The 72,089-nt window shown below is 42.0% G+C and overlaps 1 protein-coding gene across 1 annotated transcript; it reads left to right on the top strand.

Moving 5' to 3' along the window:
* The first annotated feature begins 18,482 nt into the window (after positions 1-18,482).
* Positions 18,483-70,202, top strand: YTHDF3 (YTH N6-methyladenosine RNA binding protein F3). The gene is made up of 5 exons (XM_065398380.1): positions 18,483-18,539; positions 20,617-20,641; positions 29,654-29,739; positions 32,883-34,478; positions 68,955-70,202. Exons 1-5 carry the CDS (start codon positions 18,516-18,518, stop codon positions 68,976-68,978), a joined length of 1,755 nt encoding a protein of 584 aa, XP_065254452.1. The 5' UTR covers positions 18,483-18,515; the 3' UTR covers positions 68,979-70,202.
* The last annotated feature ends 1,887 nt before the right edge of the window (positions 70,203-72,089 follow it).

The following is a 72,089-nucleotide window of genomic DNA, read 5'->3' as shown; positions in this document are numbered from 1 at the left end:
CTGCACCAGGAATGAATATGACGCATTTAATAACTAACAGCAGCTCCTGTACGTAGGGATGGGAAAACTTGTTGCTTATGGTGACTAACCAGGAAGAAAATGGAAACATACTTAGTCTCTCTCCTCCTCCCCCACATCTTGTTTCTTTTCAACACTCAGAAAGTTACTCCTTGGGGGATTATGCACCCCTACGGGGGCACAAAATTCATATGGCCCACATTTTTCTGTGCCCCAGGGCAGAAAAAATAAAAATAAAAAAATCTTCCAGGGGACACGCACCTCTTTTCTGACAGCCCAGGCAGTGCATCTGTTCCAGCGTGCCTGGAACAGCTTCAGAGATGGGGGAGGAGGGCTGGGTGTGCGTGCCCTGTGTGGTTCAGCACCGTTTGGGGGGCGGGGCGGGGCTGGGCGTACGTGCTGGGAGTATCTCTTGTGACTGCAGCTTGCTGGCTTGGAAGGATAGGGCTTTTTATTATGCATGAGGCAGCCTAGAGGCAAAAATGTAGCAGCCTGCCTGAGTTAATTGATCTCATTCTCTGAGGCAGAAATGTAGCAGCCTGCTAACATTGTTAATCTTCCTATAGTTAGTTAACTGTTCCCATTCTCAGTCAATTCCCCCAGGAGCATAAAACCTGTGAAAGTTTTAAGGCCCCTACATTGCCAGAGTGATGTAAAGGAGCCTTATTATAAATGACAATAAGGGAATCCTCAGCTAGGAAGTTCTATGTGCTTTCTCACTTTTTTCCTGTGCCAAAGTGGCACAGTGGGGTTAGATTACAGCTCAGGATTTATTTTACTTACCCATTTTAACAAAAAGACTTTGGGGGCAAACAAAATATTTTCCAAACAGTCAATAAAATGTCAGGACAATCAGAACCAAGCATGTCCCAAAGTACCCAGCCAGGTCCAGGACAATAATTAGCAAAACTGCATGCCCCTAGTGTGTGAAAGTCTGAGCAATTTAAAATGACATTCTACTTTTTTTTTTTTCTGTTTGGTGTTCTGTAATGTAATTTAAATGAAAATCCAGGACTATAACGGAATGCAGGGTATTAGTTACCAAGTGTTTGTAAATTAACTTTCATGTGTTTAGGAAATGCTGAATAGTTATTGTGACTTTTTTCTGTATTGTAGTTTAAATAAATTACCAAAACAATTGAAACTGGGATATTAAAAGTTACTACAGAGAACTTTTTCCGGAGGGTCTGGCTGGAGAATCTTGCCCGCATGCTCGGGGTTCAGCTGATCGCCATATTTGGGGTCGGGAAGGAATTTTCCTCCAGGGTAGATTTGCAGAGGCCCTGGAGGTTTTTCGCCTTCCTCTGCAGCATGGGGCAGGGGTTGCTTGCTGGAGGATTCTCTGCAACTTGAAGTCTTTAAATCATGATTTGGGGACTTCAACAGCTGAGTCAAGGGAGAGAATTATTCCAGGAGTGGGTGGGTCAGCTTTTGTGGCCTGCATCATGCGGGAGGTCAGACTAGATGATCATAATGGTCCCTTCTGACCTTAAAGTCTATGAGTCTATGATTATATTGCATTATTTTGACAAATAACGTATACAGAATTTTGCATTTTTTGGTGCAGAATTTTGCATTTTTTGGTGCAGAATCCCCCGAGGAGTAGAAAATAGTAAGACAGCAAGGTTTCCTTCTATAGTCTAGGGACTTACTCGCTGCTGTATTAGTTATTTTATTTCTTTTAGCAACAAACTAAGAGTGTAAGCTGGCTTACACCAATGAATGCTTGTGTTCACTTCTGTGAGTGAAATATAAATGCAGTTTCTCCGTGATACTCAGTTGGGATTCTGTGGGAACTATAGCAATCAATCTCTGAATTTCTAAAGGACTGCCACAGAAATTAAATGTAAGGCAAGTAAATTTTGCTAGCCCCCTTTCTGTCCCCTGGGTAACACAAACTTGAATTATATAGAATTCTCACTAGTCAAAGTAAATTGCAGCTGATGACAATAAGTGTGATTCTGGGAGGCACAGGCAGGAGAAATAGCCTAGTCCGAGGGTGTTCCTTCTGAATTACCAATGCAGATTTAGAAAAGTGGTGTCTAGTGGCCTGGTACAGCCAACAGCTCCCTCCTCCTTGTAATGGCTCACAAATCTGAGACTGGAGGTTCCTCTCTTCAGCTCCCCAAATACTCTGTCCCCCATAAACTCTGCTTCCAATGTTAGAGGGACATAAATGCCCCCTCCCACAAGGTAGAGACAGACATATTGCAGAGGCTAGGACTCTACCTGGGTGCTGCTCTGATACTTTTGCTACAGATGTCACCGCCGCAGTACTCCAGGAAACTGAAGTGATACTAGAAAAGAGCAAACTAGATCTTGAAATAATTAATAAACCCATCAAACCCAGTTGAGATTTTTGGTTACACAGATTTCAATTTTATCAAAGTGAAGTGTATGGAAAAGCATCAGGACACTCACACTTTAATGTTCCATTTTTTATTATATTGTTGCAACAGCAACATAAAACAAAGAAAGAAAACAGTTGTATACATATCATAGAAAGCTTTTGATCTGACTCAAAATGATAGAGAAAGCGAGAGGGTAGATGGAAGATACTGAACCATCACTTCATATTGACTGAGATGAAGCCTTTATATAGTCTAAGCCTGCATATCAACATTGTTCCAAAAATGTATTACAGAGATAATCAAATGTGTCCACTCTTTCCTGTAGCCTCTAAATCCCTTTTTCATGTGATGCCATCTGAGTTAATGATTCATTTCTTCTCTATAGATGGTTATCTTTCCAAAGCCCTAAATAAACTTTTTTTAAATCAAGATCAATATTCTCAGGCAATTTTTTCAAAGGCAATGTCGTAAACATAAAAATGGGAACCTGAATGTTCCAGGCATTCTAAGCAGCCTCAGAGTAACCTCTCATATATGCATAATCTTAACTCAGAATTTACATACCTTACTCTGTTTCCAGATTTATATGTGGAAAAGAGTCTATGTGCTTCAGAGACCTCCAACACAAGCTCTGAATCCTAAATGACACATTTTATATGGTGTCAGTACACGTGTTTACAACTCTGAGTATAGATTTGCATGCTCTCCGGACTTTTATAACTCTCTATCTGCAGTCTGCCCCACTGCCAGCTTGTACACTTTTTTCCTGCATACCCTGCCCCAACATTCATTCTAAAAGAGGAGGAGAAGCTGGACGGATATGCTTGTGTGAAGATGCTTTTGCCAACCTCTTTGCTTAGGCAGTGTGAAGTCTGCTGCTACTCATTTCTGCTATACAGGGAGGAAATGGTGCTGGTGAAGGTTCTACTGGTGCTTGCTTCACCAACACAGCGTGCAGAAGACTACACCATCACATGCCTTGTGAAAGGGGGTTTGAAGCTTCCACTGCTGCTGTAAAAGAACAGCATTCTGTTGCTGAGGGAACCCCAGTGAGACTACCCTGCTGATTCAAGAAGGATGGGATCTGATGCCTCTGACCTGGGAGCATGGAGCTAGGGGACAAATATTCTTTCTCCCTCTTCCACACCTAAATTGTAGATTGGAGAGGCACATTTTCTTGAGTCTTCTCAGCACTGGGAAATGCATTTTAAGAGTCATCTTCATAGCTATGTGTGTATTTGTGGGCTTAGGGTAAAATACTGGCCCCACTGAAGTCAATGTGAGTTTTTTTCCATTGTCTTTAATGGGACCAGGATTTCACCCTTAAAGTAAAATCAGAAATGGAGCAGTAGGACATATGGATCTTTAAAGGCTTAATTTTATTATTATTATTTATTATTCAGCATCAAAAATCAATTTACTGTTAATTATAAGTTTCTGAGTTAGGCCTGGCAATTCAAAACAAGCACAGCTAAAGTAGCTTAGTTCAAGCACCACCTAGTGGATCTATTTAAGAACATAAAGAATTGATATAAAAAAATCTTGTTAGTTTACAAAGCCAGTCATAGCAGCTACCAGTTTCTTATCTCTAAATATTATTATAATTAATTTATTGCTATCCTCAGCTAGTGTGATTGGTCCTGTACAAAACATCAAGCCAGTCCTTGCAAATACTAGTAAAAGACCAATAATATGATTATTTTAGATGTTCAATGCACCAAATATATGCAAAAACAACAAGGAGTCTGGTGGCACCTTAAAGACTAACAGATTTATTTGGGCATAAGCTTTCGTGGGTAAAAACCTCACTTCTTCAGATGCAGGTTCTTCAGGTTTTTACCCACGAAAGCTTATGCCCAAATAAATCTGTTAGTCTTTAAGGTGCCACCAGACTCCTTGTTGTATTTGTAGATACAGACTAACACGGCTAACCCCTGATACCAAATATATGCAATATTTCATACTGGACCTCAAAATAAAATGTCCCCATTCCCACTCAGTGTCCCAAACATTAAAAATTATATGAAATGTAATGAGAAGTTTTGAATTAATCTAAAATTGTTCAGTTAATGCAAACATCTATATGTAGGAAGCTAGCAAAAAAAGTTATTTTAAAACTAGAGACAGCAAGAGATACTGAGAGCTCTGGATTTTATTAATGAAAAGAATATAATACTCCTGGGGGAATTCTGTGCCACTGTGCATGCTCAGGATTCATGTCCCCTGCAGTTTTCTTTGCTTCCCTGCAGAAAAATGACTTTCTGATGGGGAAGCAAAGAGAAGCCACAAGAGCGGTCACGCGCCCCTCCCGAGCAGTGTGGGCACGTTGTTTCGTGTGCCTGGAGCAGCCGGCAGAGAGGTAAATCATTGTGGGGGGGATGAGGCAGGGATGGGGATGCCCTTGCTGGTGGCTCCTACCCAGCACCAGGCTCAACTTCTCTTCCCCAGCAAGGAGTGACCAGGACCAGGTCAGACCCACCCCCAGAAATCTCGCGGGGCTGAAGGAAGCTCCACACTCCCACACCCTCGCTTCCTGCCCCCCATTGCTCCGCAGCTGTGGGGGGAGGGGTCACAATATGGGCCCCATCCACCCAATCCCTGTGCATCCGGACCCCCCGCACTCAGAACCGGACCCCCCGCACCCATCGAGTCCCCTGCATGTGAACCCCTACCCCGCTGAGCCTCACCCCCTGAATGGGGAGTCCCCCTGCATCCAGATGCACCCCAACAAACTCCACCCTCTGCATCCGGACCCCTACCTCTGCACCCCACCCCGCTGAGCCTCCCACATTCAAATCCCCACCCTGACAAGTGCCCGCCCGCACCTGGACAACCCTGACAAGTCCCCTCGTACCCAGATTGCCAGCCCACTGAGCCCCCCACACCCAGACCCCCCCTTCTGAGCCCCATCCCCCCACACCCAGACCCACTCTGCTGAGCCCCAACCACCTTCACCTGGGCCCCCCTGAAGAGTCCTAGTCCCCCTGCACCTAGAACCTCACAACGAGCTCCTGTCCATCCAGAGCCCCCTCGGACTCCCCACTGAGTCGCCTACACCCAGATTGCCCCACCCAACCACTCTCACCCCACACCTGAATCCCCCCCCACTAAGTCCCTCCACATTTGGATCCTGCCAGGATGAGCCTGCCTGCCCACACCTGATGCATCTAGTGCGGAGGGGTAGGGCCCTGGGCTGTTTCTGGGGCAAGCCCGGCCCTTGCACTATGACAGGGTTGGGTGCAGTCTCACTGCCATGTCTGTGTCCCTGGAGCAGTAGCATAGCTAGTGGGGTTCAGGGGAAGCAGCCGCTTCCCCTCAGTACATTTTTCAAAAGCGGCGCCTGCCGGGCTGCCCCCGGGGTCCTGCAGGCAAGTGGGGGGGGGGGGCAGCACGGTCAGACTCCGGAGGAGCCATTGGGGGGGGGGGGGCGCGGCGGGCGCAGCCAGAGGAGCGAAGGGGCCGGCTCCTCGGCCATCACGTCCCACGCTCTGTGCGGCCCCAACATCGCCGCCGCGGCCGCCTCCTGCGGCGGCTCAGGGCTCGGCGGCCGAGCGCTCCGCAGCTGGCGGGCAGATCCCCTCTCCCCGGCATCTTCCTGATTCCGGGCCGAGGAAACCAGGAAGCTGCCGGGGAGAGGGGATCTGCCCGCCAGCTGCGGAGCGCTCGGCCACCGAGCCCTGAGCCGCCGCAGGAGGCGGCCGCGCTGAGTGTGGGGCGCGATGGCTGAGGAGCCCGGCCTCTTCGCTCCTCCGGCCACGCCCACCGCCCCCCCCAAATGGCTCCTCCGGAGTCCCCCCTTGCCTGCAGGAGCCCAGCGGCGGCCCGGCAGGCTCCGCTTTTGAAAAAAATGCTGGGCTGCCCGGGCCGAGGGAACCAGGAAGCTGCTGGGGAGAGGGGATCTGCCCGCCAGCTGCTGCCCACCCCACTGCTCCGCTCCCCCCAGCCCCCGGGAGAAGCGAGCAGCGCCCGCCCGCCACCCCTTGCCCCGCGCCCGGCCCCCCGCCACCGAGCCCCTCCAAGGGAGGGTGCAGCGTGGCCGGAGGAGCCAAGGGGGGGGGGGCGTGGAGCGGCCAGAGGAGGAGCCAAGGAGGGGTGTGGCCAGAGGAGGAGCCAAGGGGGGTGCCTTTTTTATGGTTGCTCCCCTGCACTGAGAAGCTGGCTACGCCACTGCCCTGGAGTGGGGGTCAGGCTGCAGGGTGATCTCCCACCTCTGTGTAGCCAGTGGCCTGTGCTCCCCACTGCCATGCTGGAGCCTCCAAATAAAATTTTCAGAAGTTTGCAGAATTTTAAAATATTGTAAGCAGAATTTTGAATTTTTTTGGCACAGAATTCCCTCAGGGGTAATATAAGGAAGCAAAGAAGGTGCATTAGTCAGTAATAAAGGAAACCTGGACAAATAGCTTGAATAGAGGGGCTTGACACACCATCATTTGAGCAATTTCTCTAACATACATAAAGACTATTGTCACTGGTTTTATTTAAACAGGGAAGGTGCTGTTGGTTTTAAATGCAGTATTTCATTTTAATATTATTGCATCATACAGTACCCAGGCACCAAATATTTTACTTCCGAGAACTGTGTGTGTGTATGTGAAATTGTCTTTGAAATATTTGAAGTTGCTATGATGGAAGTTGAGGTTTAGAAGTGATTGAAAATGTTGAACCATCTAAAAAGATTGTGAACTAATAGGCTGTCAGCACCCAAAACTAAATGTTTTACCAGCAAACTGTCTTGTCCCTCCTGACTCAATGGACTTGGACCAAGTCACAAATACTTCAGTAGACATGTCTTGGGTAATTAAGGGGTAGGCAATATTCCTTATAATCAAGATCTAGAGAAATGAAAGTGTTCTCAGGCTTTTAAAAATAAACAAATGGTGGAGTGATGTTTGTAAGCCCAATATGTGGAAAGTACTGTAATGTCAGAGTCAGTGTAGCCACTTGTAAGATACAACCAGCAAAGTCTGGTGGATCAAAATAGTGGCAATCAAAAAATAATGAATGAATTGAAAGGAGAAACCAAGAGTGGTACAAGATCTTCAGATTGTGAAAACTGTACAGAGTGGACCAAAATTATTGGTGTTAAGGCAGTTGACCAGAACCTCAGTGAAATAGATTATTGAAAGGGTTCAGAGAGTATTACCAGCACCAATTTAACTGATTTAACACTAAAGAGAGAAGCAAGGATCCTAGAAGAGACTGTATATGTCCCTTAGACAAGTATGTAGAATTGGGTTTTGGATAAAAATGTGTTGTGTACTAACCAATAATACTAGTGGGTTCATATGGCATATAACTTAATATGGCATTTATTTAAAAGATTCATATTTATTTAGAAGGCAATCCATTCTTTTAGTTGCTTTTATTTGCTTTTTAAAGTACTATTCACATACTTCTAGCAGAGGAATATATTTTTATTACAGTTTTATAATACATAATTGAAGGTAAATCAGATCTCCTTTGTCAGTAAGGTGTAGCTACACGTAGTAGTAATCCTAAATCATAGTCTGTCCAACAGAAAACAGGTAGGTATTTTTATTTGGTTGAGCAGCAATGACTAAATGATATGCCTATTAAGTGCATGGTTACTTTTAAATTTTAATCACTAGTTTTCCCTCTTTATTTTGATTATTAATATAGGAGATATTTGTGTCTGGGTGTGTGCATTAAAATACATTGTCACTTTAAAACAGAATTCGAGTTCTACTCCTATTATCCTTATCAAAATGGAAAAATCATATTTTTATATCCATTTGCTCATGATATTGTCTTGTAAGTATGTAAATGCCAAAATCCCACCCAAAAAGTCTCTCTTTATTTAGTGGCTAAAAATGTTATTTTAATGATCATCTTGTGGGAAGCTCTGAATCTGTGTCACCAAATAGATAAAGGTCATAGGATTTACAGCTAAGAAGCTAAGCCCCTTCCCTAGGTTTGTACTTACGTGCTATAGTCAAGTGACTCAAATAAAAATATCAAAAATCCTGAGTCATGAGCTATAGCCTCCCACACAGACAGGTCCAGAGAAACAGTTTCATAGAGAAACTAACTCAGCCTTGCAAAATTCTATGTACCCAGTGTGATTAATTTTTTCCCCATCATCATAATGATGAAAGGGTGGGTGGGTAGCTTTTGTGCATGGGCTGGCATATTTTAATGAGAGCTTTGATACATTTAGCCCATATTAAAATGATAAAACTCCCTACTCTATCTCCCATGCTTTGAGGGCCAAATTCAGTCACTGTGTCAGTGGTCACAACTCCATTAATTTTGTGCAGACACCAGGGCATTCCTCTCTGCCCTCTTCTGAAAGAAGACTAGCCTGTTTAATGTGATATTGTACTGTTATGAGCTGGGTGAAACTGATGTGTGAATGCACCCTTCACTTGAGAGAGTTGTAAGAATATTTAAGGGACCATACCTAAAACAAAGCCTAATAGAATATGCCCAGAAACTAGCACGATGTCAGTGGAGGGTTCCACTGGTTATTATGACTAAGTGTGCCCAGGGGAGGCAGAACAAAAACTGGGAGAGACAGACAAATAGCCGGAAGGAGCAGCTGAACGCATCATTTCTGACCCTGGAAGAAACCTGGGGAGAGGTTTTTCGATCAGGGTGCAGGCTGAAATGAGTTCTTGGTGTTATAAGCAAAAGAAGATGTCCCCTGCTATGTGAGTCCTTCTGTGTTTAGAGACACAGGACTTCATACGTTCCTTGTAAACAAACAAGATTGCATCAAAGAAATACCTGACTATCACCAATTTCTCCTCCTAATAGGAACATCACCAGAACACTGACTTTTGATCTCGGGTCAAAAAGGGGAAACAGTCCCTTAAAGGCCTTGTGTTGTACAATGAGACCTCCCAGTCCATGTCAAACTACAGAGGGACAAACACCTGCCCATCTGCTCTGCAAGAACTGTGCTCCCAAGGACTCAGAAACCCTGGTTAGAATCCAGATCAGGATCTATTAGCAAAGCGTCAACTTCCCTGGGAGTAGTAGTTGTCAGGAGGATGTGTACTTTCTACCATGTTCTCCAATACAGGATTTGCTATAGTGCACTGCAGAAAAATTGGGTGGTAATGGGTCTGAGAGTGTTTCCCTGTTGAGCCAGAAGGGCTTGTACACTACATCACATACATTTTATCTGTATATATATATATATATATATACACACACACACACACACACACATATATATATATATATATAATACATGTATGCTTAAGTACCTGATAAGTGGAGTATAAATGCCTAGAGAATGGCGGATAATATGAATATTTTCACATACACACTCAAATAGGAAACATTGTTCTTGACCTATTTTTATTTGTTTTGTCACTTGAAAGATCAATATTTCTAAGATCTCCTTCTTTCCCCTCTCAAAAAAGCAACCATGACTGGAAAAAAAATTGCTTCTGGACTGGGATTTATCTGATTTTTAGGCTGGAGTGAATTTTTATAGAAGTCTTTCTAATTAAATTAAATACTAATTAAATATTACATAATTATATAAATAAGGTATTATAATGTAGTGAAACATGCTGTGCTGGCAAACCACACACGTGTTTATTACATTTACTCCTGGCTTATTCTCAAGGTAAGCAATGCAAGGTAAAGCTATGCTCAGGTTATTGATTAAGCATAGACTAGGCAATAGCTCACGTAGTCCCCTTGAATAGTTCACGTAGTCCCTTCACCAATCATGATTTATTGTACAAGGGGAGATGGCTATGGGTGAACCAATCAATATGTTACAAGTAACTATGATCTCATGCCTTTTGATCTAATTACTAATAAAAACCCCAGCTCAAGAGAGCTTGGGACGCCTGCTTGACAAACCTCTTGACTCCGCGTCTCCTTGATCCCAACATTATAAACCCCTAAAAGGAATTATGAGGTAATTGGGATGCAGCTTTAACAATAAGGTTCTAAACACTAGCCCTATAATTACAAAAAAGGTTTGACTTATTCAGAACTTTAATAGAACGCCCATCTGAAGTCAGATCACCCGCACAGATAAGTGTCTATAAATAGGGATAAAGTGTGGGATGAAAAATTATTTTTACTTTTCAAGTATTAGTCACAGCAAGCTAATTTGGAGCTTGCTTTAGAACTGATGCCCTTCCAGTTACCTGATAGGTTATTTTATATAGCACATCTAGTACAACATATGACCCCTGAATCTGACCACTAACAAACTAAAGTACCTAGCAAAGAAAGCCCTAAGAAAAAGAGACGCATCAGGGACAGCAGCTTTTTAACAAGTTTTACAAGGTTATAAAACTGATCAAACTTTTCCAAGTTTAGAAATCAGCTTAATGTAACACGAGGTGGAATAGATGCTGGGAACTGAGCCAAAAACATTATTCTACCAAGGACTGTCATTGTCGGACTCAAGGACAAGAATGGACAAAGGAGGCACCAATGGAAAAGAATGGTAGCCTCTTGCACACTGCAAATAATCAGTAATTATTTTGGGGGGGAAAATGTCCCACAAGTCAGTTCTGTGACATGGCAACTGCCACAAAATAAAAGAGGGTTTTTTTGTCCAGATGTCAATATGAACCAAACGAAGGCAGAAACAGAGACGCTATTACATTTAAGTCAACACTTAGGAAATGTTTTATGGCTATTGGTAGCCTGCCTGATTGTGCATGATGAGGAACTCCCCTTCTATTAAGGGTAGAAACATTTATCTGCTCACTAATTTTTAAACTTTTTTTCTGAAATAAGCACCACAGTAAGTTTATAGATTAAATAGCTAAATGGGACTGTTGTCTAGTTTGATGTAGCAAATATGGGTATAACTATGAGAATATCCTTGATTCAGAGGTCAGGGAGAGAGAGAGTTCAGACAGCTCTTCTTTGAGCTGATCATGAAATTTGACATGTGACATTGTTCATGAGTAACAAAGGAAGTAATAAATTCAGGTCATGCTTCTCTGTGAGCTGGAACTGTCATCTCTAAGCTTTTTCTCAGGAACACACATTACCACCTAAGGCTGGGATTTTCAAAGGAGCCTAAGGAGTTAGGTGCCCAAATGGGACCATACAATTACCCATAATTCCTCAAAACAAAATGTTACTGAAACAGGAATTGAAAGCCTGGGCTGCTGTGCAGAAGTGCTAAATGTCACAGGCCAAACAGTACTAAAGAAGCTTTTGCGACTAAAGGGTACAATAAGTAGGCAAATAAGGTAGTACGTTACTCGCCTAAAATAAGCTATCCACATTCAATTCTGCATCGTTTTCTCCAATCTAGGTTTCAAGGTGACCTGCAGCACAAAGTATGGGTGGAAATGGGCTTTTGCCTTCTTTTGTTTCTTTATAAAGACAGCCTGAAAATTGTGTGTGCCTTTTAAAAAAATAAATACATTTCTGCCTTTTTTGCAAAAAAAATCAGGGTTTGTCTTTCCTGGAGTACTGAGTGGCTGGCTGAAGAACAGGTAGGATTATGGCATCATAACTACCAAGGATGTAAAACCTAAGTAATTAAGAGGGGACTTAAAATCTGGGGCCAAGATTTGAAGAAGTGCCTAAAGTTAGGTTCCTAAACCCATTATGTATTACTGGATAATCAGTACTTTTGAAAATCAGGTCACTTATTTAGGAGCATAAATTCAGGCATTCTTTTTTTAATTAATCTCCTTTCTTGATGTTAATATCTATTTAACTAAAATATTTTGGAGAGAAGTTATGAGAAGCTCAACAATGCATCCCCTTCATTTAACAACAGAGAAAGCACTCTGTGATGGGGTGCCTACCATGCCCTGCCCCGGAAGAAGCGATGGAGGTGAGTCCTCTGAGAAGTTGCGTGAAGCATTACCAATCAGGGAGGAGTTGCAGGGAGCAACCAATCCAGGCCCACCAGGCTCAGATAAAAGGGAGCTGCAGGGCAGAGTAGAATCAGATGCTGCTGGGAGCCCAGGGATTAAGGACTGTGTTCCTGGAGGGCTGAGAGAACTGTAAGTACCTTGTACAGAGCAGCTGCTGGCAGGGACCTAGGGAATAAGATGGAGCTACTGGCTGGCTGCTGGAACTGAGCAATTGAGGGCCCTGAGATGAGGGCAAAGAAGGTGCTGGGGGCATGGGGAAGCGGCTCAGGGAAATATAGCAGTATCTAGAGAAGTTAAAGAGATGCTGTTGCAGGGGGACTCCGTCTCCTATCACTCCTATGTGTAGTTTCTCCTCTATGCAAGGATTTAGAGGGTGTAATTTAGCTCCGGACCATTAAAGTTAAACCCATGGAAAGATGTAACACATTATTAAATATGACCTATTTTAATGAGTTTATTATTTTCCTGTCTTGTTTACAGTGTTAAAGGCTTCCGTTTGCTTTTTCTAAGATTACTAAGGGAAGAAACATAGGAACGCAAGGTCATATTCAGTTACAAATGTAGCATGGCAAAAGTCTAAATGCTGAGGATACACCTCAGCATATTTTGATGTAATTTAACTTAGTTGTTTATAGAGTACTATTTATTATCTCCTTAATAATTACTCTGTTCTGTGCACTTGGGAAGTACTCTCACGTCCCTTGTATTGAGTACATTTATTGCTTTTTATTCATGTATTTCTTTTCACGAGAGCTCATGGTGTCTGACACCATCAGGTGGTCCAGAGACATCTACACAGAACACATCGTGGGACACCGTCAGTAGTAGGATGAGTAAACGAGACTGCCGGTCAGGGAAATAACCCACTTCCTTCTCTGACGAACCCAGGGACGCACCCCATCCATGTAACTATTCACTACACCAATACTGACTTGGACTCTAAATACATTCTATGGGTGGCATACCCGAGATCACTTATTCACTGACTCTTTAAAAACTCCCGCCCCCAATCTGGGTCTATGCTGGTTATGTAATATGTATGTATCTTGTGAACTTTGTAATCTCTCATAACTCAAGCCTGACCTCAGATGTACAGTACCTTCCTTCTTAAACTTGTGTAAACTTGATTTTAAACATTAGCTTTAATAAAAATTTTAAATCCTTTATTATCTCCTTAATAATTACTCTGTTCTGTGCACTTGGGAAGTACTGTTGTGTCCCTTGTATTGAGTACATTTATTGCTTTTATTCATGAATTTCTTTTTAAGAAGAAATTATCTAAAACCATCTGGCTACTGACAGTAATATTTGTTTACTGTATGTGTATGTATAATAGCTTTGGAAAGAGGGATTCTCTAAGGATAGGACAGTGATTTTTATGACAGAAACTTTTATTCCTATACAATATAGGTGTTGTATCTTCTGTTAAAAATACTGACATTTGTCTGTAGCCTTGATAATTTTCACCAATATAGTTAAGTCAACACATTCTTAGGTCACTTTGGCCTTTAAAGACTTAGGAAATTCTGCAACTTTGATATTCAGATCATGATCTGGTTACAAAAAATACAGAAATGTCACTTCAATATGTACAGTAAATGCCAAATGGTAAAAATCTCAGTGAAGAGCTGCTGAGTTGTCAGTTGTAGTTCAAATATAACTTATTCAAAACTAAACAAAGTAAATGAGCTGCACCTGAAACTATCCTAAAAAAGATGGGTTAAGGGAACTGTAGAATCACTCACTACTGCATTGAGAAGTTCATAATTGAAATTTCTCAAATACCAAAGGTTAATTTAAGGAAGAATAAGAAAAGAACAATTCTCCCTAAAATAAGACTGTATTAAATAACAGTAAAGGTAATTAACCATTGGAAGAATTCACCTAGAGATGTGATGGATTCTCCATTACTTGAAGTCTTTAAATCAAGATTGGATGCCTTTCTAAAAGATATGCTATAGTTCAAACAGAAGTTATGGGCTTGATGCAGCAATTACCAGGTGACGTTCTCTAGTCTATATCACGCAGGGGGTCACAGTAGATAATCCTAATGGTTCCTCCTGGCTTTAAAATCTGTGAAACTATGAATCTATTAATTCATTTAAAATTACAAGTATCTCTCAAGTTTTAATTATTTTTGTAAATCTAACCACTAATTAAACTTACTTTAATAGTGTCGTAGTATAGAGTTAAATAGATAGTTATGTTTAGTGGAAAAATTAAATATATTTATTTCTTAATTACATACAGTTGCAATTTTTAAAAAATCCTGATCATTTCAGTCCTTTTTATAGTCTTTTTCTATGAACTTTCACAGTCGCAGGACTAGCGTTCCTAACAAATGTACCAAGAAGAATACCTCACTTCCGAGCATATTCTTCCCCTTGCTTCTGTAGTGCATTGACTTCCAATTTTAATGTCCATGTATAGTCAATATACTCTCTGGCATGCATCTTTCAACTTTGACTGAGAGAGAATCTATTGATCTAAACATTTATACCTCACATCATCATGTTCTTTGAAAACCTAACAACTATGTTCTAAAACCTAGTTGTTTTTAAAGTACAGCACATATTTTTTTTTCTCTTGCAGTCTTTGTCTATTAGCACTGAAGGAAAAAATGTTTCTTGAGGCTAACTTAGACACCTTTTTTACTCTGTAAGTTAAATCAGCCATTAAATTGGCACTGACAGTAGTGTTCAGAAAAATCCAAAAGGTTTCTGGAGGCCAAAGGAAAGATTTTGATAACAAGCTAATGATTTTCATGACTAAATAAAGGGAACTGTTCTTTTCTTCAGCTTTCTGATCGTCTAGTGGGTTCCCCAAGACTACATTTGCACTGTGTGTATGTTATGGACATCTATAATGCAAATCTTATGCTCTATAGTATAATACTGGTAGATGCTGGAATCAAAATATAATGGTTCCCATCCCATGTAAAGCAATTTTATTGATGTAACAATTATAATGGTATAGAAAAATGAGTTTACACATAGGCCTAATGCACTTCAAAAAATGAACCATACATATCTGCAAAAATCTCTAGAGCTACCTAATGCTCCAGCTTGACCTATTATATTACAAACCACAGAGCATTCCAGTGAGTCCTCAGAGTCTTATAATATTCCCATCAAAAAGGTTCATTTGAGCCTAAGAATCTGTGAGGCTTGCAGTATAGATTGGAATCCTGCTGAACTTGCATTCTTCTAAAGGATAATTTTCACTCTACCACATTCTTAGTGATATAGATAAGATGAAGGGGTGCAGAGTTCCTTCCCAGCACAGCCTCCAACCCACCAAAATATTACAACCTGGGGCACGTGATTAGTCTCACAGAAGCCAAATTAATTTTAAGTTTTAAAAAAAATCTAAGGCTCCTACCATTTTCTCTTATCCTCCCACGGCTGCATTGTATTGAACAGGTACCACTGAACAGTGCTTCATTTGGATAACAGTGTAGTAGAAAGAGAGAGCCTGAAACATGAGGCTGTGTATGAGGCCTCAGCCCTGAGCTAAAGTAGTGGTCAGGCCCTGTTGATACAAAGCAAAATGCACAGTTAGCAAATTTGGGCTCTGAGCAGAAGTCAAGCCCTGTTATAAAACATGCCTGCTTGCAAGTTCACAGAACCTGGCAAGAACAGGGATGGTTTTGCAAAGACGCACACATTCCTGAGAAGTACTAGGCACAGGACACTCACACAAACACATTCCAGAAGGGTTTACCAGAACCCCTGCTACCAAGTATTGTACAAACACTCTCCCCAAAGCTGATACAAGGAGAGAGTGACCCCTCTTAAAGATAAGGTTAGGATGACAGGGTGACGAATAGAGATATTTTGATTGAACCAACATGTACAAGGTAAAGGGTGGTAGCTAACCATGTCAGAGGGACAATACATAACTTGTTTGTATCAGGGTATAAAAGAAGGGTCACAGAGGGGTCTCTGTCCAGCCGAGGGGGGAATGAAAGTCCCGCCATTCACTGAGCTGGTCCATTGTCATGGGCATACATGTGCTAGTGTAGACATGTGCATGTGCAGGGAGTGAGGATTGTGTTTCGTCTACAATAAATCTGGCCGGGTGTCTTCGCTACAAACCAAGTCTTGTGATCTTTGTGAGTAGTTCGATCAAGGTCTGTTGTGTTGGCTATCTGCGCAGAGCTGGGACAGCACACAGAAAGAACACATACACGCAGGCAACAACTAACTACAAACAGTAGCAATATTTACAGCAACCAGTATTCAAAAATGATCAGTCAGCTCCCCCAAAATCACTAAATTGACCTAAAAATAATGAAATCTTAAAAAATAGTAAGTGTGGGATTCTCTTGTTTGCCATCTAGTTCTTGAGACTTTAGTTTCCTTCTTTTTGAGCCTTTGTCCACAACCATGAGGGCTAATAATGTGGGTTTTTTAAAAAATAAAAGTTGAAATTTTCATGTAATAACATGATTCCAGGAGCTGGGTCTTTTAAAGAAAAACACCAAATATTGTAATACTCATGATAAAAATCACAAGTTGGCACGATTAACCAAGGAGGGCATTTTGATCCTGATGGTGCATTGCAGTTTAAAACCTGTAGTCTCTTCGAGCAGTGTAGCTCAATTAGAGAGTCAAGGTGGGTGAGATAATATCTTTTATTGGACCAACTTCTGAAATTGGTCCAATAAAAGATATTATCTCACCCACCTTGGCTCTCTAATATCCTGAGACCAACACTGGTCTTCTCCATTGGATTCCAATCTATACTGCAAGCCTCACAGATTCTTAGGCTCAAATGAACCTTTTTGATGGGAATATTATAAGACTCTGAGGACTCACCGGAATGCTCTGTGGTTTGTAATATAATAGGTCACGCTGGAGCATTAGGTAGCTCTAGAGAATGCTTCTCAATTAGAAGCATGACTGCCTGTGGTCCACATTATAAAGGTCAGGATCAAAACCCACTACTACCAAATGCATAATGAGGCTCCTATTTTCAAAACTTTTGGACCTAAATTGCAGCCACAATATATGAACGTACACAGGAACTGCAAGCACAATGTTATCATATGGGGTTTGTGCACATTACTTGGGTGAATGTATCTATGTAATAATTGTGTGTTCAGTTCTCATACATATGCACATATGTTTACCTGGATGCAGATGTATGGGTACTGAACACAATTACACAGACACATGCACAAAGAGATTTCACACACAATTACCCAGGTGCAGAGTGATAACATGTAGGATTAGTGAGGTGCATAGAAAGAGGGACTGTATGTAGTTACAGGGAATTACACACATTACTGGGATACACAAACTCAACATTCACGCACCGGGGTGCAAATTTGCTCACTGGGGTTACACACATGATTATGTTGGAGCACACCGGTATCTGGGTGCACAGAGGGATTGCATCAACATTAGCTATGTGCACACAGAGGGAGACGGCTCAAGTAGTTACTGGGGCGCAGGCACACATGCTCAGATCATGTTCCTGATCCACGGGGCACAATTTGTATATAAACACAATGGTAGGTTCAGCAAGTTTTAATAAGTTGTCCCCTTTATCTCTCTCCATTTCCTCTTTGGGAGCCTCTAGAGCTGCACGGGGAATAATTCAGATCTGTAGCAAACAGCCCCAGCATTGTAAAATGCCCCCAGCCCGTCAGTGCGTCTGCCACCACGGACAGCTGGCTGACTGCCCCACTAGTGACAGGAATCAGCTGGCCCAAACCCCTTGAGAGGAGACGCTTCTCATATGCGCATGTGCAGTCTGTGGGTTCCCGGAGGCTGTCCCTCAAAGCTCACAGCGAGCATGCGCATTGGAAAAAATTGAGACAGCTCCAGCTCTCTTCTTGAGCGTTCTCTGGCTTCTCCACCAGCCTCCTTTCTGGTGCGCGTGCGCGTCTTGGAGAGCTGGGGCGCGCAGTCGCTATCGGCGCCACTTTTTCCCTCCCCCCGCTCTTTGAGTCCCTAGTATGGTGCGCGCGCGGGTCCGTTTCCACCCTCACGTGACATGGAGGCGGAGAGAGGAAGGGAAAGGTCAGTGGCGACGTCGGCGGAGCGGAAGGTCAGGGCGGGAGCGGAAGTGGGAGCCGGAGCCTGTCCGCCATTGTGGGGAAGCGGCGCCTAGAGCAGGGGGGAAGCAGCGCTGCGTCCGGCCGGCCGGCTCCTTCCAGCGGGAACCAGATCAGCGGCGGCGAGCCCGGGCAGCAGCGGCGGCGACAATCAAGCGGCAGCGGGGAGAGCGGCGCGGTCGGTGTGTGCGGGAGTCACTCGAGGCCCAGGCGGAGCGAGGGGATCGCGGCTCCCCGTGAAGAATGTCAGCCACTAGCGTCGATCAGGTACGGGCCGCCGGGCGGGAGGAGGAAGCGGCCCGGGCGGAAGGGCCTGCGCGGCCAGGCGGGTCGGAATCTGGCCGGGCCCTTTCCGCTGTCGGGCGGCCAGCGCGGCTTCCCGGGCCTCATCCCGGCGGCCGGCAGCGCGGCTTAGCGCCGCCTGCGCTCAGCATCGTGGGCTCCTCACTTTCTCCCCCCGCAGGGAGGATCCAGGCAGCCGCAGACCCCTATTTATAGCCGCATCTGAGCCGCGCCAGATTCCCTCCCCCGCTCCGAGCCTCCTTGCACCCCTCATCCCAAGGCTTCTGCCTCCTGCTCCTCAATATCTTGTCTTTTGATGCGTCCTCCTTCATTTCTTCTCCTCTGGCCGGCTGATTCCCCTTTATCCCTCTCTCTGGGCTCACGTCCTCTTTAGGTCTCTGTCTTCCCCCACTATGCCCAACAATTCCCTTATCTTTGGATCTGGGTCTTTGCTACCCTCTTCTTCGCCACCCACGCTTTGGGTAACGGTTGAAACTTCTCTTCACCCGTACACCCCAAACTCCCTTCGGGTCTGTGATGCTGCCTCCTTTCCCTCTTCCTGTTCTTAGTCCTCTTTTTTTTTTTTCTCCTTCTCTCTGGGCCTCTGACTTCTCCCCTTCCTCAAAGCTCTCTCCTGCGTGACCTCTTTCCCCAGACATTCACCTCCCTGGGTTTGTGCTTCCTTGTCTTCCACACTTCCCTGCCCTGGGCCTCAGTTGTCCCCTTCTCTACCTATTCTTCACTAGGCCTCTGTTGCCTCCTTATCTCTTGCCCCCTACCCTTTCTAGGCCTTTGCCTCCTTGGGCCTCTGCCACTCCCCAAAATGTTCTACCCCTGCATCCGCCTCTCCCCTCTCAAATCCTGTCTGTGCCTCTTTGCATCTCTACTGTATACTGTACATGCTCCATAATTCCTATCCCTGTGTGGGCTGCCAGATTGCTTCCTAGCCGTGTGTTTTTCTGTTCTTCATTCCTATTTGCGAGTGCCTTCTCTTTCTTTCATCCCATTCTTTTTGTGGGCCACTAGCCCACAACTCCACCATCTCTTGGGGTGGGCTCTGCGTATGTGCTTGGATATGAAGGATTTTTTTTAGAGCGAAGGGTTTTTTCCATTTTGTCTGGATTAAGAGAAAGAGACTGACTAACAAATGAGCAAATCATTAAAGGGTGATGGAGCCAAGGGAGACCCACTGCGGCTTAGTGAAATGTATGTGCCAGAGGAAAGATGGTGGGTGCATTAGAACTTTGAGTTAGCAGTTTTGTTTTTTCCAAACAGAATTTTATGTTATACAAGATGTTAAGATATTATAACCTTCTCTGTTATAATAATGCTTATTGCCTGACAGATTAAAAGTGCTTTATAATTACTAATCCTCACAACAACTCTGTGATATTATCTCTGTTTCCTCTGTGGAAATGAGCATGATTATACAGGACTGGGCATACATAACTGATTGTCTTAGGCCCCGCCCAATGCTCAGGCCACTAGATGTCTTGCTGTATTACTGTACATTCCTTTGAGTATCTGAAAAGCATATAAAAAGTGTGCCTCACTGAGCTACGTGTTGTAAATTTTGGTCCATTCTTCAGTAACAGTAGTGCCCATCTGTCAGTTTAAAAGATCACATGCTGTAAACAAGTTTCTGTATTTGCAATAGCCTTAGCCTACTAAAATGGAAGATGTTCTTAAAATTTTATTTTACTTTTATTTTGTTTAGTGCTTTTCTCTCACCTTGAACAATAAAAAAAAAACCCAATTTACCTTGCAGATTCAGTGTTGCAGCTTTTAGGCTTCAGACACTGCAGAGGAATGTTTTTGATTGAAAACCACAGTTATTTTTACTAGACCTTCTTAGACATGGAGACATTTCTATTTGTCTTGGATTTTATTAAAATGTATTTTTACCATATTTTAAGTTTTGGGTGTAATTTAAGTTGACTGTTCCTTTAAATGATAAAATCAGCAGACGTAAACCATCATGAATGGAAAATTCAAGGATTTTAGTTTTTGCTAATTTCCCTATTAATATTTTTCTTTTTATTTTTTACCTTTTTATATACAGAGACCTAAAGGACAGGGAAATAAAGGTAAGATGATTCTTTATTATTTATAATGTCTGAGGCCCTGATCCTGCAATATATGGAAAAAGATGTCCTCAACCAATTATATAAAGTGAATGTAACTACAAGATATTCTAAAACCCCATTTTATCCAAGGTTGGCAATTTCCTTGGAATAACTAATTTAGGACAGGATGTTGGTAAATACCAGCTTAACCCTGGTTTAGACCAGGAAACTGGGAAAAGTAATTGCTTCAGTGGCCAGCAAGTTCAGCAGCCGTAGAATGAATTCTTTCAAACATCCATTCAAAGCTGTGGGATAGGATTGCTCTGTCCACTACATCAGAGTTGGTCCTCTGCTACAGAATGTTGCATGGCCAAATGGAGCTGGACTGCTAGTCTGAAACTCTGCATGCTTCATGCTTCACATTGCATTATTGTTGTTTTCATATAATAAAATGTTTTGGACTTTTGTTTATGTAATATTGAAAACTGAAATGTGAGTGATGACTTATAACTTGCTTGAGAAAATACCAAATCAAAATGTATACAGACATTCTAATGTTCACTATTATACTGACATATATTAATATTATGCTCACTGCAGTTTTATTTTAATTTAGAGTTGTACAAATAAAATCTCCAAATCTATTGCTTTATGTAATCACAGTTTGAATATGTAACTAAAACTAAGTATATTGTGGTGTCTATTAAAGAAGCAGTTTTTAAAATAAATAGATAATACCGTATCTGTAACGTCTTTCCTGGGACACCAAAAAACATGATTTTACCTGGTAAAAACTACTGTTGGTAAATGCCATGTCACGCTGATTTTATCACACCAGCATGACTGGAAGTGGTGTGCTAAGAGTATTTTTCCAATATTTTTAACATGATATATCACTGTAAAAATGCTTTAATATGCTTATCAAAGTAATCATTGTCATGAGTAATCAAGGGATAAGATGTAGCTGTTTCCATTTAGTTATCTTTCAGTGAAAATGTTGGCATGATGTCCTTGAGTATACCTTAGGCATTTACACCAACCCTATTCATTGTTACTTATTAATGTCTAATGAGGGTCATTTGATCTAAAGAACAATGATCATATATGTTCATTTAGTTTCTTACTCATACCCATGAACAGAACAAATCACCACTACTATTCTGAGAAATCTTCACTGGTGTCTTGTTCATTTCAGAATCCAGTACAGAGTATTCCTTCTAGCAGTTACCCAGCTTCTCTGTTTTCACTTCTTCCCCCTATCCGTTAGCACCTTACTAATGCTCTTTAAATTCCATACTCTTTTAGCTTATCCTCCCCCACAAAAACTTTACTCACTTTCCTTAACACTCCTCCCCCTAAAAGTACCTGGAAAAGCCTGTGCCTAAATTACTGTGACTTTTCGGATCATATTTTATGACCAACACGTCTCTCGGTCCTGCAGTTTATAATCTTTTGTTTAATACAGTCATCAGATTTTATTCTGTGACCCCCATCTCCTCCCCAGTTTTCTCATGTTTGTTTTCCTGGGAGATCAGAAGTTGTATTACACTAATAACACACATACAGAATGCAATCTGTGATATAGATATAATCTGCATTCTCACTGATATCTTCATGCATAGTTTAAGAAACATCTATGGATGGATGATTTTATTGCAGTAAAATATTCTGTCATTAAACTATGAACATTATATTCTTTGTAAAGGGTTTGAAAACGATACCATCATATTCATAATCATTTTTAAAAATGCCATATTTATTGCCATATTTATTACTAAAAAACATCTAACAGAAGGTTTCACCATTTATATCATTTGTGTACTACTTGAATTTCTTATTCACTGCATTTAATTCATCAAGTAGTAAACTTGTCACTGTTTTAGGATTTTGTTCTCAGTCTCGTCTTACATATAGGCTCTGTCCCTGGGCAATATTAACCTTACCCACATTTTCATCAACACAGCTCCTTAAAGGTGCCTCCCAAATCTACTGTCCCAACTTTGACCTATCAAAATGTTCCATTGTAATTTCAGCCTTTGTGGTAAACCACTGAATGAACTTTACCTCCTAAATCCTCTCTCCTTGACTGTCAAAGCCCTGCACAACTCCATTCCTTCCTCTATTTCTGTTCTTCCATGTCTTCTTCTTTTGCCACTCATTACACTCTTTTCAAGCCTGGCTTTTAACCACCTGCTTTTTTCCTTTTCTGCTCTTGTCTTCTTCAATGTTACCTTTGTGCATGGCACTACCTCTTGTTCTTTTATGCCAAGAGGTCTCTACCTTCAACTTTCTTCTTAAACTACACTATTTCTAAGCTATTTAAAGGTGATCTGATGGAGATCTGCACCAATTTGAGTTTCATCCAGTGTTTTGCTTGATCTGTATTGTCTGTACTTGAATTAAACCTTTTGATGCATGGATTGCCTGTAATTATTTAATAAAGAACATAGACTAGTGAATTTTACTTTTATTTACGTGCACTAGCATAATTTTGTGATAGGTGCATTATGAATACTGCATAGTGTTAGAATCCAAATAAAGCTCTTAAGTAAAACCTTTTTCCAAAACCTAAATGTTGGGCCTAAACTACTGGATCTAGACTATTTTAGATTGCATCCTGTTAAATACTTTATATTAACTGCGTATAACTATATGCTAGTGAAAATGGTTTATTTATATTACCGACAGATGTCCCAATCACATACAGCACTAGGCACTATGCAAACATATAGTAAAAGACAATCACTCCCCTAAATAGCTCAGTCTTATAAGATATGACAGATGATAAAGGGAATGGGGAAGGAGGATGAAGGTAACAGTGATAGGAGTGCTTGGTTACATAGACTAGTTAATATACACAGATGGTTTTGAGTCATTCAGAGTTTTTACTTATTTCATGGGTATAAATAAAGTAGATATTGGTAGTCTCTACTTGGCTATACATTAACAGTTGGTAATCTCCTGCAGGGATCATGATAGGGTTCCTGTTTGAAGTGGTCTTTGAAGCAGGATAGAGTAGTGAGCTGACAGACTAGTTTGGGGAATATATATATTTCGATACATGGAAGAAAATGGAAAAAAGGGTAGTTGTGGGCGGCATCTTTGGCAGACGGCAAGGAAGTAGTGCAGTAAGGTATAAGAGGATAAGTAGGAATAGTAGTAAGATATTGTATGAAAGCAGTTAACATTGAAATTGTAAAATACCTTAGGATAATATTGTGAAAGTAACTAAATTATGTGGTCTTGTGAGACTTCTTTTCTGACATTTTATTGACAATTAATTATACATTGAGGGAAAACATACACTATGTATGTAGAGATCCAGGAAGATCTATATGTAGCAGAGTAGTAATATATAATTCAGGTTTATGTGAAAGAGGCAAGAGTTTGTGTTGCTGCAAGAACTGAATGAATAAAATACGTTTCTCTGAAGGTATTGTCTGTTTCAGCTGTCAACTCTTGGACAATTACTGAGAGAGCTTGTTGGTTGGAATTAGGGTGACCAGACAGCAAGTATGAAAAATCGGGACAGGGATGGGGGGGTAATAGGAGCCTATATAAGGCCTGGTCTACACTAACCCCCAAATTCGAACTAAGGTACGCAACTTCAGCTACGTGAATAACGTAGTTGAAGTCGACGTACCTTAGTTCGAACTTACCGCGGTCCACACGCGGCAGGCAGGCTCCCCGTCGACTCCGCGGTACTCCTCTCGCCGAGCTGGAGTACCGCAGTCGACGGCGAGCGCTTCCGGGATCAATTTATCGCGTCCAGACCAGACGCGATAAATAGAACCCGGAACTTCGATTGCCAGCCGTCGAACTACCGCGGTAGTGTAGACCTGGCCTAAGAAAAAGACCCAAAAATCGGGACTGTCCCTATAAAATCGGGACATATGGTCACCCTAGTTGGAATAGGCTTCAACCCATAAAAAGGTGCCTTTTCTTATGAAAGTGTTTGATTATTGCTCTTTCCAAAACACTTTCTTCTCAATTTGCATGTTCTAATGTATTAAAATTACAAGACATGCAGATGTCAGTACTTTCCTATCATCTTCCACTGTATTATATGATGTTTTCTTACCTAAAATAAAACTGTTAAATTTAACTGTGAGGTCTCAAACTAGAACGAAGCATAGGAATGGAAACTTAGTAGGCATTTTTATTGAGTATTTTGCGTACTAGTTAAGAAAAATCAGCTTCACTCTTTTAATGCTGTGACTGGAGGCCAGCTGAGGTCACTCAATTAGGGTGAACTGCAAAGAATGGGGCAGACAGTCCTCATAAAGCTGGTGGATATTCCAATACTTAGATTTACCAAGCCAGCATAAAACAGCTTCTTCATTACTTTACTGGTTACTCAGAAGTCGAAACAACACAGTTCCCTTAAAGTGATCCAGCCTCAGGCCTCGATCCAGGTACCTAAATCAGATATGATTTCTGAAAGTCTTATTTCATCATATAAAAGAAAAGGTTCTACCAAGCCCAAAGGGTCGGACACGTTACCCCCCAGTAATGAATGTTTCAGCTCTTAACCAAATACACGCTACAGCCAGTTCTTATTAACTAAACTAAAATTTATTAAAAAACAAGAGAGAGAGAATGGTTAAAAGATCAATGTATATACAGACATGCATTCAATTCATTGAGGTTTAGATTCATAGCAGAGATGGGTTTCAGAGTGGTAGCTGTGTTAGTCTGTATCAGCAAAAAGAACGAGGAGTACTTGTGGCGCCTTAGAGACTAACACATTTATTTGGGCATAAGTTTTTGTGTGCTAAAGCCCACTTCATCAGATGCATGCAGTTTAAAATACAGTAGGAAAATATAAATATATGTGTGTGTGTGTATATGTGTGTGTATATATATATATATATATATATATATATGTATATATATATAATATATATATATAAAAAAAAAGCTTTTGTAGTGATAATCAAGATGGCCCATTTCAAACAGTTGACAAGAAGGTGTGAGTAACAACAGGGGAAAAAATAGCATGGGGGAATAGTTTTTACTTTGTGTAATGACCCATCCGCTCCCAGTTTTTATTCAAGCCTAATTAAATGGTGTCCAGTTTGCAAATTAATTCCAATTCTGCAGTTTCTCATTGGAGTCTGTCACGTTCAGCCCCCAACTAAAACTTCTCCAGCACATCATCAAGGATCTACGACCTACCCCTGAAGGACAATCCCTCACTCTCACAGATCTTGGGAGACAGGCCAGTCCTCGCTTACAGACAGGCCCCCAACCTGAAGCAAATACTCACCAGCAACCACACACCACACAACAAAAACACTAACCCAAGAACCTATCCTTGCAACAAATCCCATTGCCAACTCTGTCCACATATCTATTCAGGGGACACCATCATAGGACCCAATCACATCAGCCATACCATCAGCGAGACATTCACCTGCACATCTACCAATGTGATATATGCCATCATGTACCAGCAATGCCCCTCTGCCATGTACATTGGCCAAACTGGACAGCCTCTACGCAAAAGAATAAATGGACACAAATCAGACGTCAAGAATTATAACATTCAAAAACCAGTCGGAAAACACTTCAACGTCCCTGGTCACTCAGTTACAGACATAAAAGTCACAATTCTTCAACAAAAAAACTTCAAAAACAGACTGCAACGAGAAACTGCAGAAATTGAATTAATTTGCAAACTGGACACCATTAAATCAGGCTTGAATAAAGACTGGGAGTGGATGGATCATTACACAAAGTAAAAACTATTTCCCCATGCTAATTTTCCTCCTGCTGTTACTCTCACCTTCTTGTCAACTGTTTGAAATGGGCCATCCTGATTATCACTACAAAAGCTTTTTTTCCCCCCCTCCTGCTGATAATAGCCCATCTTGATTGGTCTCGTTAGAGTTGGTATGGCAACACCCATTTTTTCATGTTCTCTGTATATAGATATCTTCCTACTATATTTTCCACTGCGTGCAGATGAAGTGGGCTTTAGCCCACGAAAGCTTATGCCCAAATAAATTTGTGAGTCTCTAAGGTGCCACAAGTACTCCTCGTTCTTATAGCAGAGATGTACGCTTTGTAGATGCAAAGAGTTCCTTTAGAATTCAGTTGATATGTTATAGTCCAGTGTCCAAATATCATATTCAGGGCGTACCAGCATAACTAGGACCTCAGTCTTGCGACTCAAACTTCCTCTGGTGAAGCTTAAGCAGATCTGAGATGATAGAATCAGGACGCAAGGATTTTTTATACAATTTCATGTCCTCTTTGAAAAGTTGGGATTTCCTCCGGGACCAAAAGGTAATTAGGATGACTTTGAATGAAGTCCATCACTGGTACTTAGCTATAGAATTAACATAAGGCAATTTGCTTGTTCCTCCACCATTCACAGATTATTTGCTATACATTTCAAAGAGAGATGAATACTGAGATATTATCCTGTGTTTACAATTCATTTAAATGCTAAGATGTCCTTTTGATCTCTGAATTATCAGAATGCAGCATAAGACAGCGACTGTTGATTACATTGTCAACCCTACTCATAATATGTAAATACATAAAAACACAAACATTATCTCCCCACATGTGTTTAGAGGGTTGTTTATTTTGCAGGATGTTTAACCCTTTCTAGCCATGCATCACAAATGCAAATTTCATTCTTACATTTTTGTGTCCATCACTTGTGAAAAAGGACACAGGTGAATATTTTGCGACAAATTTTCATTCAATGCAAAACGATAGTAAAAAGAACATACTGTAAATTTGATTAGTCAGTAGATTGCTGACTAATTATTTATGGAAGTAGACAACAGAATTTTATTTTGAGGGTAGCATTAAGGGAACTGTTGGTTAATTACCAGTTAATATTTTAAGCAAGGTGAAAGTGAAGTTGGAACATTGGTGAGCTTTTAGCATAGATCATGTATATTAACTTAATTGAAAAGTACTGACTAAATGTGTGGTGCTATCTATGTTGTTTTTTAATAATAAGCCAGTTCAAGTTAAAGTGAAGAGCCAAAATAAAACATTTTCAGGGCTGGAATTCTTCATCACTAGGAAATTGACAGTATGGCAATCCAGAACTATTTGGTCTCATTGTGGCACCCACACAGCTTTGAGACTGACTGTTATCTGTTGTACTATTGTCCTGCTTGTCCAATTTAGGTCCATATTCTGTTTGCATGGAGCTCAGCCAAAGCTGTGTCAAGACAATTAGAATCTGCTTGGAAAGTGGTATTGGTATCGTGAAGAGGGATACCTGCTCCAATTCCCATCCACTGGAGAGTGACTGTGTTAGATGTTAGGTAGCTGCAGTGCCCTATCTGTGGAAAGAGATGTAACTCTAGACTTGGGTGTAACATTGGAGAAGTGCTTAAGTATCGTGCTTTGGTGTTGTGAAGCAGGCAGATATGCTATATAATGCAGTGGTGGGGTGCCATGGAAGGTCTGCCCACCTTTCACATGGAAATCCCAAGTGATAGCTTGAAGAAGAAAGAGCAAGGAAAGTATTAGGTTCTAGACTTGTCTCCCATTGGAAGTGGTGGAAACTTCATAATATTGTTTCTAAACAAAATACTAAAAAAGTGAGAACAATCTGGCATTTGTGAGGGAGAGATTGAGTGATATGAAGGTCTTGTGTTTCCACCTTCTGATTCTAGGGTATCCCAGAGGAAAGGGGAGAAAGATATCCCAGTTGGTAGCAGGAAGCGTGTTGGGAGGGAGGGTAACATCACTTCAGGGACTCAGCTCCTGCTTCTTTCTCCTCTCTCCTTGCAAGTGTTACTACAAGGTTGCAGAGGATAGCAGAGTGGGAGCCAAAGGGGGTGGGTAAGAAGCTTATTTGCATAATCTCATTTTGCACCAGTTCCAAGCTGTCCATTGCTGGAAGGAACTGGGAAATGTATTCATTCCTCCCAAGTAGTCATGTTTTTCCCCAGAGGATTTTGCCCTTAGATTGTGGACTTCCTGAGGTAATGGAACTTGCTTTCCTATGTCTTTGTATAATATATAGCATAATGAATACTCAGTTTTAAAAAGTGTGTTTACTGTTATACAAACTTGGTATGGCAAATTTCCTCTTGCAGTGAAAGTAACATAGATATATTAATAAACTCAGATTTCCTCCCTCTCCCCCCCCCCCCCCAAAGTGGAAATAGCACTATGACCATAGTAGTATAAATGTGAAGCTCTGAGAAACAGGGCACTTCAACACTTAAGCAGTTTAGGGTTATAGACTGAGCTGTGACATGGCAGTTTGGTTTGTTCTTCATTGTACAGGTTTTCTGCAGACAATAATGCTGAATTCATTTGTTTGGTTTTTTTCCCCTTATGACTGCAGGAAAAATGGTTTGCTCTGACACACTCCTGCACTGTGAAATTATGCCAAGTGAGTGTGTCTGCAGGTGTTTTATCACAGAAAAAAAGTGAATTGTAAACCATCAGACCTCTGTCATTCATGAAACATAAGTTTTCCTTTCCTAATAAGTATTTGTAAATCTTGAGCTGAGCTATAAGACACAGTTGTTTCTTCATTGGATTACTTTCTAACAACTGTCATCTAAGCACTCATTAAAATTGATGCAACAATGCAGTGTAGGATTAAACAGAAGAGAACCTGTCTACCTGATTATTTGTAACAAGTACTTTATAATGTATATAGTTGTTTAATGAAATTATCTTGAAATTAAATCTTACAAGCAAAACTTATTTGCAGTGCTTTTGTGAATACTGCATGTATATATCTGTCATCAAAATTTGTTACCTCATTTGATTCAATAGCCTAGGCTTTAGATGGTTTTCTCTCACAGAGAGAAATATCATGTACTGGCTTTTAAACACATTTTAGATCTCACAAGTAACACAGTCCTGATAATTGAATCAATACAAGATGTTCTGTTTCTCAAAAAAACAAAAAAAAAGAACAGGCAGTTGACCATACAGATGACAATTTAGTAGAAATTAAGACTGAGCTGTGTTTTGTTTTGAATTAAAGTTACGACACCACAATTCTAAAAGAGTGCCTAATACAAGCTCGCTTTTCAGTTTCAGTACAAAACGGTTCGATTCATCAAAAGGATGCAGTTAATGATGATGACTTTGAGCCATATCTAAGTAGCCAGACAAATCAGGTGAGCATTCATTGCTATTTTGAAGTATATTCAGAGTTTAATTGTGTAGCTAAGCTTTCCTCATCTTACACCGAATTAAGAAAGTTTACTATGTATATGTTTGAAATATAACGTAATGCTTAGCATGTAATAGGTCTAAAACATGTCATCTTTTTAATAGTAACGTTCTTGTGAAGCTTCAAGTAAAGGATGGGATTAAGTTTAATCAGTTCTGTGTGTCTAACATATAGATATGCATATGTATACATTCTAGAATCAGAAGTATCCTTTACTTTTTTGCCTTCTAACTTTAAGTGAGTTCAGTATACCCCTGCTATATTGTTGAGACAATAGTTCCTGGGTCTCTAGGTAGTAGTAATTGTGTACACATGATTTCCACTGAAGTCAACAGGAGTTGTTAATACACAATTGATAGCATAATCAAGGCCCCTGAAGTTTTAATATTGCCTGTTGTGTAAGTTTTCTGCCAGTAAATGGATGACTTCACTTTCTGGAGCTGTTGATCCTCCATCTTTTGTAATACTAAATTCATTTTTTATTAAAACATTTAATTCAATAATTAAGATAAACCTGAAAGTTCCAGGATACTCTTTTTGGGATGGAGGAGGGAATGAAGGTGGTTGAAATGGATTTTGGGGTTTTCCTTTCCTGCCCATCTGCTTTGATGTTATAACACTGGGCTGTTTTCTGTGGAGGAAGATGGGAAGTGGCATCTTTGCAAACCAATCAATGCCACTTGAGTCATCTGAAGGTCTTTAAAGTGACTTGAGCTATACCTTTCAAAGGGCTGAATGCTTTGTTTCCTCAGCACCTTTATTCCATGAGCCCTGGGATCTGGGAGTGAACTCAGCATGCAAATTTTGCATTACTTCTCTAGACCATTGAATTGAATCATATGTTGAATTGAATCCACTCTTAAATATTTTGGGACTTTTTTTTATGAGGTGCATGAGTACTTTTTATTATCTCTTATCCAGAACCGAATAGATACCCGGGTGTCCTCCCACGAAGCACTGAAAATAATTTCATTTTAATAATAATGAGAACCTCAGCAAGAAACAAATATAAGAAAACTGCATAAATATAAGAAAACTACAGTCATATTTACAAATTATGTTGTCTTATTTTTAATTTGTTGAGCTACTTTTTATTTTAAAAATACCTTAGTTTAGTCCTTTTGCTGTTAAGAATGAATTTGATTTGGTAGTATAATTTTGCATGCCCAGGTTTGAACTTTTAAATTTAGATGGTATACATAATGTAGATGTTTACTGATGATGAATATCCTTATGTTTCTGTTAGTTATAGCTAGCATGATTCTAATTCTAAGGATTGGATAAGGCCCTTGTTTGAAACTTATTTTCTAAAACACAGCAAACTTAAAATAATTGTAAGCTTTTCTAATTTTTTTAAGTGCAGTAACACATGACTAGGCCTTGGAGTGTCCAATATTTGGATTCATGTTGGAATTCACACCTTGTCGTGGTTTATTGCTTGTTTTTAAATGTGTTACTTAAAGTGTTAGTTGGTAAAACACTGAATATTCTGAGACCTCTTTTGCTACCAGTTGGATTTCAGGAAAAAGGTTACATGGTTTCACGTATGTCTAAGTAATATAAAATATTATAAGGCCTATTGAGACTGGGTTTGTATATGAAGAAAGAGCTGCTTATAACAAATACAACTAATGTAACAAGATGTGATTTTTGCAGATTGTATGTACCTATGTTCTAATAGTCTCTCAGCACTTGCATGAGGCATTTCCATCTCTACTGAAGATCTACTTCATGTTAGTTGAATAGATTCTTCTTCACACATGGGTATCTTTAATCTTGCTTAATATATTAAGCACTAAATTTCTCAAGTTCTTTATCACTCTATAACTAGGTGTGGCAGAATTCAGTTTTGTTTTTTTAAATTGACAGATATCAATGTTTATTTTTAAGCATTTTTTTTTAGATATGGGATATTATTGGGAGTGTCAGACCCTGGTAGAATCAGACTGTTTAATGACACTAGATGTTGAGATTCAAAAAGTTAAAGCTTTATAACCATTAAAAAGCACATTGTCAACACCACGTCAAAATATACAAATATCCTTAAATCAAACCCTTAAATTCTCAAGCAGCGTTTTTCTTACTTTGCCTGTTTGTAAATTTCTGTTGTCAAAAGGAATTTTTTTGTTGGCTTGTATGTAGGCAGTGAAATCAGCGCTTACTGATATTTACCAATAAAATCTCATCCTTCCATGCCTATCTATAATCGAAGGTTAAACATCACCATACCCACAGTAGTCTTTAGGATGACAGTTAATACTCTGGTTGATATTACATACAATAGAACCTCAGAGTTGCGAACATTAGAGTTATGAATTGACCGGTCACCCCCCTCATTTGGAAACGGAAGTATGCAATCTGGCAGCAGCAGAGACAGAAAAAAAAAAGCAAATACAGTACAGTACTGGGTTAAACGTAAAGTACTAAAAAAATTGAAAGTTTAAAAAAAAAAGTTTGGACAGGGTACGGAAACTCTGCTTTTTTCATTTAAATTAAGATCAAAAGCAGCATTTTTCTTCTGCATATTAAAGCTTCAAAGCTATATTAAGTCAATGTTCAGTTGTAAACGTTTGTAAGAACAACTATAACGTTTTGTTCAGAGTTATGAACAGCCTCCATTTCCGAGGTGTTCATAACTCTGAGGTTTTACTGTATGTAATTTTTTACTAGAGAAAAAGGTAGATTTACACTAAAGTCACCTTTGAAAAAAGAAACTTGATGCATGTGAATCTCAAAGGGATAGCTCAGTGGTTTGAGCATTGGCCTGCTAAACCCAGGATTGTGAGTTCAATCCTTGAGGGGGCCACTTAGGGATCTGGGGCAAAATCAGTACTTGGTCCTGCCAGTGAAGGCAGGGGGCTGGACTCAATGACCTTTCGGGGTCCTTTCCAGTTCTATGAGATAGGTAATCTCCATATATTCTCAGATAAAAATCTGTTTGAGATTTCTGTAGCCTTAAAGGGAAAGTAAAAGGGAATACTGTAAATAAAGCATCAACATTATTTGTTGTCTGATGCCTGCCATTTTCCCTTGAATTATGTTGATAATGGAAAGTTCCACTGCTGATTTTACTTTATTTTCTTGCAGAGTAACAGCTATCCACCAATGTCAGACCCATACATGCCTAGTTATTATGCTCCATCCATTGGATTTCCATATTCTCTAAGTGAAGCAGCATGGTCCACTGCAGGTGACCCTCCAATGCCATACTTGACAGCCTATGGACAGATGAGCAATGGTGAACATCACTATATACCTGATGGTGTGTTTAGTCAACCTGGGGCTTTAGGAAATACCCCTCCATTCCTTGGTCAACATGGATTTAATTTTTTTCCTGGGAATGCAGATTTCTCTACATGGGGGACAAGTGGATCTCAGGGACAATCAACACAAAGCTCTGCTTATAGCAGCAGCTATGGCTATCCACCTAGCTCTCTTGGTAGAGCCATAGCAGATGGACAGGCGGGATTTGGCAATGATACTTTGAGCAAGGTGCCTGGGATTAGCAGCATTGAACAAGGCATGACTGGACTGAAAATTGGTGGGGATATGACAGCTGCTGTGACAAAAACTGTAGGTTCAGCTCTGAGCAGTACAGGTATGACAAGCATTGCAGCAAATAGTGTGCCCCCAGTTAGCAGTTCAGCACCTAAACCAACCTCCTGGGCTGCCATCGCTAGGAAGCCTGCTAAACCTCAGCCGAAACTCAAGCCTAAGGGTAATGTGGGAATTGGGGGCCCTGCTGTACCACCACCTCCTATAAAACACAACATGAACATTGGAACTTGGGATGAGAAAGGATCAGTGGTAAAAGCACCCCCTTCCCAGCCAATACTGCCTCCTCAGACTATAATACAGCAGCCTCAGCCATTAATTCAACCACCACCATTGGTGCAAAGCCAACTGCCTCAACAGCAGCCTCAGCCACCACAACCACAGCAGCAACAAGGACCTCAGCAGCAGGCCCAGCCTCACCAGTTGCAGCAGCAACAGCAGCTGCAAAACCGCTGGGTAGCTCCTCGTAACAGGGGCGTGGGCTTCAGCCAGAACAATGGAGGAGCTGGCAGCGAAAACTTTGGCTTAGGTGTTGTACCTGTCAGCTCTTCACCTGGTGTAGAGGTGCACCCAGTACTGGAGAAACTTAAGGCCATAAACAACTATAATCCCAAAGACTTTGATTGGAATCTGAAGAATGGACGGGTGTTTATAATCAAAAGCTATTCGGAGGATGATATACACCGCTCCATTAAATACTCTATCTGGTGTAGTACTGAACATGGTAATAAACGCTTGGATGCTGCTTACCGTTCCCTGAATGGGAAAGGTCCACTCTATTTACTCTTCAGTGTGAATGGCAGTGGACATTTTTGTGGAGTGGCTGAGATGAAGTCTGTTGTGGACTACAATGCATATGCCGGAGTCTGGTCTCAGGATAAGTGGAAGGGGAAGTTTGATGTTAAGTGGATCTTTGTCAAAGACGTTCCCAATAACCAGCTGCGGCACATTCGTTTGGAAAACAATGACAACAAACCGGTTACCAATTCGAGGGACACTCAAGAGGTACCCCTAGAAAAAGCCAAGCAAGTGCTTAAAATAATTGCTACTTTCAAGCATACCACCTCAATCTTTGATGACTTTGCACACTATGAAAAGCGTCAAGAGGAGGAGGAAGCCATGCGTAGGGTAAGAATCCAATTTCATTATAGCAATTTTTCTGTAGTGTCTTTGGTTTTTTTTTTTTTTTTTTTTTTTTTTTGGGGGGGGTAATCTAGTTATTTCTTGCAACTCAATTTGCAGTATACATTGAAGCAGAAAGTAATACTACTTTGTCCCAAGCTGGTTATAGTGCTTTGGTAGTTGATGTAAGAGCCAGTTACTAATTAGATTAAGTTTTAATTCTTGTGGTTAAACCTAAATTATTTGTGTAGTAACGTGAACAGAACAATACTAACGTAAGTTTGTGTAAGAAGACGTTTAAAATGTTTTACTTATTGTTACAAAGTGAAAACAACTGTCAGTGGAATATAACATTCCTAATGGAGTCTCGTTTTTAGTGCAATATTAACAATTCTGTGACAATTTTTAGTGCCATATTGAAATTAGATGTGACACAATCAATTTATGGCACTGAATTACAAGGGAAATAAAGGTATTTAATGCTGCAACAGATAATTCTCAAGTAAAATACGATTTTTTTAAAATCAAGATTCTAACAGAATACTAATCTGAAAATTTGTGCTTAGGTCAGTTTGTGTTGTCTGTCTTAGCTTTTAAAGTTTTAAAATGTGTAAGTAGCCCAGTGAGCACCTTTACAGTGTTAGAAATATTTTTAGTGGCTCTTTAATAGCGTTGTGTCAAATATATCAACTTGTGTTGTCTGTAGAGGAAATATGTGCCTACAGCAATATAATTTCATTGGGGAAAAATTCTAAAAATTGTGCTTTTTTTTTTTTTTTTTCTTTGTGGTGTCAGAATTTCAGAAAATTTACTTGAAAAATATTAAATATAACTTTTCCTCTTAAAGTTGCTTTATGTTCACCTGTTCTGTCTTTCCTGTCCTCCCCCCCCCCCCTTCAGAAATTTAGGTATTTCTGTTTTTGCATTTTTAGGGAAGATTCTTTCCTCTCCATTGATTTTTACTGCTGGTCCTCACAGTCCAGTTGTGCTAGAATTATTTCCTTTGAAGATATAAGTCTCTGTCAAAGCTGAGTTTTATGGAAGGTTCATCTGAGGTCTTGAAAAATTTACCAGATCTACTAGTCAGAATACTACTATAAACCTGTTAGCTCATGTGCTCAGATATTGCAGGGATGGGTGCAAGAATCTGGAAACACTGTGAAGAGCCTGCATCAGTGAAGTCTGGGGACTTTGTTCTAGTTTGAACCCTTAACTCTCTGCCACCACATGCTGCTGGGCAAAAGGAAGGTCCTGGAATTTATACCAAGGTATTCTCTGGACCTTGCTCAGGGGGCTCAGTCTTTTGTATCTGTCCCTGGCTACTAGGAGTTTTTGACGCATCACTTCATACTGGCTGCCTAGTACTCATATCTTTTTGCCCACTTCAAGGGCTTCCTGGCAGCTGTGAAGGAAGATTTCCATTTAAATATGAAATGAATACCGTTCCCCTCTTCAGTGGCCTCCAAGCTGCTGTCAGAAGGAGGCCTGTACTACAGTACTTCCCACCTAACCTCAGTTATGTCTTCCTCTTTGGTGAATAGTACAACTGTTTGTTTCTTTTGCTGCTTGTAGCTTTATCAATTAATGCCATCTTGAAATTGGCATGATTCTTGACAGTTCCACTGCTATCCATATGTTTCCGAAATAGTGGTAGTGCAACTGTAGTCTTGTTAATTTCACTCTAGTTCTCCTTACCATAGCTGAGTGACAGCAGAGTCACTGTAATAGTGTGCTGACACACACAAATGACACTGTATTGACTTACATTACATTCATATTTGGAACTATTATTTTGTACCCAGAAGAGTACAAACTATATTTTTTCATAGTGAAAGTTTTTAACTTTGGCAGAAATTAATGGTTTAGGTCCCATCGCTTGCTAGGACAAATTTCAAGTTAATTTTTCAAACCAGAGTTTTACCCCCACTGCACTTCGCATTTGTGTTGCCTCTTCTGTAGGACTGCCTACTGTATGGATGGGCAACTTTAAGGTGATAGATGGCTACAAAATCCATTAAAACCCTTTGACGGGCTATACACTTTTTGGAGGCCATGGATTGCATGACTCAAAATGTTTGCTAAAATACAGCATGTTAACATACAGTTAACCACGTATTAACATGTAAAACAGGAGTTTTCTTAAATAGAAAAGACCCTTATCCCACAACCTTTAAATACACCCCCACCCGAAAAAGCCCCCACCAACAGTTTAAACATAACTCTTTAACCTTTTTAGTGTGCAGAAAAGCATGGGATTGATAAACAAAAATAACAAAAACATGAATGTCAACATTTTGTCTTTTCTGCTTCCAGTCTCTGCTTTGCTCCCTCATTGACACAGGCTCAGACTCCTGCTCTTATTCTTATGTGCCAGGTTGCAGTGCCACTCCAATTTGGCCCAGCCACTCCTCCATTATGCCTGCAGGGAAGGGGCTTAGCATTTAGGCCATCCGGCTCTGTTTACTGCTTCTCCACTGGCAGAGGTTCCCCCCCAGCCCACGCTTGGCCAGTCAGATTGGCTTCCAGGTCCCACAGCCAAAAGGGAAGGCAGTTATCAGAGCGGGGTGGTGTGGGGCAGAGCCCCTTCCCTGTGTGAGTGATGGAGAGGTGATTGGGCCAGATGAGTGGCATTGCAACCTGACACATGGACTCCTGTTCCCAGGGTCTGCTCCATTCCCCATCAACACAGGTTCATCTCTGTCCCATACGACCCACCTCTGATTACTTCCCCATTGGCAGAGGTGTGCCCTGACCCACCTACTCACCAAACCTGGTTGACTTTCAGCTCCCAGACAGTCAGTGGGGCCACAGTAACTGGTGCTGGGTGACATTGGGCAGGGATGGAGCCTGTGATGCAGAAGCAAATCTGAGCAGAGTGGCATGAATCTGCTACACGCAGCAATCTTTACTAAAAGACTGCGCCCCTCAGCAACCTAGCTCAGGGCTTGTCTACACTTGAAACACTACAGCAGCACAGATGAGGTGCTGCAGCTGCACCACTATAGCGCTTCAGTGTAGACACTATACTATGTAGAACCTCTCTCACAGGCATAGGTAATCCACCTTTTTGAGAGGCAATAGCAAGGTTGATGGTAGAATTCTTCTATTGACCTGTCACTGTCCACACTGGGCGTTAGGTCAGGTTAACTATGTTAGTCAGAGGTGTGCATTTTTCACACCCCTGAGCGACACAGCTGGGTCAACCTAACTTTTTAGTGTAGACCTGGCCTGAGTCTTAAAAAATTGTTCTGAGACTGCAACCCTGCCTATAAGCAGGCCAAATAAAATGATCAGGTGGGCTGGATGCATCCCCCTGGGTTGCCAGTTTCGATAGGCCAGAGATGGGTGTTTTTGTTTGAAATCAGTACATAAATATATTGCATGCCTCTGCAGTTGGCTGTCACTAGAACAGGGGTGGGCAAACTTTTTGGCCCGAGGGCAATATCTGGGTATGGAAATTATATGGTGGGCCATGAATGCTCACAAAACTGGGGGTTGGGGTTCAGGCTCCGGCTGGGGGTGCAGGCTCTGGGGAGGGGCCAGAAATCAGGAGTTCAGGGTGCAGGAGGGAGCTCCGGACTGGGGCAGGAGGGTGTGTGGGGGGGTGAGGGCTCCGTCTGGGGGTGCAGGCTCTGGGGTGCGGCTGGGGATGAAGGGTTGTGGTGCAGGAATGTGCTCTGGGCTGGGACTGAGGGGTTTGGAGGGCAGGAGGGGGATCAGGGCTGGTGCTTGGGGTTGGGGCGCAGGAGGGAATCAGGGGTGCAGACTCCAGGTGTCGCTTACCTCAAGCAGCTCCCAGAAGCAGCGGCATGTCCCCCCCTCCGGCTTCTACGCGGAAGCGCGACCAGGTGGCTCTGTGTGCTACCTTGTCCGCAGGCACTGCCCTGCAGATCCCTTTGGCCGCGGTTCCTGGCCAATGGGAGCTGCGGGGGCAGTGCTTGGGGCAGGGCAGTGAGTGGAGCCCCCTGGCTGCCCCTATGCATAGGAGCCGGAGGGGGGACATGCTGCTGCTTCCAGGAGCCGCGCAGAGTGGGGCAAGCCCCTGATGGTACTCCCCAGCGGGAGCTCGAGGGCCGGATTAAAATGTCTAGAGGGCCGGATGCGGCCCCCGGGCCGTAGTTTGCCCACCCCTGCACTAGAACGTGGTTTAAAGGTTGATAGAGAAGGTGAGACCAAGTATCTCTGAGTAGGAGATAGCCTTTAAATGTTTAATTTTTAGCATATATTAAATTTAAAGGGGGAGAAATATGAGCATTTTACTAATTCTGTTAAATTTACTTAAATGAATTATCAATTGAGATTAATACAATGAAAATCCTGTCAGATTTACGTGTCTGTAGACATTACCATATCTTTAGTGTGTTCTTTTATGGTTTCTGAAAGATTTATGTTCTGTTTATTGAGGGGGTTACCAAGTTTCTGACATTTTCTGTTTGTTTTTCTTTTGTTTTTGGTACCCTAAAGTACATTTAATTTAGGGTATGTCTACACTTGCAGAGTTTTTTTGCTATAAGGGCTTGTCTATACCACGCAGCTTTTAAAAGTCAGCGTGTGTAAACGATCTTTGTTGGTACTTTGTTGACATTTTTGCCGACAAAATACTTCCAGCCCCGCGAGCGGCATTAACTTTGTCGGCAGGAGAGCGCTCCTGCCAACAAAACCGCGTTCACACTGCCACTTGCGTCTGCAAAACTTTTATCTTTCGTGGGGGAGGGGGGGGTGTCTTTTTTAAGTACCTGTGAAAGAAAAAAGTTTTGTTGACAAGTTCGCAGTGTAGACAAGCATTTGTGTTGTGTACTCACTTAATTCCTTAGGCATCAGAGAGTGTTTACATTAGTAGCACTCCACTCTAGGGCAGCTATCCCATAGTGCAGCGCTCTCCAGTTTGATGATGGGTCTTGTGGGGGTGGGGGTGATCACGGGGCATCCTGGGTCCCTGCACAGCCTCTTCTCCCCAAACACTGATAAGCTCCAGTAGCTCAGCATTGCTCCAGGCAGGGGATCCTTTGCTCCCTGGAGCAGGCATTGTCACTTGGCAAGATAAGTGAGCACTTGCCAAGAAAACAGGAAGGGGAGTTTCAAAGTTCCCCAGGCTTTACAGGGGGAGGGGTAAATGTCTGTTTACCTGGCATCAGAGCAGCAGAGCTGTTGGCCAGAGTGGTCATCTAGGCACTGTGGGATATCCTCAGAAGGTTAAAAGCTGTGTAAACAGGAAGAATGTGTCTTCACTTGCACATCACTGCAAAATCATCACCGTTAAGCTGTATGCCTCTCGTGGAGGTGGTTTCCTTTTTGTGGTGAAACTTCTGAGTTTCACCGCAAAAGTCATTGACAAGTGTAGATGCTTCCATGGTTTTTGCACAAAAAAGGGACTTTTTCCGCTTTAACTGGCAAGTGTAGACATGCCCTTAGGGCTGGTCTACACTGGTGGGGGGGGGATCGATCCAAGATACGCAACTTCAGCTATGCGAATAGCGTAGCTGAAGTCGAAGTATCTAAGATCGAATTACCTGGGGGTCCACACGGTGCGGGATCGACGGCCGCGGCTCCCCCGTCGACTGCGCTACTGTCGCTCGCTCCGGTGGAGTTCCGGAGTCGACGAGGAGCGCGTTTGGGGATCGATATATCGCGTCTTAACGAGACGCGATATATCGATCACTACCCGCCGATCCGGCGGGTAGTGAAGACGTACCCTTAGTGTCTTTGCCTAAACTGATCATTTGAGAGTTACTACTTTGTGGGAGAATTGATCAAAGGACCTAGTAATTCAAACACAAATGCTTTAAGAACTGAGGAAATTAAAAGGGTGAAGAGGGCCAGGAGTTACTTCAGGAATTCTTTCACAGGTGTGTGGCTGGTGGGTCTTGCCCACATGCTCAGGGTCTAACTGATCACCATATTTGGGGTCGGGAAGGAATTTTCCCCAGGTCAGATTGGCAGAGACCCTGGGGGGTTTTCATCTTCCTCTACGGCATGTGGCACAGGTCACTTGCAGGTTTAAACTAGTGTAAATGGTGGATTCTCTGTAACTTGAAGTCTTTAAACCATGATTTGAGAACTTCAGTAACTCAGTCAGAGGTTAGGGGCCTGTTACAGGCATGGGTGGGTGAGGTTCTGTGATCTGCAATGTGCAGGAGGTCAGACTAGATCGGCGTGGTCAGTTATTTTTTGTCAAGGTCCAGACTCCAGAGAAAATAATAAAAATAACAACAATAATGGTAAGTAAATACAAAGATTTAGGGGTCCGTTCAAAAGCATCTGGCGGTCTGGATTTGGCCTGCGGTCCGCCTTTTGCCTACCCCTGGAATAGATGATCATGGTGTAGTCCCTTCTGACCTTAGTCCATGGGTCTTGTTTATGGTGGTGTTTTTCACTAATTACAGAAAGAAAACCATAAAATGTAATGGAAAAATCTTGGATTGTTCGTACAGTGACATTATGTTCTCTCTCAACTTAAAATCCAAACCACTAAGTTCTACAGTGTAATATAGACTTGATTCAGTTGTGTGATTATGCATATATTTCATGTAATGAACATTTTCCAAGTTGTTGGCTTTAATCTCTTTAAGGAAATATATAGTATCCATATGGCTCAAATACTGGCATCTGTAATTCTAGTGTGGTAAATAATTTAGTTGTATTTTCTCAATGGTATTTCTGTGACAGGCTAACTGAGAGAAAACTAACCAAGAGCTAAATATTTGTCATGATGCTTTTATAAAAAAGTGTGTGTAATATTTTGCATTCATTTTCAGTCCTCTCAAAAGTGTTTTAGAGAGAGCTGACCATTTAGAAATAAGTTTAGAACTGCATAACTATCCCACTAATTCTTCATTGTACATGCATTTGAAGTATCGCTAAAATGGATTTAATGTATATTTAAAACATAATAGGAAGTCTAATGAAAATATAACACTGGCTACCAAAAGATCCAAACTCTTGATCATTAACTTAACTGGGAAAATAGAATTTTGCCTTAATATTGGTGGATAACTTTTATTTTTTGTTTTCATCTTTAAATTATAAATATATGATACAGTCCATTTCTGTTTAATTGGAGAACCGTTTCAGAAATGCAGTAATATGAATCTCTGAAGCTGTGTGCAGTTTATAGATAATTGGATAATCCTTTTCTTTCTAGTGCCAGGCTAGATTTTTCTTTTCATCATACCTAAATTGGTGTATTCGGTAATGCTGGTAGAACTACACATTCTGGGTGTTATACGGGTTAAGTATGTGCCTGTTTTCTATAGCAGCTGTGATAATTGCTTTGTTTCTTTTTAATGGTGTGTGTACTTTTCATAAAAAAGCTGTTTTTTCGTGTTAATAAATTATTAAATACATTAAATAGCAGTAGTCGGTTGCACATTTCTTGAAGTTCAATTAGGATTTTATTGTGCATATGTAATAACAAATTTCCTTAGTCAGTTATCTAAACAGAGCAAATTATTTATGGATTTAATTACCTTTATAACTGTGACTGTTCCAACTAACTTAGATTAAATTTTTAAAACCAATTATTCTAAAATAACAATTTGGGATGATCAATAATTAATTTCAAATAGGGCTTGACTTTGTTCTATTAAAATATGGCAGTATCCCTATTAAAGTGCGCGCAGTTTTATCTGACCAGGATGAAAGTAATCTTTTGAAATACCTATGTTTAATTAATTTTTAAGTGATTTACTATCTCTAAACATTTGAATAAATCCCCTTTTGTTGTATACCACTTTAGCATTATTTGACATTAAGGGTGGAAACAGATTTTGCTTTTAAATTTTATGTATGTACAATAATCATGCATTTTTTTGTTTCTTGGATTTTACTTTCCCATTTTAAGCATGGGGACGTGGTGGTGGTGGGGGGGGGGGGGTATCTAATCTTTAATCAAAGAGCAAAGTAATTGTAATCTTGTTTCATATGTGATCTGTCAGCAGAATGTGAACTCATCTGAGGCCTTGTTAATTATTAGTTTGTACTGTTCAACATTGTATAAAAACCTGTGCATTTACACAAACAATTCAGAAAATAGAACACCAGGGGCCAGTCTTCCAGCTGAAAGTGGTAAAGATGTCTCTGAAACTGGCAATTTTTGAGACAAGGACAAATTTCAAAAAATTTAATTGCACCATTTGAGAAGTCATTATGTATTTTCTGTAGTGGCCATGTAAATACTCATCAACAAATACATAGATAGTAAAATAGAAATGATCTTTGCTTATATAGGCACAACTGTTAAAATGAATATATTTTCTGAGCAATGAGCTTCTAAGAATTCTTAAGATCATGTTTCAGAGTAGCAGCCGTGTTAGTGTGTATCTGCAAAAAGAACAGGAGTACTTGTGGCACCTTAGAGACTAACAAATTTATTAGAGCATAAGCTTTCGTGGGCATCCGAAGAAGTGGGCTGTAGCCCACGAAAGCTTATGCTCTAATAAATTTGTTCTTCTTAAGATCATGTCTCTCAAGTTTTGTCTTCCTAACCCTAAATTGGATAGTCCATTATGTGTCCTTTGTTTAATAACATCTGGTAGTGGCTTTTACCGTGTAATCTTTTCTTGCTCTTCTTTGCTACACAGTGTAAAACCTGAGCTTTTTTTAGTACTTTTTGGGGGAATACTAATTTTATTATCCGTGTGCAGTAGAAAACATTGATATTGGATCTAAGTGATTATAGAATGTTAGCAAAACAGGGTGGTAGTAAAGTGAAATTGTTTCAGTGCTGCAAGTCAGAAAATATTGCATAAACACCCAATTTGGTTGAGGCTATGGAGGAGAAAGGGGCTTTTTAGTTCCCAACTAATGGACTCCACTTCCAGTGTTCCATTCAAGGGGTCTGCTCCGTTCAATAAAAGGAATTTCTTGGGGATCGCTTGCCTGCAGTTTCTCCAAAGGATATGGTCTTGCTGCTGTTTTCCCTTTTCCAGCTATTAAAATAAGTGGCCACCCGCTCTATCAGGAATTCCTAGCATTGGCATTTTCCTTTACAGCCTCGACTGCCTTTCTGTAGAAGCAACAGCTGAGCAGTTGCTTGAGGAGTCCTCTAGGTGAAGCTAAATTTTTTTCTTGTGTTTCACTGGGAATGTTATAAGAGTTTGCAGGAAGTTGGAACCCTAATAGGGAAGCCAGGAACACAACTGGTTACTTATATTAATGTAGTGCCCAGAGATGCAGTCATTGTTGTGACACAATAATTGTAGGTGCTTGTGACCGGGGTCCTGTTGGGGAGCCAGCTGTGGTCACTCAATTAGGGTGAACTGCAAAGAATGGGGCAGACAATCCCCATAAAGCTGGTAGATATTCCAATACTTAGATTCACCAAGCCCGCATAAAACAGCTTCTTTATTACCTTACTGGTTACTCAGAAGTCCAAACAACACAGTTCCTTAAAGTGATCCAGCCTCAGGCCTCCATCCGGGTACCCACGTCAAATATGATGAAAATTTCTGTAAATCTTATTTCATCACATAAAAGAACAGGTTCTACCAATCCCAAAGGATCCAACACATTACCTCCCAGGCTAATGAATGTTCCAGATCTTACCCAAATGCATGCTACAGCCAATTCTTATTAACTAAACTAAGATTTATTAAAAAACAAAAGAGAGTACAGTTAAAAGATCATTATACGTACAGACATGAGCTCAATTCATTGAGGTTCAGATTCATAGCAGAGATGTGAGCTTTGTAGTTGCAAAGAGTTCCTTTAGAATTCAGTTCATAAGTCATAGTCCAATGTCCAAATCTCATATTCAGGACGTACCAGCATAACTGGGACCTCAGTCTTGCGACTCAAACTTCCCCTGATGAAGTCTAAGCAGATCTGAGATAACAGAATCAGGGCCCAAGGATCTTTTATATAATTTCATGTCTTCTTTGACAAGTTGAGATTTCCTGAGGGCAGGAGAGGGGGAACAAAAGGTAATTACGTTTCAGAGTGGTAGCCGTGTTAGTCTGTATCAGCAAAAACAATGTGGAGTCCTTGTGGCAGTTTAGAGACTTAACATTTATTTGGGCATAAGCTTTCGTGGGCTAGAACCCACTTCATCAGATGCGTGAAGTGGAAAATACAGGAGCAGGTATAAATACATGAAAGGATGGGAGTCGCCTTCCCAAGTGTGAGGTCAGTCTAACGAGTCAATTCACTTAACAGCAGGATACCAAGGGAGAAAAGATAACTTTTGAAGTGGTAATGAGAGTGGTCCATTTCAGACAGTTGACAAGAAGGTGTGAGTAACAGTAGGGGGAAATTAGTATTGGGGAAAATAGGTGTAGGTTTTGTAATTAGGATAACTTTGAAGGAGGTCCATCACCGTACTTAGCTATAGGAATTAACATAAGACCATTTGTTTGTTCCTCCACCATTCACTGTACATTTCAAAGAGAGATGAATACCAAGATATCCCATGTTTACAATTCAGAATACAGCATAGACAGGGACTGTTGATTACATTGTTGACCCTACTCATACATATGTAAATACACAAAAACACAAACATTATCTCCCCAGTCTTTTGAGGGTTATTTATTTTGCAGGATGCTTAATGCTTTCTAGCCATGCGTCACAGTGCTATATGTAGACAGGTCCATATATACCACTGAATCTGAAAATTCCCAGATGCAGGATATTTGACCTGAAATGTACCATATCAGAATTCTACATTTCTAGCCCAGATACTTAAATCTGAAAAAGAGAGACTCAAGTTTCCTCAGTGTGAAAAGTGTAATTAGATGTTACATGTGATTATGGTCCGAAAATGATTGCACTTTAAGTAAAGAAGGGTTAAATAAAAAGTGACTTACTGGAGAAAAACACAGGTGCAGAACTTAACCTCAATCATATGAACAACTCTCTTAAAAACATGCACATACAGCATGCTACTGTTTTTCCTTTGACATTTTCTGCTCCCTGCTGCATCCTCTTTTTCTCATAGTTCCACCTGTATTAAGAGCAGATGCTGGGTGAAACATAAGTAGTTGTCTAGCTTTTGTCACTTGCAATGAATGAGTGGAACAAAAGTTTTACACAGAGAGGTGTAGCCGTAGGTGTCATTGTCCTCAACCAGAAATTTTCTCACAGGAACTCGACACTCCAGGAAAGGTAGCTTGCAGACATTCTTCAAACCTTCTTAGAATATAAAGGCTTCTGGTTCCTTCCAACAAAACACTACCAGCAAAAGGGGTTTAAAAACTCACCATATTGGTAAACTCAAAGAAGTTGCTAATATCTCCCACAAGACCACAAATCCAAATACTATATTCAGGCTTTGCAACTCCAAATAGATGAGAAGGTCCAGCTGAACATAACCTAATCTTATCTAGCTGTACTTAGCTCCCCTGTCTTCACTATAGCATTTGAGCACCTCAGATAGTGAAACAGAGGAATTATCCACTTTCCCACCCTAGCTTCAGGTTCACATGCAGTGCAAAGAGACCATAAATCACATTTCTATCCACCAGATTATATCATCTTCACATATGTGGAAAACTGCTATACACAGAGGGAGATAAACATGGGACAAAACCAGTATTTTAGTTTTTTTACTTTAAAAATAAAACTCTACACTGAAGCAAAGCATGAGAAATTTTGGTTTTCAAGAAGGTGCTTTAGAAAGTTTTTAGTGGGTCAGGAAAAAAACCTCTAGGCAAAGCATTTTAGCTATGGGGTCACTGATATGAGACTACATTCTGGCACAGTTTGGACTTGTGTAGTGGTAGGAATAAAAACTTCATACAACTCCTAAAATAACTGATTTTACTATGAATATTGTATTGTTTCAGTAAATCTAAGTTACTCTTGGGGTAGTTGAATATTTTACAGGTAAGCATGTTACTACTGTAAGTGGTTCCCCCCACCCCGTACTGCTGACTTTCTCATAGCAAGTCATCTGCACTAACTTGCCTATGCATGCAAAGAATATATAATCATCTACGTTTACATAGCAGTGTACAGTAGGAAAATATGCAGAACAAAGAGTTTGTGATCTAAACACTTGCATGCATAGTACAGAACAAATATAAATTGGTATGTGGTCTTTATAATTGGAAAAGTATAAGAAAGTAGCCCCTTAACTTTTACAACCTACAAATGTTTCAACTTTCCAGTATTCTAATTCAAGGAATACATTAGTGTACAATTAAGCTTGGAGCATCTGTTCTGATTACTAATTGTGAATGTAAAAAAAAAAAAAAATTCCCAGCTGCTTCTGTGAAAAGACAGACATGATGGAAAGTCTTTTTTTCTTAGAGATAACCTATATCTGTAATGAGTTAGATTTGAAGTATAAAGGTGAAAGTGTTCATAAGTAACTGGAAATGATAAACCTTATCTATGTATATACTTATACAGCCTCCACTGTAGTATCTGAGCTAACCCATAACTATTATGGAGGCATCATAGCTAAAGCTGTACCTGAAATATAACTAAAATATGGGATTTTGGAAAATTAGGTGGATTTCAATTTTGAAAAATCCTTTGGTTTTAAGCAAGCCATATCTCAAAAATGGCTTCTTACAAACTTTAGAATTTTATTCAGTGGTGCTTGACAAGATGGGTACAGCATAGGATTGCTTTTGATTACAGAATGTACAGTGCTTTGGTTGAGTTCACAATGGATTTTTAGAGCTGAATTCCCAGAGGTCAGCTGTATGTGTTTAAACTTTGGTGTGGTGGCTGCGCTGAATCTTGTGTCCATCAGCCAAACTTCTCAGTTACAAGCTTTGCTTAAATTAAAACTTTTGGTAACATTGTCATCTTGAATACAATATGCTTATTGCACATCTGCAGTTACATCAGTTATAGTCTCTATCAGAAAAAATATTAATAATGTAAATTTTCATGTTGATTTGTCTAATTGTATTCTAAATGACAATGAAGTATGTGCTATTTGTATGAGAAATTCTTTCTGGACACTGTTTTGGGCGGTCCTTCCTATTAAACACCATTGGCTGTGGCTGCTGCTTATTGTTTTCCCCAGTAGCAGACGCATAAAATAGTTTATTTTTATTTTACTGCCGTCCAGAGAGTTCTGATTTAGTATCAGTGAAGCCGGCCGGGGTCTTATTAATTTTTCTCAGTTTCTGCATCGTGAAGATTTGAGCAACAGCAGATACACATACACTAGCTGTTTGCAGACATAGTAAAGCAACGCTGCATCCGTTAGCATTTGGATCACATTTGGAAAGTTATCTGTAGCTGTGTTTTAAAAATAAAATAAAATAAAAAGTGGAGTGTCTAGTGCCGGAAATGAAAGATAAAATGGTGCTGAAATTGATAGCTTAGGTCCCCTTACTAGAGAACGCTTCGAGCTTGTTACTGTTGCTTTGAATCTTTGGATATTTGCTTACAAGCCAGGCTGTCTTAAACTTATTCTCAGACAAAAAAAAACTTTAGATTTCATACACTATATTAATGCTCTAGAATGTGGTTCACCTTTTCACTAGAATGAGTAGACTAAACTTGATGAGATTTTTTATATACTACTTTAAAGGCAATAGAAAACATTATATAGAGTGGGCAGCTGCAGTGCAAATTTTCCTGCATTAATATTAACCTTCCTGACCTGGGAATGTCACCCACTTGGATAGCAAGAATTTATAGCTTCGCAGTTCAAGCTGGTGTTGTTTATTACTGTAGCTGAATAGTTCAGCTTATTTATTTTAATACATCTTTCATGTAGTGTAAGGTATCTCATTACTTCAAAATGAGAGAAGCCAGAATACAGATAATTTAAGTAGCAAATAAGCATGTGTGCACGTTTATAAAAAGAATGAGAGAAAGGAAGGAGGCAACTGACAGTTTCTAAATAGGCTAGGTGCTGTGAAAGTGAAATGAATTATATTAAAGAAATAGAATGAATTAAAGAATGCTGTATGTACCTTTAAGTAGAAATGAGAAATGCTGCAAGCCAGGGAGGCAGGAAAGCAGACATTAATTAACTGCTTAATGAATTGCCCCACTTAAGGGCAATTGGTGAAGCATTAGTCTTAGATCAATAAGAGTTAATAAGGAAGCAAGATATGCATATTGTGCTCCATGCATATCTTACTATTTTGCTCTCTCTGTCCCTATGGCCTGGTCTACACTACGCCTTTAATTCGGATTTAGTGGCTTTAATTCGAATTAACTCTGGAACCGTCCACACAACGAAGCCATTTAATTCGAATTAAAGAGCCCCTTAATTCGATTTCTGTACTCCTCGACGAGAGGAGTAGCGTCAAAATCGGTATTGTTAATCCGAATTAAGGTTAGTGTGGCCGCAATTCGATGTTATTGGCCTCCAGGAGCTATCCCACAGTGCACCATTGTGACCGCTCTGGACAGCAATCTGAACTCGCATGCACTGGCCAGGTGGACAGGAAAAGCCCCGGGAACATTTGAATTTCATTTCCTGTTTGCACAGCGTGGAGAGCACAGGTGACCACAGAGAGCTCATCAGCACAGGTAACCATGCAGGCTGATAATCGAAAAAGAGCACCAGCATGGACCGTACAGGAGGTACTGGATTTGATCTCTATATGGGGAGAGGATTCAGTGCTAGCAGAACTGCGTTCGAAAAGACGAAATGCCAAAACTTTTGAAAAAATTTCCAAGGGCATGATGGAGAGAGGCCACAATAGGGACTCAGAGCTGTGCCGCGTGAAAGTCAAGGAGCTCAGACAAGCCTATCAAAAAGCAAAGGAGGCAAACGGTCGCTCCGGGTCAGAGCCGCGGACATGCCGCTTCTACGCTGAGCTAAATGCATTTCTAGGGGGGGCCGCCACCACTACCCCACCTCTGACTGTGGATTCCGAGATGGGGATAATCTCATCAGGTACACCTGATGATTCCGTGGAAGGGGAAGAGGAGGAGGAGGAGGACGAGCTGGCAGAGAGCACCCAGCTCTCCGTTCTCCCCAACAGCCAGGATCTGTTTCTCACCCTGACTGAAGTACCCTCCCAAGCCTCCCAAGCCAGCACCCAAGACCATGACCCCATGGAAGGGACCTCAGGTGAGTTTACCTTTTAAAATATAAAACATGTTTTAAAAGCAAGCATTTTTAATGATTAATTTGCCCTGAGCACTTGGGATGCATTCGCAGCCAGTACAGCTACTGGAAAAGTCTGTTAACATGTCTGGGGATGGAGCGGAAATCCTCCAGGGACATCTCCATGAAGCTCTCCTGGAGGTACTCCAAAAGCCTTGCCACAAGGTTTATGGGCAGTGCAGCCTTATTCCGTCCTCCATGGTAGGACACTTGACCACGCCATGCTAGTAGCAAGTAATCTGGTATCATTGCCTGACAGAGCCTGGCAGCGTATGGTCCCGGTGTTTGCTGGCATTCAAGCAACATCCGTTCTTTATCTTGCTGTGTAATCCTCAGGAGAGTGATATTGCTTAGGGTAACCTGGTTGAAATAAGGGAATTTAATTGAGGGGACAGAGGTGGCTGTTCCTACTGGGCTGTTTGCCTGTGGCTGAAAAGAAATCCTTCCCTGCATTTAGCCAAGTGCAAAGGGGGGGGGGGAGGATTGGCCCAGAGCTTTTCGCGTTTTGCTAGCAGGGATCTTCCCTGATACCAGCCACGCGGTGGGGGGAGGGAGAAAGCACTCATCCCAGAGAATTCATGGCGGGTGGGGGGGTGGTTGTTAGTTTGGTTCCTGCAGGGATCTTCCCTGATACCAGCCACGCGGTGGGGGGAGGGAGAAAGCACTCATCCCAGAGAATTCATGGCGGGTGGGGGGGTGGTTGTTAGTTTGGTTCCTGCAGGGATCTTCCCTGATACCAGCCACGGGGTGGGGGGAGGGAGAAAGCACTCATCCCAGAGAATTCATGGCGGGTGGGGGGGTGGTTGTTAGTTTGGTTCCTGCAGGGATCTTCCCTGATACCAGCCTCGCTGTGGGGGGAGGGAGAAAGCACTCATCCCAGAGAATTCATGGCGGGTGGGGGGGTGGGGTGTTAGTTTGGTTCCTGCAGGGATCTTCCCTGATACCAGCCTCGCTGTGGGGGGAGGGAGAAAGCACTCATCCCAGAGAATTCATGGCGGGTGGGGGGGTGGGGTGTTAGTTTGGTTCCTGCAGGGATCTTGCCTGATACCAGCCTCGCGGTGGGGGGAGGGAGAAAGCACTCATCCCAGAGAATTCATGGCGGGTGGGGGGGTGGTTGTTAGTTTGGTTCCTGCAGGGATCTTCCCTGATACCAGCCACGCGGTGGGGGGAGGGAGAAAGCACTCATCCCAGAGAATTCATGGCGGGTGGGGGGGTGGTTGTTAGTTTGGTTCCTGCAGGGATCTTCCCTGATACCAGCCACGCGGTGGGGGGAGGGAGAAAGCACTCATCCCAGAGAATTCATGGCGGGTGGGGGGGTGGTTGTTAGTTTGGTTCCTGCAGGGATCTTGCCTGATACCAGCCTCGCGGTGGGGGGAGGGAGAAAGCACTCATCCCAGAGAATTGGATGGTGGGGGGGTGTTAACCTTCAGCAGCAGAAAACAAGCTAACAGGAAAACTGCAGCACAACGGGCTTTGCTTGGTATGTGGGAAAGCAGGGCGCAGAAGCCTAAAGACAGTGGCTTACCATGGCAGCATGCAAGGTGAATTCTGTTGCCCGGACCTGCGTCTGTGATCTCTAGCAGCAAAGCCACAGGCACTCAATATTAAGAGGCAAAATGCGACCTTGCACAGAAATCACATGTGCTATGTAATGTGAATAGTATACACCGTGAAAGAGTATAAGCATTGTTCTGAAAAATGTATCTTTTAAAAAAATTCTCTCCTTTTTTCACTCCCTCCAGCAGGTGCAAATGTTTCAAGCCTCCCTCCTCCTTCCCGAAGGCTATCCCAGATAAGGCGTCGTAAAAAAAAAGACGAGAGAAGAGATGTTTGCCGAAATCATGCAATCCACCAGGAGTGAAAGAGCTCATCTGAATGAGTGGAAGGAGACGGTTTGCAAGTATAGGAAAGAAGCCAGTGACCGTGAGGACATGAGGGACCAACGTGAGGACAGAAGGGACCAACGTGAGGAGAGGAGAGACGCTCGAGATGAGAGGTGGCGGCAGGAAGATCAGAGGAGTCGGGAAGCAACGCTGGGGCTGCTGCGTGAGCAAACAGACATGCTCCGGCGTCTGGTGGAGCTTCAGGAACGGCTGCTGGAGAACAGAGTGCCTCTACAGCCCCTGTTTAACCCCCCTACCTCCTCACCATGTTCCATAGCCTCCTCACCCAGACGTGTAAGAACACGGGGGGGGGAGGCTCCGTACACCCTCCCATTCCACCCCAGTGGACAGCCCAAGCAAAAGGCTGCCATTTTTTTAACCTTTTTTTACTGGGCTTTTCCTTCCCGCTGATCCTCCTCCCAAACCCCACTCAGGTTCTCTCCCTCTTTTTATAATCAATTAATAAAGAATAAATGATTTTTAAACAATGGTGACTTTATTTCCTTTGAAAGCAAGCTGGGGGAAGGGGGAGGGTGGGTTCCTTACAGAGAATGAGTCAATAAAGGGGGCGGGTTTTCAGGAAGGATAAACAAACATAAATTTCACACTGTAGCCTGGCCAGTCATGAAACTGGTTTTCAAAGCTTCCCTAATGCGCAGCGCTTCATCGTGTGCTCTTCTAATCGCCCTGGTGTCTGGCTGCGAGTAATCAGCAGCCAGGCGATTTGCCTCAGCCTCCCACCCTGCCATAAAGGTCTCCCCCTTGCTCTCACAGAGATTGTGAAGCACACAGCAAGCAGTAATAACAATGGGGATATTGGTTTGGCTGAGGTCTGAGCGAGTGAGTAAGGATCGCCAGCGACCTTTTAAACGGCCAAATGCACATTCTACCACCATTCTGCACTTGCTCAGCCTGTAGTTGAACAACTCCTGACTCCTGTCCAGGCTGCCTGTGTATGGCTTCATGAGCCATGGCATTAAGGGGTAGGCTGGGTCCCCAAGAATAACAATTGGCATTTCAACATCCCCCACGGTTATTTTCTGGTCCGGAAAGTAAGTCCCTTGCTGCAGCCGTTTAAACAGATTGGTGTTCCTGAAGACGCGAGCGTCATGAACCCTTCCCGGCCAGCCCACATGGATGTTGGTGAAACGTCCCTTGTGATCCACAAGTGCTTGCAGCACCATTGAAAAGTACCCCTTGCGGTTTATGTACTGGGTACCCTGGTGCTCCGGTGCCAAGATAGGAATATGGGTTCCATCTATCGCCCCACCACAGTTAGGGAATCCCATTGCAGCAAAGCCATCCACTATGACCTGCACATTTCCCAGAGTCACTACCTTTCGTAGCAGCACCTCCGTGATTGCTTTGGCTACTTGCATCACAGCAGCCCCCACAGTAGATTTGCCCACTCCAAATTGATTCCCGACTGACCGGTAGCTGTCTGGCATTGCAAGCTTCCACAGGGCTATCGCCACTCGCTTCTCAACTGTGAGGGCTGCTCTCATCTTGGTATTCTGGCGCTTCAGGGCAGGGGAAAGCAAGTCACAAAGTTCCATGAAAGTGCCCTTACGCATGCGAAAGTTTCTCAGCCACTGGGAATCGTCCCACACCTGCAGCACTATGCGGTCCCACCAGTCTGTGCTTGTTTCCCGGGCCCAGAATCGGCGTTCCAAGCCTATAACCTGGCCCATTAACATCATAATCTCCAAAGCACCGGGGCCCGCGGTCTCAGAGAATTCTGTGTCCGTGTCCATGTCCTCATCATGCTTGTCGCTGCGCTGCAATCGCCGCCTCCTCCTCCTCGCCTCTTTTTTCTGGTCCTGGGTAAGCATAAACTCCACGAGAACGCGCGAGGTGTTTACAATGTTCAAGACTGCGTTCTGGAGCACAACGGGATCCATGCTTGCTGCGGAATGGAGTCTGCAGAGTTCACTCAGGAAAAATGGCGCAAAAAGGTTGTCTGCCGTTGCTTTCAGGGAGGGAGGGGGAGGCTGTACCCAGAACCACCTGCGACAATGTTTTTTGCCCCATCATGCACTGGGGTCTCAACCCAGAATTCCAAGGGGGGTGGAGACTGCGGGAACTATGGGATAGCTATGGGAAAGCTACCCACAATGCAACGCTCTGGAAATCGATGCTACTACGGTAGCTTGGACGCACACCACCGAATTAATGGTGCCTAGTGTGGCCGAATACATTCGAATTTATAAAATCGGTTTCCTAAATTCGAATTATATAAATTCGGATTAATCCTGTAGTGTAGACATACCCTTTGTTTAGTTCGCACCCTTTTATCTGTATAAATAAGACTGTTTGAATCTTGCATGGAGGCTCACATTATCTGAATGTATTAGCAGAGCGCTGTGCTAATAAAACAGAGTGGTCTGACAAACTATGAGTCCTGAGTCTAACTTTGACAGTGCTAAGGTGAGAAGGAAGGTTTTAAGGTAAAAATAGGAGATATTCAGATACAGATGGTGTATCTGATTGTGACAACATAAATGACATTGTCTCCTGCTCTTTTCCACTTCTAACAGAAGCCTATAGAATTGAAGAGAAGAGGAAATGATGAAGTAATCAGAGTCCAGATAGAGGAATAGACTGCAGGAACATCCCTATGGAGGGAGGTGGAAGTGACGAGGGAGGTGGAAGTGACACAGTTTTTAATTGGATTCAGAAATTGATAGGGAGCCAATTCAGGTAACAGAAAGGACACCATTATAAATTGATACTGCTATGCCAGAGCTACATCCAACATGTTAAATCAACATGTGCCAATTTAGTTTTTTGGATTTTAATGTCAGATTTCGTGAATGCGCAAGTGTGAAATTAATCCTTTTTGCTTTGTGGCTTTACCTCGTAAACTTGAGAGTTGACGCTACTGACTAACCCACTATCTAGGTGGTGTGAGGCACTATTGAGGCTCAGATTAGTGAAGAATCTCAGGGGTATTATTCCCCAGCTGTTTTAAACATCTGCTTTAGCAATTGAAGGTTATTACAACTTTTGTTTCCTTTTGTTTTTGTGATAAGTTAAAAGCAGGAGCTTGTTTTGTTACAGTGATTTGACAAACCAATTTTAAGAGCCTGTTAGCTAAGTTGGGGGGGAAAAAAACACTTTAATGCACAACAAGCTGTTCTCTTAAATATGGCTCTTAAACAGTTGTATAAACCAGTAGGAGTGGTTGGAACTAAATTGTGACGTGTTTAAATTTTAGTCACAAGGTATTTGTGGCAATACCTATCTATGGCATGGCTACTACCAGCTTAGCTCTGGGTGTATGCATGTGTTAGCTATTGCTGAAGGAATTTACATACACAGTCTCCTCCTCCTCTGTACCTCACTTACACAAGCAAACTTAGTCTTTGTCTATACTGGCAAATGAAAGACAAAATGTTTGTTTGTTGTTCAGAGGTATTAAAAAACACACCCACCCGCCCACCCCCCGAAAGACAAAAGTTTTGCCCACGACAAGCGCCGGTGTGATCAGCGCTTTGTCGTCAGGAGCGTTCTCCTGCAGACAAAGCTAACGCCGCTCATTGGGGGGTGGAAGTTTTTTGTCGGCAGGAGAGCTCTCTCCTGCTGTCAAACAGCGGCTACACTGTGCACCTTTTAGCGGCACGGCGTATCAGCACAGCTGTGTCGCTAAAAGCTGTGTAGTGTAAACATAGCCGTAGCTAGTTGCATTCTGTCTCTTACTGGAAATGCAACAGAGCATCTTGGGATGTGATGCCACTGTTCTCCATTTGGCTTGGTATGTTCTCTAGATCAAGCCTAAGAAGAACAACAGGAGAAATCTTCAAGGCGAAAGTTAAGTGCCCTGATTGTGGCTCTTCCCTCAGCTGTGAGCATAGTACATTAGATTTAGCCTTCCTTGAATCAGGTTCCAGCAATAAGGTCAAGCCAGTTGATTGTGCCATGCTTGAAGTACTAACTATGCCTCCAGATACACTAGAGAAGAAAAATGACATGGATTTTCCATATCTCCTAGTGGGCTCGGGGGGAATTACATGTGTTCTTGCTTTCCTTCAGGGAAAGTACAAAGTTCTAGATGCTCGGACAATCTGATGGAGCAACGGGTTTTATGCAGTGTCTTTTCTCTTCTCCTACTTACTCCTGGCCTCCAGTGAGAGACTTACATCTCTCATCCTAAGTGAGTATCCAGGTCTTTTAGGTGTACATAGGCACGCATTCTGTTCCCGTCTCCTTTATGTGAAAGGGGAATTTGGCTCAGATTCAGATGAGTTTCCCGTTCCTAGTGCTGCAACTGTTGCTTATGTTGCCCTTCCCAAAAACACCAATAAAAACCTACAGATTAAATTTAAACTTCATGGATGCTTGAATTCTCAGCCCTAGAGTATTTTTGGCAGTCTGATCTTCTCTTGGATGCTAATATCTTCCTCTATGGCCTCTTGGACAGGAAGATCAAAGGGACAGACAGGAAGTCCTTTGTAGGTGGAGTGGAAATTGCCATAGTCATTTATGCATCTTGTATGTTCAGGCTGTTGTTTGGTGGCTTACAGACATTCAGATACTGACTAAGGAGCCTAGATCTGTCCTCCTTTTTGAGCATGCTCTCAAGTGTCTAGATATAGTCTCTCCCATCTTGTATCTGGTTTGCATGCTCCTTCGATGGCTTCCCTTCCCTATAAAATTGTTTGCAGTTGCTGCGTTCTGGACCAAAAGTCTGTGAACAAATTCTGCAGAGTGCCTTGTCCAAACCAGATGCTTTGCCATACGCTATCTGCAGCATGTGACCAAATTGTGATGAGACATTCAATCAGAGTGTGCTGAGAGTAGTCCTCCTTCAGCAGCTCTAGGGCTGTCTGGGAGAAGGGGGCAGTTCATAGCTTCTTTGGGCATGGTCTGTCTGTCTTTCTTCCCTGTCACTGTAGCCTAAGTCTTTTAGTCTGTTTTTATGCAAAAAATCTTTACTAACAAAAAAGAAAATGGAGAATGGGGGAGTGGTTCAAGAAATGTCCAGGAAAGGAGCATGGTCTTCCTATTTATAAAGTTTTTTGTGGTGTTTTGTGAGCAGTTGGTCTTTAAGCAAAACTATCCATCAATTTTTATTTATCTTAATTCTCTGCAAGATGCCAAGCTCTTGTACCAGATTACTAAAAGTCCTTGAAAGAAGGACAGCAAGCTTAAATCTGTCAATGCTGTATTTTGTTATGTGGTATTTGCAATAATACACACTTAATGTATGTTCTCCCCTCTGCATTGGAACTGTTCTGTTTGTTGCAATTCTAATACTAATCCAGCAAATAGAATACCTCTGTTTGCCGAGCATATTGCAGGGGATGAGAAACTACAGGACCTATAAATCTGCTCAGTTGAATCTTTTTACCAAAATGTAGTACATTTTCATTAAAGAAAACTGTCTACATATTCAGTCTTTAATGTTGTATTTTTGAACGTGGTTATGGAATAAACTTTGGCCAATATCCAGTTTTTAAACTATCCACAGAATACTGATCTGAAATCTAGTTGAACTTCTAATGATTTAGACTTGTGAAAGAAACTCAGAAATTTCAGTCACAAGTATAGGAAAATAAGTAAGAATTCTATGTTATTTTTAACTTTAGTAGTTTCACGTGTTTAGATAGGGAATGAGTAATCACATTCATAAATTGTAGAAAAATGCATGAAATGTTGTGCATAGGAAGTTGAGAGAGCTATGTGTTGATGGAAAGTACAGTGCACCAGGGATAGGTATCCCTGTGCCATGGTCCATCTGGCATGATGTCTTGTGGGAACTTTTCACAATGTATTGTAGGTAGAAATAAGTTTCCCAAGGATCTTTGGAGGTAGGGATCAAGTTCCCAGCATGCAACTTTCTCCATCCCTTAAGCCATCTGTATCTCATAATTTTTGTGCTTTAAAAAAAAAAAAAAAATCCCACAAACCTGCACAGCACTTTTTGGTGTCCTCCATCTCAGACAGAAGCCTGGAGCCTGCAAAGCTCTGCACTGTTTTCATTAACGTTGCAACTATAGAGCGCCTGAGTCTCTTGAATTTGCAGACCCACAATAAGTACTGCAGCAATGTTGATTTCTTTGAGGACAGATTAAAGGACATAGCAAAAAACAATTCAAGGTTGTTGGTGTTTACAAAGCAGCTGTGGCTGGTAGGGTAGGGTTACCATATTTAAAAAATAAAAAAAGAGGACACTCCACGGGGCCCTGGCCCCGCCCCTTTCCCACCCCTGGCCCCGCCCCAACTCCACCCATTCCCCGCCCCTTCCCCAAAGTCCCCGCCCTAACTCCCCCTCCTCCCTCCCAGCCACGCGAAAAGGGCTGCCCGAGCGCTACCAGCTTCACGGTTTGCCAGGCAGCCTCCAGACCCTGCGCCCCCGGCCGGCGCTTCCCCAGCGCAGCTGGAGCCCGGGAGGGGAAGCGCCCAGCCGGGGGCGCAGGGTCTGGAGGCTGCCCGGCAAACCGTGAAGCCGGTAGCGCTCGGGCTTCGGGCAGCCCCCATGCCTCCGGACCCTGCGCCCCCGGCCGGGCACTTCCCCTCCTGGGCTCCGGCTGCTGTGCCCCTCCCCTGACTCTTTGGCTCTGTTTAAGAGCCGAGCTGCCCAAGCGCTACCGGCTTCGGGCAGCCCCCTTGCCTCCGGACCCTGCGCCGCCGGAGCAGAGCAGCTGGAGCCAGGGAGGGGAAGTGCCCGGCCGGCGGCTCGGGGTCCAGAGGCAAGGGGGCTGCCCGAAGCCCGTAGCGCTCGGGCAGCTCGGCTCTTAAACAGAGCCGAAGAGTCAGGGGAGGAGCAGAGCAGCTGCGGGAGGGGAAGTGCCCGGACGGTATTTTCCCGGACATGTTCGGCTTTTTGGCAATTCCCCCCGGACGGGGGTTTGATTACCAAAAAGCCGGACATGTCCGGGAAAAACCGGACGTATGGTAACCCTATGGTAGGGGACCTTTTCTGGACCCAGTAAATGAGCACTGACTCATGGGGTTACATCATAATGCAAGTTTGGGATGACAAGCAGAACTTGTGGTTGCAGTTACTGGATCCATGCGCCTGGCTCACCCCAACCCTCCAGAGCAGGGGCACCAGAATGAGAGCTATAGTAGAGAAGCAAGTGGTGATAACACTCTGGAAGCTTGCAACGCTTTATTGCTGTCTGTGGGAGACGATTTTGGAGTTGGAAAATCCACAGTGAGGGCTATTGTTATGCAAATGTGTAGGATCATTAATCATCTCCTGCTATGCAGGACTGTGACTCTCAGCAATGTTCTGAGTGTAGTGGATGGATTTACAGCAATGGGTTCCTGGACCTCGTGGGGAGGGGGGAATAAACATCAAGCACATCCCTATTTTGGCACTAGCTCACTTTGCCACAGAGTGCATCAATAAAAAGGGCTGCTTTTCTATGATAATGCAAGCACTAGTGGATCATCGGGGGTGCTTCATTGATATCAATGTGGAGCTGGTCCGGGAAGGTGCATAACGCTCACATATTTAAGAACACAGGAATGTTCAGAAAGTTGCAAGCAGGGGACCAGCAGGTTATAACCATTAGCAATGCCAGTAGTGATTCTGATGGACCCAGCCTATCCCTGGCTCCCCTAGCTTGTGAAGCAGTACACTGGCCACCTGAACAACATCAAGGAAAGATTCAGCTACTGGTTCAGCAGGTGCAGAATAACAATTGAATGTGCTTTAGGTAGGTTGCAGGGATGCTTGCAGTGTTGACTCACAACATTGGGATATTTTTTTCACTGAGATGTAATGTTGTAGCTGCCTGTTTGTCGTGCGTAATACCTGTGGGGCAAAGAGGGAGAAGCTGATGCTAGAATGGAGGGAAGTGGAGCATCTGTGTGCTGATTTTGAACAGCCAGAAGCAAGGGTCATTCTAAGAGCTCAGTGTGGAGCTATGCGTTTGAGGGAGCCTTTGAAAGAGCACTTTAATGGTCAGTCACAGGAGTGTTCTGTGCTGGACTGTCATCTGGAGCATTGGGTGTTGCTATGAATTACTCTGTGCTGGCTTTATAATTATAAATATGATTGGGTGTTTTCCTAAATCTGAGTTATGTGGCACTTGCTATACATGTATACACTTGTATACAGAGGTTCGGGGCAGGGTGGTCAGGGGACAGGGAATGGGGGGGGGGGGTTGGATAGGCGTGGGAGTCCCGGGGGGGTCCGCCAGGGGGTGGGGGTATGGATAGGGGTTGGGGCAGTCAGGGGACAGGGAACGGGGGGGTTGGATCAGGTTGGGGTCCTGGGGGGGTGGTTAGGGTCGGGGGGGTCTCGGGAGGGGGCGGTCAGGGGACAAGGAGCGGGGTGGGGGGGGTTGGATGGGTCAGGGGTTGTGAGGGGGGCAGTCAGGGGGCGGAAAGGGGTGGGGGCCAGGCTGTTTGGGGAGGCACAGCCTTCCCTCCCTGGCCCTCCATACAGTTTTGCAACCCCGATGTGGCCCTCGGGACAAAAAGTTTGCCCACCCCTGTTCTAGGTGTTTGCAAATTGATTGCTTGATTATTATCTTTCTGGGTACTAAAGTTAAGCTGACTGGTCTGTAATTCCCCAGGTTGTCCTTATTCCCCTTTTTATAGATTGGCACTATATTTGCCCTTTTCCAGTCCTCTGGAATCTCTCCAGTCTTCCATGACTTTTTGAAGAGAATCGGTAATGGCTCAAATATCTCCTCAGTTAGGTCCTTGAGTATTCTAGATTGTATTTCATCAAGCCCTGGTGACTTGAAGATATCTATCTTATCTAAGTAATTTTTAACTTGTTGTTTCCCTATTTTAGTCTCAGATCCTATCTCATTTTCATTGATGTTCACTGTTAGATGTCTAATCGCTACTTGCCTTTTTGGTGAAAACTGAAACGAAAAAGTCATTTAGCACTTCTGCCATTTCCACATTTTCTGTTATTGATCCACCCTCCAACAACGGGCCTAGCCTGTTGTTGGTCTTTGTTATGTTCTCTCTAGTTCTCTTCTTTCTCCTCCTCATGAGGGTCGTTGTGGAGGGGGCATCCCTCAAGACTGCAACTGCAGCAGCTGCTGATAGACAGACACATGTATCACTGGATTTACAGTCACAATGGAAAGGAAAAGATAATCAAAACTCCCTTCCCTTATTCCCGTAAAAACATTTAAGACATGCTTATTGACAAGGTTAGCTTTGCAGCGCTTCTGTGCAGCACCACTCTTGTGCCATATTCACCAGGGCTGTGGCTGATATGGGGGGCAAGGAAAGGAATTTCAGTTACCGAAATGTTATTGTTTCATGTCCCTATTCCATGGTACAAGTGTAGGGCTATGGCACTGAATATTGACAGTTTTCCCCAGGCAGTGGTAGTTTCAGTTGATATCCCACTCCTGAGGTAACAAAGGCACAGGGAGCACAGGTGCTGCTGACATCCTGAAACTGCCCAGGCCTGCATGCTGCTAGCCTGTTTGCTGCAGTTGTGCTAGCCAAACCTACAATGTGTTGGTGTGGGGAAGTATCCTACCATGGAGGAAGAAATAAGACTGTCATCCCTAGAAACCTTTGTGAGAGGATTGAAGAGTGTCTCCATGAATATTTCATTGAGATCTCAGGAGGATACAAGGGATATAAGAATGACCATACTGGGTGAGACCAATGGTCCTTCTAGCCCAGTATCCTTTCTCTGACCGTGGCCAGTGCCAGATGTTTCAAAAGGAGTGAACAGAACAGGGCAGCTTATTGAGTGATCCAACCCCCTGTGGTCCAATCACAGCTTCTGACAGTTGGCAGTTTAGGGACACCCAGAGCATGGGGTTAAGTCCTTAACCATCTTGCCTAATAGTCATTGAAGGACTTGAAATTATCTTAGTCGTTTTTCAACCCAGTTCTATGTTTGGCCTTCACAACATCACCTGGTAACGAGTTCAACAAATTGGCTGTGCATTAAGTAAAGAAGAACTTCCTTATGTTTGTTTTAAACTTGCTGTCTATTAATTTCATTGTGTGTCCTCTATTTCTTGTGTTTTATGTGAAGGGGTAAATAACACTTACTTTCTCTACACTATTCATGATTTTATAGACGTCTATCATATCTTCCCTTAGTTGTCTCTTTTCAAAGATGAACTGCCCCAGTGTTTTTTAATCTCTCCGCATATGGAAGCTGTTCCACACCCCTAATCATTTTGTTACCCTTCTCTGCACCTTTTCCAATTCTAATATCTCTTATGAGGTGAGGCAAGAAGAACTGCATGCAGTATTCAAGGTGTGGGCATACCATGGATTTTTATAGTGTCGTTATGATAATCTGTTTTGTCTGTCCCTTTCCTAATGGTTCCTAACATTCTGTTATCTTATTTGACTGTTGCTGTACATTGAGCAGATGTTTTCAGGGAACTATCCATGATAATTTCAAGATCTTAAAGTGGGTGATACAAAATTGTGGTCTAAATTAGCTGTGTATAGCTGGGATTGTTTTCCGCTGTACATTATTTACACTTAGCAACATTGAATTTTATCTGCCATTTTGTTGTTCACGTTGCTCAGTTTCATGAAATTCCTATTGTAACTCTTTGCAATCAGCTTTGGACTTAACTACTTTGAGTAACTTTGCATTGTCTGCAAATTTTGCCACCTCACTGTCCACCCCTTTCTTCAGATCATTTATCAGTGTGTTGAACAGCACAGGTCCTAATATAGATCCAAGGGGAATCCACTATTTGCCTCTCCATTGTGAAAACTCTCCATTTATTCACACCTTTTGTTTCCTATCTTTTAACTAGTTACTGATCAAGGAGAGGACCTTACCTCTTATCCCATGACTTTTTGCTTTGCTCAAGAGCCTTTGGTGAAGGCCCTTGTTAAAGGCTTTTTGAAAGTTCACGGAAAGATCCAATATAGATTGGATCACCCGTATCCACATTAAAAATATTAAGCACGAGATTTAAAAAAATAATTACAATTATCGCAGTTTTAATTGCACTGTTAAACAATAGAACACTATTTATTCAAATATTTTTGGATGTTTCCCCACGTTTTCAAATACATTGATCTCAATTACAACACAGAATACAAAATGTACAGTGCCCACTTTATATTATTTTTGATTACAAATATTTGCACTGGAAAGAAGAAATAGCATTTTTCAATTCATATTATGCTAGTACAGTAGTTGCAATCTCTTTTTCATGAAAATGCAACTTACAAATGTAGAATTATTATTTTTTTACATAACTGCACTCAAAAACAAAACAATGTAAAACTTTAGAGCCTATAGGTTCACTCAGTCCTACTTCTTTGTTTACATTTACTGGAGATAATGCTACCCACTTCTTATTTACAAAAGTACCCAGTGAATGCCTGTTCTCACTTTCAGGTGACACTGTAAATAATGATGGTCTGTTATGTTTTGCATTTTGTTCATTAGTCAGGTCAGTTTCACTTCCTTGTTCTCTCATACTGAGGCCAGGCCTACACTACAAACTTTTGATTGCATGACTATGTTGCCTATGGGTGTGATAAGGGGTGATTTATGACTGAAATAGCTGTCAGCAAAAGCCCCTGGTATAGATGCTGTTGCACCACTTCGTAGGTTTAGTATACTAGTAGAGCTATACTAGCAAAGTCTTTTATGTGTAGATCTGTTGTGACTGCTTGCATTTCCAACACACTGTGCGGTAAACGTAGAACCCTGCACAGATACAAAATTTGTATCCACGATCCGCAAACATAGTCCGTGGATACCAGCAGATTTGCAGGGCTCTATAAATACATTTTCACAATTTCCATGAATAGATTTTACAAATCGCCCATCCTCTTGAACTTTTACAGCTCTTTTTCGGCCTGAACTAATAAAATGTTCTGTTTACATTGCTATTGCTTTTTGTCAGACTGCTGCCTTAAATTTTTCATCAAAAATTACCCTTTGACTTTTGCCTCCCCCTTCTATTTAAAAAGTGCATTAAAAGTTACATTGACCATTTCTTTCATTGGTTATTTTGATCTCAAAATGGGAAACAGTTTCAAGTTAAGCCAGCTACTCATTTTCATGACTTTGGGTTTTGGAAAAATAGGGGGAAAACTAAAATAACGTCTTGGTACATCATTGAATTCATAATTCAGAGGATAATTTCCTGCAGAGTTTTTCATCTGGTGATCCTTCAGTTGGTACCTGAATTTAGAAAGAACTGAAATTGCATGAAATATAAGGCAATATGGAAGAGCTGAATGTAAGTTGCTATATTATCAGTTCCACATGTTTGTATATTCTGGATTGATGCATGCATTTCCAAAGCCTGAGTGTTTTCCAGGTTCATCCCCTTAATTTTATTTTGTTAGTATGTGTAGCAAAATCTGCTCACCATGTGGTTTATAGCTAGCAGTTATCATTAACCAGCTGTTGCAGTCTCATGTAGCTTTAATTCAAATGCTAATTACTCTCCATGTGCTGTCGATAAACTCCACCCAAAGCCCAGTAACATCACTGCTTGCAATAAATTCTAAAGTGAAACAGACTGCATTGTCGTCCCTTGGCAAAGAACTTGAATTGATTGAAGGAGCTTTCAATCCTGGAGTGTTAAGGAGAGATTTGGGAAAGATTCTGATAGTCAGAATTTGAGAAGTAAAGAAAAGAATGTAGATGAATGGGAACTCGGGGAGAGTTCAGACTGTACACTGGAAAATGTTCCCAAGTGAAGATGCTCTGTTCTAATCATGGAAAGCCTGGGATAAAGGTGTTCTATTGTTTGGTCTGTCTTCACTTTTTGAGAGCCAAAACACTGTCCTGGGAGCTGGATATCCATTTTGATTCCCCCACCTGCCTGGTCGTCAAGATGGGAGAAGGGAATTGATATTAAATGGACTTTTACTTTAAGTAGTTTTTTTGGGGGGGGGGGGGAAGAGGGAAGCAATATAGTGTACAAATGTATTTCTGTTCTTTCATCTTGTCGTACTAAAGACCATTTCAAACGCATTTGAGACACATTCTTCTATGCACTTTATAATGAGATTTCAAAATTTTAAATCTACGAGGCAGCAAAAATGTAAAGTTTGTTTCTCTCTGTGCGCACATGTGTGCATACATGCAGGAATTGAAAATATGCAGGTAGTATGGGCTTGGAGAAGGAGGGTTTTTAAAGACTACATCCTTTTTTGTTTTCTGATGGAATTGAAGACAAAGGCCTTGGCTACACTTGCAAGTTACAGCGCTGTAAAGCCTCCCCCAGCACTGTAACTCACTCTCCGTCCACACTGGCAGGGCACTTACAGTGCTGTATCTCCCTGGGTACACCGCTGCAGGTACTCCACATCTCCGAGAGGAATAACCACTGCAGCGGAGTGGCTACGACTCACGGGTGTGAGTGTAAACGCTTGCAGCGCTGTGCTAATCACCTTGTCAAGTGGCCAATCCTCTCCATTGTTGTGACCTGCTGCAGGAATGCGGAAGTGCTGGTTTCAAAGCTCTTACCACAGAGAAAAGCAAACAGTTTGCAGCTTGCTTTGAGTGAGTAAATGAATGAGCAGGGGGCCGGGAGTTCGGAACTTGCAAAATAGAGAGCTGACATGCTCCAAAAAGCACACTCTCTCCCCCCACACTCCCTGTCACAATCCCCCCCCCCCTTTTTGAAAAGCACGTTGCAGCCACATGAATGCTGGGATAGCTGCCCATAATGCACCGCTCCCAACACAGCTGCAAATGTTGCAAGTGTGGCCACACCACTGTGCTGTCAGCTGTCAGTGTGGACAGACTGCAGCGCTTTTCCCTACTCAGCTGTACGAAGACAGGTTTAACTTACAGCGCTGTACAGCTGCAAGTGTAGCCAAGGCCTGATTTTCTTGAGACTTACAAATTTGGAAGATGCCTAACTTCAGTCTCTTAAATCAGCAGATATCTTCGGGGTGGCATTACTTTTTAGGTTATTCATTAGAAAAATGTTCTTGGACGTGAAGGACAGTGTTTGATTTAAGTGTGTTAATCCAGAAGCTCTGTATAAAAATGCAAATAAGCATCAGGATGGTCTCTATGGTTAATATGTTGGGGGTTGGGTGGGAATGGGAGACACTTTGTAGCAAATATATACTTGAGGTTACTTCCATGAGTTAACTCTTTCTTCACAACATTTGCAAGTATAATATAAGTATTTCAGAAGTGCAATATTGTTTAAAAACAAAACCTTTCCTAAATCGAAATCATTTGGTCTTGTGCGCTTTTTCACTGCTTCACATTACAATATTGAATCTTTAAGTGGAGGTCTGCTAATGATACAGCAATAAGCTGTGACAAAATGTGCATTGTAGGTGATTTTTGCATGCCTTTACACAGTGAGAAATGAGGCCAAAGGTCAAATGTCTTCAGCCACCTGAGAAATGCACCAATGACATACTAATACACATGAATGGTTCATTAATTTCCCATTTTAAAAAATCCTTTCCTTTGCAGGCTTTAATGCAGGGGTCGGCAACCTTTCAGACGTGGTGTGCCGAGTCTTCATTTATTCACTCTAATTTAATGTTTCACGTGCCGGTAATACATTTTAACGTTTTTAGAAGGTCTCTTTCTATAAGTCTATATTATATAACTAAACTATTGTATGTAAAGTAAACAAGGTTTTCAAAATGTTTAAGAAGCGTCATTTAAAATTAAATTAAAATGCTGATCTTACGCTACCAGCCTGCTCAGCTCACTGCCAGCCTGGGGTTCTGTTCACCTAGGCTGGCAGCGGGCTGATCAGGGCCTGCGGCCGGGACCCCAGACCTGGGAGGGGGGAGGGGGGGTGTTTCAGGGGTCAGGGCAGAGGGCTGGGGGAGGGGGTTCAGGGCAGAGGGCTGGGGTGTGTGTAGGGGGTTCAGAGATCAGGGCAGAGGGCTGGGGGCTATGGGGGTGCAGGGCAGAGGGCTGGGAGTGTGTTGGGGTGTGGGAGGTTCAGGGCAGAGGGATGGGGCTGTAGGGGTGCAGGGCAGAAGGTTGAGTGTGTGTTGGGGTGTGCAGGGCAGAAGGCTGGGGGTATGGGGGGTGCAGGGCAGAGGGATGAGGCTGTGGGGGTGCAGGGCAGAGGGATGGGTGTGTGTTGGGGTGGGGGGGTTCATGGCAGAGGGGTGAGGAGTGCAGGCAGAAGGCTGGGGGTATGGGGGGGTTCAGGGCAGAGGGATGGGGCTGTGGGGGTGCAGGGTAGAAGGCTGGGTGTGTGTTGGGGGGGTTCAGGGCTGGGGGATGCAGGGCAGAAGGCTGGGGTGCTCGGCTCGTGGGGGTGCTCCCAGCCCCCTGCCCTGAGCGGCTCATGGCACGGGGCTGGAAGGGATATGCCCTGTTCCATCCCCTTCCCCCAGGCTCCGTCCCTACCCCTCTCTGCATCCTCTACGGAGCTGTGTGCACGCTGCCGCTCTTCCCCCTCTCCCTCGCTAGGGCCGTCAGCTGATTTGCGCAGGGAAGGAGAGGAGGAGGGGCAGGAAAGCACCACGCTGGAGGAAGAAGCGGGGGAGGGGGGAAGCTTGGCTGCCGCAGGACCAAGCTTCTGCCTCCTGCCCCCGCAGGGGAGAGCGGTGGGTGGGGGGGGCTGAGTGGGGCTGGGGGCCGGGACTGTGGCAGGGAGCTGCGTGCCACTCAAAATCGGCTCGTGTGCCGTGTTTGGCACGCGTGCCTTAGATTGCCGACTCCTGCTTTAATGCAATGTACTCTTTTGCTATAAAAAGTCAGTCCTAATAAAATGATGAAAAAATGGGAAACAGAGAATACCTTTACTAATATTTAAAATAGGTTTGTTTAGATTGTAAGCTCTTTGGGGTAGGTTTTGTGTGTGTAGCATCCAGCACAGTGGGATCCTGATTAAGGACTCCAGGAACTATTGTAATACAAATAATTTGCACTGTCAAAGCAGTGTGAAGCAGGCAATTTGGAGGACAGAATCTGGCCCAATGTGTGTAATGGTTGTATTTTGAGTGGTGAGGGTCTAACCGTGCACCATTGTGAGCTGCTGCAAAGGTGTTGCATCAAAGTACCAAACCTCTTTGTACAGTCCATGGCCTCAGCCATACTCTGAACTTTTAATAAGAACAGCTTCAGTCATATATGGCTACTGTGTACCTTCTTTCTTGTAGTCTGTCTTCCTGGAAGCATTCATTCAGGATTATCTGTTCTTTCCTGTCTAATATGAACAGTGAGGAACATTATGTAGCTTCAGCATGTTACGTGACAATCATTCTTCAGATTTAAGAGGTTCTTTATCTCATCCTAGCATCGTGCTACTTTTTTGTTGAATGCCAGAAACATGTAGTAAAGTTAGTAAAAAATAGAAATTTAATCTAGTCTTCTCCTTTTAATTGTAATGAAAATTACCTGTGAGTACAGCAGAAGCCTTTCTGTATGTGAACTTTTCCAGAAGAGTATTTAAAATATTGAAAATACTTTCACTATGTATCACTAAATTACTATACTACGTAATGCACTTATAAAACATAGGTGTATATGCAAACACTAAAATGCACAATCACTTCTCTCCCAATCACTTTTTTCCTGTTAATAGCAAAAACAATTTCTAAAAAAAATGGAGAGGTTTTGTCCCAACATTCTCTACTGTTGATTCCTTCTTACCTACATTTATTGGTGCATGTGGACCTTAATTATGACAGCTATTTTTTCATAGAGGGATACAGTATGTGCAGCAGTAGTGGCACAGAATTCATCCAAAGCACAGTGAAGTTAATAGACTCACATTGACTTTGAGTTTTGGATGAAACCTCTAGTGACTGAAAGAACAGGAGTACTTGTGGCACCTTAGAGACTAACAAATTTATTTGAGCATAAGCTTTCGTGGGCGACAGCCCACTTCATCGGATGCATAGAATAGAACACACAGAAAGAAGATATTTATACATACAGAGAACATGAAAAGGTGAAAGTAACCATGCCAACTGTAAGAGGCCAATCAATTTCCACCTTTTCATGTTCTCTGTATGTATAAATATCTTTCTGTGTGTTCCATTCTATGCATCCGATGAAGTGGGCTGTCGCCCACGAAAGCTTATGCTCAAATAAATTTGTTAGTCTCTAAGGTGCCACAAGTACTCCTGTTCTTTTTGCGGATACAGACTAACACGGCTGCAACTCTGAAACCTGTCTAGTGACTGAGTATCACCTCAATAGCACTTCCAGATTCCAGAACTGTAGGGAATAAAAAGCTTCAAGGAAACTTAAAACTCTACTAATTAAACATATAGTCCATTTTGCTGACAACTTAGGCAGCAAATTTAAGGTAATTTTTTTTTCTTGCTTGAATGCTGAATAGCGCCTCCCCCCCCCCCCCCCTTTGACTATTCATTTCATTCAGTGGAATGTCTTTTTAATGGAAGCAAATATTTCTCCAATATGGTGCCTAAATGTAACAGTGGGATGTGGTCATTTAAACAGATTTGCCTTTTAATTTCCACTGTACTTTAAAAAAGTTATCCTGAACTAAGCATTCCACTTTGCCTGAATACATACAGAACATTAATTTCATTTCCTATAAAACATGCTTCCTTAAAACATCTTTAAGGAAGTTGACATGCTTAACAAGTGACATTATTACTGCTCTAATGAGGGGGGAATATCAGAATTTAATGTGAAAATGCTTGTTTTAACTTTATTTCCTCTTTTTTTTGCAGGAGAGAAATAGAAACAAACAATAACTATATGGAGATGTCCTGCTAGAATTACAACACTAATGATGTAGACTCTGGAAATGCCTAATATGTCTAAGAAGACGTTATTAAAGCTTTTTTTCTGCTTAAGGTGACATCTTTGAACACTTTAACACGAAATTGACTCTTCTTGTAATGGTTCTCATCAGTGCATCTGCCCTTATACTCTCTCACCAAACACACTTGAGAACTGTAACTTCGTCAAGCACTTTCTGTCCTGAAGCTTTTACCAGTATCTGCTGTCTTTTGTATTTATGCATCCTAGCTAAGGCACAGGAGACGGAACGAATGCAAGGATTCATTAACTCTTTGAATTTGTTAAATACTAACAATTAACCATTAGAAGTGATTCAATGATGTGAGATTCACATTGCTTCAACTTATTTTTTCTTTGTTGTAGTTTTTTTTTTAATTGTCAGTTTTTAGCTATTCAACAGATTAAAAGCAAAATCATGCCATATTTAGTCCTGGAGTAAAACTCAAGTCTAAATGTTCATGTGAAAATTATTGTAATAAACTTTTAATATGGCAAGGCAACTTTAAGATGCAGTTTAGCCAAATGAAACGTAACATGAAATTATATTAGAATGACATTTCCCTTGTTTCAAACTGTTTGGTGTAAGAGAATATTAATATGCAGCTTGGTGGACAGCACCGGTTAATGCACACTTCTTTATTTTTTCTGTAATATGTATACCGAAAAAAGTGCATTTGTCTGAGGAACTGTTTGTTTGCTACCACTCAATGAATCTCAGTTTTGAGTAAATGTACCTCAGTCTAAATCAGACTTTTTATGACCTTTATAACTACATTTAAAACCTTTAATTCCTATTTCTGGGTGTTTGCAAGCCTGACAGATTGCTATCATGGAAGTGAAAATTTACTCCTCTAGGTGATTCACTAGCTAAATAAACATAATTCTTGTTTAGCAAGCATATACTGTTTCTCAACTTTTTTCCTCCTATTATCACAGTATTCAAGCATTCTCTCTATTCAAAATACTTTTGGAAAAAGACTGATCAGTGGATCAAGTCTGTGTTCACATCCATGTGTACCTGTTACTGGCTAAAGCTATCTAACAAAGTGTTTAAGATACTGTATTAATCTGAATACTTCTATGCTAAATTTTTAATTTACCGTTTGAAAATTATTTTTTACAATAACCTGTTTCTTAGTAACATGAATTTTACCTGATGGAAGAATTTGTATGATCAGAAATGTCAAGCGGCTGTATGAACTGCATAAAATACTGAACAGTCTGTTCAAATTCCAGAGAGAGTTTCCTTTTTTAGAACAGCAGTGTAGAAGACAGATATGTTAAAGCTTAAAATAGCAATACTGCAGATTTGAATGCCTTTGGTGTGTCTTATCCAACATGTTTACATTGTGTTTGGAATCTCTCTTGCATTTACAACAGCTTCTAGTCAGCTGAGTACTGACATTTAGGGACAAGCACAGCTTTTTTAAATATAGGCTATTTTACTATTTATGCACTACTTTTTTCTCTTCCCCAACACACACAATGAATATACAGTGTTCTTTATCCATTGATTTAAAACATTTTACAGTCCCTCAGTGAAGATTTAATTCAATATGTTGGAACATGGGATATAAAGTGGTTACGAATACAAATGTTAGCTTGTCCCAGTATTCTGAAAGTTCAAAAGGTAATTGCACCCGGCAGTGTAGAGAAGGAAGCAGTTTGACTCAAATGCTGAGGGGGTGGCCAGGAACAAAGAGGGTGGACAAAAAGGGGCAAGCTATGTGTGTCGCATGGAATGACATGCTAGGGTACTGTGGCAGAAGGGTCTATAACCAATGAGCACAATTCCCTTCAGGACCTAGATTTGGAATCCTGAGTCCTGGACTCCCAGCATTCCTTTATTGTATAGCAAATAGCTGTGAAATAGTGGCAGAGTGTTTCATCTCTCTCTACTGGCTAGTCTACAGCCTTCCACTCCTACCAGCTGGTCTATTAGCGTAAGTGGCAGATCTTGATGCTGTGAGACTAAAGGGTGTAATCCTGCTGGTGACCCATGTGGGCATCAACATATTTCCACACCATGGGATTTGTGTTTTTCCTTTTGCTTTTAAAAACAATGTAGGATAATACAGGGGGGCTACAGTGAAAGAATGTTAAGTTTGCAAGTCAAGCATTTGAATATTAGGAAATGCCAGAATCAAGTTTGTTTGTGTACTCTTAATTCAGATTCCATGTGTACGTATACATTGTTAGTCTTTAATTATATGATCACTATATGCTATTTTTTCCCACAAGAACCCGGCCTAATTCAGTGCACAGAATGAAGCAGGTTGTGTGTAATGAAGGAGGCTATGCCTCATTTGTTCCAGAAGTTAGAAGATGTGAAGAAAATGACTTGGGATTGCAGGATGAGACAGAATGATCTTCTGGCTGAGGTAGTTGCTATAGAGTTCCTGTATGATCCTAGGGAAGTCACTTAAGACAAAAACTTTTCCGAGGAGGCCACTAACTGTGTGTTTTAACTTTCGGGGTGCCCAAATTGAGACGTGGTCTGATTTGAAGAAGTGCTGAGCATTCATACCTAAAATTGAAATCAATATACTTTGAATATAGAAAATGCTGTAAAATACTAAATACTCTATAAAATCAGATCCTGAGTGGTATTGGGCACACAAAATTCGTGAGTACTTGACATTTTTGGCCTTTAACTTCTGTGGATCATTTCATCTATACAAAGGTCGGATTTGTCATCCCCTATCTCACAGGAGTATTGTTAAAATAAGTTTTCAGATGCAATAGTGATGAGTGCCATAGAAAAGCCCATGAAGAAAATACTGATTCTGTAGTCAGTGCAGGGTTTGGATGGTGTGCAGTAGGTAAGGCACAAGGTCACACACAAAATGAGAATGAAATATTGAAATAGTTACCCAGTCAGTGTGCATTATCCATTCTGTGCACTTAGCATTTATCCATTCTCTGCAAAGGAGCCTGGTAGAAAATATAGTAAGTGATCATGTAACTAAAGGCTAAGAGAGGTGAAAACATTACTTACATACATACATACATACATACAAGAGGGACACATTAAGTTTGCATGGGTAGCCATAATTCTGCCA

Source organism: Emys orbicularis, chromosome 2, assembly GCF_028017835.1.
Source record: "Emys orbicularis isolate rEmyOrb1 chromosome 2, rEmyOrb1.hap1, whole genome shotgun sequence".
In the NCBI taxonomy this organism is placed as follows: Eukaryota; Metazoa; Chordata; order Testudines; family Emydidae; genus Emys; species Emys orbicularis.
The sequence above is the reverse complement of the archived record's forward strand: the minus strand, read 5'-3'. Positions and strand labels throughout refer to the sequence as shown.

What these genes read in the sequence shown, in the direction of transcription:
- YTHDF3 (XM_065398380.1), top strand. Translation starts at nt 18,516, where the DNA reads ATGTCAGCCACTAGCGTCGATCAG. An exon ending in CAGCCACTAGCGTCGATCAG is followed by an intron (nt 18,540 to 20,616) that starts GTACGGGCCGCC and finishes TTTTATATACAG; the next exon opens with AGACCTAAAGGACAGGGAAA. An exon ending in TAAGTAGCCAGACAAATCAG is followed by an intron (nt 29,740 to 32,882) that starts GTGAGCATTCAT and finishes ATTTTCTTGCAG; the next exon opens with AGTAACAGCTATCCACCAAT.